Source organism: Struthio camelus, chromosome 2 (genome assembly GCF_040807025.1).
Source record: "Struthio camelus isolate bStrCam1 chromosome 2, bStrCam1.hap1, whole genome shotgun sequence".
Classification (NCBI taxonomy): domain Eukaryota; kingdom Metazoa; phylum Chordata; class Aves; order Struthioniformes; family Struthionidae; genus Struthio; species Struthio camelus.
Window position 1 is genome coordinate 51,032,426 of NC_090943.1, and position 71,651 is coordinate 51,104,076.

The 71,651-nt window shown below is 40.3% G+C and overlaps 3 protein-coding genes across 3 annotated transcripts; 1 reads left to right on the plus strand and 2 right to left on the minus strand.

Moving 5' to 3' along the window:
- Window positions 1–1,993: 1,993 nt before the first annotated feature.
- On the minus strand, window positions 1,994–8,783 carry TMEM42 (transmembrane protein 42). The gene is made up of 3 exons (XM_068935669.1): window positions 8,685–8,783; window positions 4,490–4,633; window positions 1,994–3,583 (listed from the first exon to the last, which is right to left on the minus strand). Exons 1-3 carry the CDS (start codon window positions 8,781–8,783, stop codon window positions 3,440–3,442), a joined length of 387 nt encoding a protein of 128 aa, XP_068791770.1. The 3' UTR covers window positions 1,994–3,439.
- Window positions 8,784–9,881: 1,098 nt separating this feature from the next.
- KIF15 (kinesin family member 15) lies at window positions 9,882–46,915 on the minus strand. Its single transcript, XM_068935670.1, has 35 exons — window positions 46,657–46,915; window positions 45,468–45,510; window positions 43,991–44,174; window positions 42,431–42,507; window positions 41,233–41,270; window positions 40,204–40,301; window positions 39,631–39,810; window positions 38,746–38,955; window positions 38,498–38,623; window positions 36,815–36,937; window positions 35,943–36,066; window positions 34,067–34,158; window positions 33,033–33,242; window positions 32,123–32,300; window positions 31,524–31,665; window positions 29,460–29,601; window positions 28,931–29,128; window positions 27,854–27,961; window positions 26,961–27,066; window positions 26,259–26,424; window positions 24,771–24,921; window positions 23,616–23,701; window positions 23,167–23,242; window positions 22,811–22,897; window positions 21,699–21,803; window positions 20,713–20,835; window positions 19,089–19,235; window positions 17,919–18,023; window positions 17,433–17,597; window positions 16,804–16,913; window positions 14,053–14,119; window positions 13,427–13,464; window positions 11,514–11,679; window positions 10,943–11,074; window positions 9,882–10,639 (listed from the first exon to the last, which is right to left on the minus strand). Exons 1-35 carry the CDS (start codon window positions 46,673–46,675, stop codon window positions 10,553–10,555), a joined length of 4,209 nt encoding a protein of 1,402 aa, XP_068791771.1. The 5' UTR covers window positions 46,676–46,915; the 3' UTR covers window positions 9,882–10,552.
- On the plus strand, window positions 46,864–60,604 carry KIAA1143 (KIAA1143 ortholog). The gene is made up of 3 exons (XM_068935671.1): window positions 46,864–47,169; window positions 49,986–50,145; window positions 58,002–60,604. Exons 1-3 carry the CDS (start codon window positions 47,062–47,064, stop codon window positions 58,211–58,213), a joined length of 480 nt encoding a protein of 159 aa, XP_068791772.1. The 5' UTR covers window positions 46,864–47,061; the 3' UTR covers window positions 58,214–60,604.
- The last annotated feature ends 11,047 nt before the right edge of the window (window positions 60,605–71,651 follow it).

The following is a 71,651-nucleotide window of genomic DNA, read 5'->3' on the forward strand; positions in this document are numbered from 1 at the left end:
CAATGACCATATGGACTACGGTGCAAGGCAGGATACGGTACAAACTCCTCATTTTGCATTTTGCTATATGTGTAGGCTGAGTACATGCTGAGCCAAGAAGGAAGCCACCCAGACACGAGTGGCCACCACTGCCGCCGTGTTGATGCTGTTGCGCAGCAGGTCCTAGAGGCCTGGGGCAAGCTGGGGATCACCGCTCGGCAAAGCCAGAAATCCTGCTAGCCTCAACAGTCGGGCCCTTCTCCAGCCTTTCTCTGCCGCAGCTTATCGCTGACCGAGTCAATAAGGCTTGTAAAGTCCCATCCAAGGGCAAGCAAATCAGGTTTGGGGCCTTCGTTATGTCTCCGCAACGTACAAAGGCTACGGAGACTTTATTGCCTTTGCAATGGAAAAATGTAACTCGGGATTGTCATTTTCTCGGATGTATGAGAGATGCTGCATCTTAATTTCCCAGTTTTCCCAGCTGCTGCCCTCGGTCCTCGCAGGGGGCATTTGCAGCCGCTGGCTGAAGCATCCAGGTGCTGTGGCTCTTCCCGGCTCGCTGGTGCCTCTGCCACTGACTGAAGGACTCACCTCCATCTGCCCTGAGTCACTCTGCGTTAGATGGCCCATGTCAGACCAAGCGTGGCAAATGTTTGTGTTTCTGCTTGTACTTGAATTAAACCAATCCATCATCAGGTATCAGTCAGCTAGTCAAACAAAAAGCACTTCCTTCTCTGTCACTCTGTCAGCACTTCAGGTTTCTACTTTCTAGGCGGCTGAGTGTGCCACGCTCGTTCTATCTCTGCAGGCGCCAGAAGAGTCCTCCTAGCCCCCAAGACCCACGTTTCTAACGAGAAAAAGCACTCGGAGCACTTTGCTCGCTCTGCTGTCATATGTGCCAATTCTTCTTTTTGGAGGGAAAGATTTATGGGCATATATAGAGGGGGAGAAGTAAAGAGCTTGCCTCTCTTGAGACGCGGGCGCCAGATGTGATGAACTGGGGCATCCTCTTCAGGTAGGGACCTAGAGCAAACAGCCTCTTCTGGGGAGCACAGGCTTTACGCTTTTCTGACATAAAGAAGGAAAAGGCACAAACCCAGCTCCAGCGGCATCTCCTTCTGCAAGTCTATTTTTAATCTCCTGTTGGACACCGAGCAGCTCTGCCAGTCACGACAGACCTCACAGGTTCTGGTACTGAGGCTCCCAAATGCGTCCTCAGCTTTTACGCACATGCCACAGTCATGATTCACTTGCTGCCGTTGCAAGAAGACACAGAGCAAGCTCAGGGAGAACCAGTGATATAACGTCAGCGTGATACACACATTTTTAGGCATCATTATGTTTCTCAATCAGGATTGCCATTAAAAACTTTCTAAGTAAAACAAGGATGTGAGGGCTGGGGAAAGAAGCCAATACCTTAGGAATGGTATTTCCTAATGTGTAATGTATAGACATGCATCTCATCCTGACAAGCACTCCTAACCCAAAATTTAGCACGTGTGTGGGTACCAGCGAGCTGGTTAATTACATTGTGCAAACAGAAAACAGCATCATCCACAGATGTGGGGGAAAAAAAAATGTTTCTTGCGAAACTCCAGTTCACCAAAAGTTAAAAGGATTGCCAGCTCAAGCGAGGGGGAGTGATGCTGTTCGGTAAGGAGGCTGAACTTGGCAGCCCAGTGGGGCAAGACTGCCACCCCTCCGTGCCCCCAGGTCCACCCAGGAGCAGGGCTGAGTGTGCATTCCCAGCAGGCACCCACGCCAACGCCTATGTACGTTAAATACAGAGCTGAACACACGCATCAACATGGGCAGACACACACATATGTATATATATACGTGGATCCTCCAGAAGCTGGGCTGAGATCCCCAGCCCACCAGCAACAGGCCCAGGGTCCCCGCTCTTCCCAGTTGCTGGCACCTGGATGTAGGTGCTCCAGTGGCCCCACGCCAGCTGCTGGTGCAGACCCCCTCACGCTCACGCACGCAGAACAGAGAGATCCTCACCCAGGAAAATAGTTAGAAAGGGATTTAATAAGAAGACAGGACAGACTGCTCTGGCCAAGTGCAGCATGTGGCCAGACACGTGCACCTATCAGCCACATTTCCACACGACCAGTCCCCTTTTTGCCCCCTTATCCCCCTAGTTTCTCTTGCTTGTTCCTCCCCAAATCACCTAGACCCTTCCCTTTCTCTGCCTTTGGTTCCTCCCCTAAGCACCCCATAATAAGCCTCATGCAGTCCCCGAATGCTCTTCCCCTGCATCCCACAATGCGTCCTACACTGCAAGGCAGGGACCCCCCCCCCAAGTCCAAACGGTGCTCAGGACAGCTGTCCCTGTTGCCTCATCACGCTGGGTGTCACCACAGGGCTGATGCTCCCCTGGGACAGCTCTGGGGTGCCCGGATGCGGTGTTGCTCCTCCAAACAGGTGATTTGGGTGCCCTGGCTGCTCTTCTCTGCTTGCAGGGTTGAGTGCACTCCTGTGATGGGCCTGGCAGCAGCCAGGCAGGGGATTATTTGGGTTCCCCCACCTGCCACGGTCTTGCTGTGCCCTTTCTGCTTGTGGAGACCTTCTTATCACATAACTCGCACTGAACATGCACGCCCTTAATGAAAACTGCTAACTGTTCACATGTACTCTCTTCTTTTCTCCTCAAAACCACAGTTTGACCTACATGAAACCAGTGATGGTGATCAAAAATCCATCTGGGCTAAGTTTAAGGAAAAAGCCTTAACCTTATTAACCTTACATCAAAATGAGCACTATGTCAGGAATGGCAAAGCGGGAAGTGTAGGCAGCAGATGGAGATGGCAAGTGTATGCGACTGATTGGGGAGGCTGAAGGAATTAAGTGCTCCACAGCTTCCCAAACCATGAAAACTTATGACGAGCACAGGGACATTTCCAGAGGCAGAGAGGGAAACCATAGGTATGTCAGAAGTCTTCAACAGCTATTTCTGTTTGCTTTTCTACTTCAGGCCAGTTCCTCCTATGGAAAAGCCCAGCCACCTTCCATAGCCACCATGTTTACTTTCAATTTTCTACCCCCAAATTGAGAAAGCTCCACAGCAAAAGAGTGTGAAGAGGAGGAGCAGCTGATAAGCCTCTGGTCTCCATTTCCAGGACGTTGACTCAGAAGAGGCCGGAGCAGTCATTAATGACACACCGTAGGAGCTCACCACTACCACGCATCTGGAAACGCTGGTGCTCGCCTACCAGGAAAGATTTAGCGTGTGTGCCTTTGCTAATCAACAGATAAGCACGCAAACAGGGTAATGGGTCTGAATGTGTGCGACTGGCTCTTCCTCTTAACCCAATGCCATCAGCCCAGCGGTGCTAAGCACTCCATGTCCATGCGGGACAGCATCGCCTGTCAGCACCCTCCGGAGACGCGAGGCAGGTCCAGCAGCTAACTTCTCATGAGGGTTGGTGTCGCTCCAGGCACCCTCCTGTCCTCCTCACTTCTCCTTCTTCTCCGGCAGCAGCCACGCTGCCCGGGGTGCAGTGGTGTGCAGCAGCACGAGGCCGCCCAGCGTCACAGCGAGGCCGAGCCACCACAGAAGCGTCCACGTCTCCCCAAAGAGCAGCTTGCCCAGGATGGCCTGAAGGACAAGAAAGGGACACAGCTTTGCTGGGCCAGCCTGCCGCAAAGCCCGCGGCACTGCAAGGCAGTGGGGCAGGCTGGCCGCAGCAAATGGCTCAACTCCTTCTCAGAGATGTCAGGATTTATACTGCTGGGAGAGCCAAGCTAAGAAAAACCTGCATAAGAAAACTCCTGCTAGGACTACCAACAGAAACGCTGCTGCTGCTGCTTCGAAGTGTCGCTGAGCAAGACCTCCTCCAGCATCCAGGCTGGGAAGCGCAGCTGCACTGGGGCCCCAAAACAGGATTTTGGCAGGTGTGCGCTTGTTTCGTTGCCTTCTCAGCAACTCTGGGGAACCGAGACTCTACTCAAGTCAATAAAAAAGAGGTCCCACCGATTTCAAAGTGTTTTGAACAACTCTGCACACTGACTGAGAATTACCAGAGCGGAGAAACAAGAATAACAGTGTGAAAAGGAAGGATAAAAAATGTGCAGGTCCAAAATGCTCTCGCAGTGAATATTCACACCCAGCTAAGGTAGCTTTGGCTTGCCACAAGTGAGGTTTTGCTAAAGTAAAAGCAACACAAGGAAAAGTTTCTAGCTCCAGTTCTCACCGTGCCATTTTATTTCAGGCAATTAGAAAAGCTCAGTAAACACTGCAGCCACCACAAGACTGCTTGGCAGCAATGCTCTTCCTGCATTGCCCTGCAAACCTACAGCCTCTGCCGCAAAGAGGTCAGACCTGGTGATACCTGACACAACTATCTCACGTCTGCCTACGCAGAGGTACTTAAATCTCCCCTTGCAGCCACAGATGTCCCTGCTCTCGCTGGGAGATGAGCTTGGACCAGTCTCGCCCAGCGGGACCGTTCGCATGTCACTGCACTTCTGCAGGCTCCAGCACCTCTGGGACGAATTTACTCACCGAGGAGATGAAATTGGAGGCCGTTGTTGTCACCGAGGCAGCAGCTGAGGAGGAGAGCCGCAGGGCTTTTGCGAAGACCGTCCACATGACCGCATTGCATGCAAACACCAAGCCAAAGCAGCCTCCTCGAAGCAGCACATGCAGCTGTAGAACAAAAGGGAAAAACCCACGTATTTTCACTGGCCGTTCTCTCACCCACACTCTTTCACGGGCACCTGGAGCAAAACCAAACGGCATGGGCTTGAAACTGAAGTACGAATGTTATTAAATGATGATGAATATGAGTTGTGCATATATTATTAAATCACAGAAGGCAACAGAGGCAAGAAAGGACCTCTGGACCTGTGGCTCTGACATGTCCCGCAATGACTCCAGTCTCAGACTACAAGTGGAAAAGCGCCAGGGCAACGTATAGCAGCTGTAATGTCAGAAGCCAAAGTCCAGAAAGCTCTCGGACTCAGGACTTGCTGCAGCTGTCATCCAGTGAAATGAAATTCACTTATTTCTAGGTTTATGAAAAAGCCCTGATGGAGAACGCAGAAGCTGCATGTGCAGGCACTGTATGTGGTCCAGGGTCTGTCCATCACACAGCATGAATTCAGCCCGAAATCGCTGCAGTCCCAAAACGCAGCTTGTCATTGGCCTCCCGTGACCTGGCCTGCCCTACGGCTGCAGCAAAGGCACATCAGGTTCCTCTGGGAAAAAAAAGGAGCTGGAGGGGGGTTGTGAATTGTTGTCCATGGACATTTGACAGCGACAAAGCCACCTCTGAATTCAAGGTCTTCAAAGACAACGATGTTCCCAAGAGAAATCGTCCCCCTTAGATGATATGACACAGCCCTCGCGCTGACAATGAGCTCTGCGTGGAGAGAGCCCTACATCTGCATCCAGCTGCATTTTAGTCTGTAAAAAGGGCACTCTCCCTTAAAAGGTCTTCCCCCCCACCCCAGGTTTAGCTGCTGCAGCCACTGCCCTAGTCCCTGGGCATTGGGTACCTGATGTGAAAACCCCATTTGAGGAGACCACGGACAGACAAACTCTTGCAAATATGCAGTGAGCACGTGAAAGTGAGAAAAAGCAAGGCTGTGCCAAAGCTTGCAATGGTCATGCCTTCTTGGTCTGCCACCTCTCTCCGCCAGCGAAAGCCCATTGGGGATTAGCCTTGGAGCAGATACAAATGTAGGTACGAGCCTGCAAGCAAACACACCTGAGACGTGTCACCTGCCCCGTGGGGACGGCGACACGTGGCCCTCTGCCAGTTCGCCCAACAACCGGGGCCACCACGCTTTTTTTTGTTCTCACTCAGAAGGAGAAATTACTATCTGTAAGCGAGGGGAGCCCACAGGATTTTCCCAAGCAGGTGACGTAGCAAGAACAAAGTTAAAAAGCCCTAGAGCAAAATCCTCCCCGGTGGATTGCGCAAGCTCGCCAGGGCTAATCCCCCCCAGGGAGGGCTCAGGCAGGGGCGCGCAGCCGTGTTTTACCCCGCTCGTGGCAAAGGCCTCCAACTTTACCAGGGCAACTGTAAACCTTCCTCCCAAATTCCCGCTTGTCAAGGGCCCTGGGGTGCGAAGCCTTTCTCAGAGACATGCCGCCTCCCCGGAGGCAGCCTCCTCCTCCTGCGGAGAGCGACAAACGTGCTCTCGTGCTGCCCTTTTTCGGAGGAAGACGTCTGCTGCCACGTTACAGCCCGCTGTGGGACACTTGTAATACGGGAGCAAGCGGCATTTGCCTCCCTGTCTGGCTGCTCCTTATCCCGTGTTTCACCCTCTGTGTTTTAACTACATTCAGTACGTCCTTTCCAGGATCAGAAACAGCCTACCAAGACACACTGTTCAGAAAAAGCGCCTGAACAAAAGAAGACCTCATTACTGACTTCAACTACCCACCAGAGGGTGTAGAGAAGATGGAGCCGGACTCTTCCCAGCGGTGTGCCGGGATACGACAAGGGGCAGCCAGCACAGTTCAGAACAACAGAAATTTGGATGAAATACAAGGAAAAATGAATGTGGTCAAACACTGGAACAGAGCTGGTGAGACCTTCACCCTTGGAGACGTTCAAAGCTTGGCCAGAGATAGCAGTGAGCAACCTGGGGCAGGCAGCCCCATGCTGGGTAAGGGCTGGGCTAGAGACCTCCGGAGGTCCTGTCCGGCCGCGGTTCCTCTGCAGGACGATCTGTGGTGGAACAAAGCCGGTTCCCATCACTGCAGCATCTCCGCTTGCAGTTCGGAGGCCTGTCTCCAGAAGCAACGTCGGACCCGTTGCTAAACGGCTTTCCACAGGGAGCCAAGAAAAGGGCCAGAGCGCAGCGGGGAGGTGGCACATGCCCAGGAGGAAGGCTGCTCCGAGCCAGGATGCACCCCTCGGCACCCTGGCCCGGGGAGCACTCACCCCAATGGCATGCACAGGTGGAGACAGGCACATCTTCCGGCCTTGCACCACCAGGAAGAACAGAGGTGTAATTCCTCCCCTTGGCTGAGCCAGCCTGGTGAGTCAAGGATTACTGTGCTGATTGTTTTCCTAAGAGGAGATTAATTTCAGTGTACGTTTCAGATAACCCAGAATCACTCCTGGAAGGGCAGAAGTAAATTTAAATGGAGTTTGGCAGGCAACAGGAGAAAGAAAAGGAGAAGAAAGCTTTTGTTCAAGTGAAATGACCCCTCATGGTCGGGCTGCTCTCAGGCTGGGCCATCACATCACACCCTCCTGGCTCGGAAACCTATCTTTGTGCGGCCGTGAAGCATCCTGCTGTCCTACGTCACCACCTCTCCGAAGGATTAATACACTTTTAACTTCTGCTGCCGCTTTCCAGCCTGTGCGAGTGACTGCTGGTCCCTTACACTTGTTTTTAGATTCCTGTAGTTCCCTCTCAAACACAGAGCACCTTGAATCTCTGTTTCCTTGCGGCTGCTCTGTAGAAATGCCTTTGCAGCAAGCACGCAGGATTAAAACAGTGAGCCCTCCAAAACCGTTACATGTAAGGTCCTGTAGTGTTTAAGCTACTACAAAGATCGTTGCTGCATTTACTTAAAACTGGTATTTTCAGCACTAAAAAGATTAATTATGTTCATAACTATCACCTGAAATGGATCTGAAAGAAGCAATTGGGGGAACCAACCTGTTTAGAAAAAAGAAACAAAACGTTTTGCTTCAAATAGCTTCAAACAATTGACAAATGGCCAAGAGCTCGGCAAGTTCTGAAGGAGCAACACACTCTGAAAAGATGTTGTCAACATTTTCAGTAATCCCACACTGCATCTTTCTCAGCGCAGAGCAGTCTTTTTTTGAAGGGGTCAGGGAGAACGTCAGGATTTAACACGTTTGTTTCTCCTTCCCATCACCCCTTGGATACAGTGGAAAGCATTAATGGGACTGGTGAGTACTGGGTTTTTGCTCTTTTAACCATTCCTAAAATCACACACATTTTCTTTTTCCCCTTATACAGGGCTGGATATTTTCAGATCCATTTTCTTTTCTGGGCTCTCCTCTGGATTGCAAGCCCAAGTTTACATTTCCCCCCTGCGAACAACCACCCCTGCTCTGCGCCTAAGCAAGTCTCCGCGGGGCGTGTTTGCGATAAGCTGGCTACCTCAGCAGCTCTCTTACACCCCAAATCTCCTGCGTTCCCGCTCCTACGCCCTTGCCATGCCTGCGCTGTAGTTCCCCTCGGTAGGTAAGGACACGGTATCTTCTCGTTGAGGTCAATGGCCACCAACCCGATGTAGCTTCAAAGGCAGCAAGGTTTGAGCAACGCGACCCTGAGAGCCACCAGCAGACGTGGCCTACGAACGCTCAAGAAAAAGGACAACCCAGGAGGGGTACGGTGGAAATCTGCGGCCCCCGCTCATCCGACTGAGCGGGAAATGATGGAGAAGGACTGAGCTAGCAGCAGAAGGGAGAGCGGAGAACAAACGTCCGATATCCACACGTACTAACACGCAGCCCTTGCCGGAGAAATGGCATAAAGAGGCTGCAAAAGGGCTTTCAGGGCCGAGCTTCAGCCGTTGCCCCATAGCACTTTTCTCTTTTTCCTTTACGCATCAGCCGGCTGCTTTTTACTTCGCCCTGCGCTGCGGACTGCCAGCCAGGAAAGGCGCCCGCGCGCATCGTTTCAGCCATTTCGGCCGCGCAGCCAACGCAGCCGCCACCTCCCGGGCTGCAGCCCGGGCCTCAGCGCCCCGCCGCCCTCCTTACCCAGGCGCCGCCGCCCAGCGCCAGCTTCGCCGCCGCCGCCGCCGCCGCCCCCAGCAGCCCCGCCGCCGCCGCCGCCGCCGCCGCGCCGCCCGCCCCCATGGCACCGGCCCCGGTCCGGGCCCCGGCCCCGCGCAGCCGCCGCCGCCGCCGCCTTCCGGGCAGCGCCGCGCAGCGCCGCCCCGCTCCCGCCCCGCGGGGGGACGGGGCTCTCTGGCGGCGGGAGAGCCAAACCAGCCCTGCGTCCGCGCCGTCTTCCTTTGTATACCAAGGCTTTATTTAAAAAAAAAAAAAAAAAAAATATATATATATATATATATATAAATATAAAAACATATGCAGTATGCAAACAGGTAACAGCATAACGCTGGGCAGGGGCGGGTGCACGAGTAAAGCAAGGGCAGGGGCTACCCCGGGGGCAGAGGGCAAAGGCATGGTGCTCCTGGAGGGACATCTTGGGCCTAGCAGGCTTGCAGTCTTGCAGGGGAGGACAGTAAAACATAAATAATAATCATGCACTTTTTTTTTTTTTTGGCTGCAGACTCCCACAGGACGCAACAAGGGGCGCGTGGTCCAAGGCGGCCCCCAGCAGCCTGCTCTCTGCACTAGCCCTCTAACTTCTTCCAACTTCCAACGTTATTGGGCTATAAAGTGAAGTCTTTAATTTAAGCTCCGTTTTTGGACTTCGATCCTTCAGGCGAAAGTTAAAGTAGAAACAAGTCTGCAGCATGAGGTGACTTTAAAAGCCATAGATGACTGTTGAAAGAAGCAAATTTTCCCCCAGTTTAAGTACAGAACAAACTTGGGAGGTATCCTGCCCTTTAACTGCCACAGAGCTTTGCTTCCTTTTGCCCCATCAGTGAGTAAGATTGTCCAAAGGAGACAAAAAAAAAAAAAAAAAAAAAACAACCACACACACACCACACACAACACCTGCGCTGAAATCCAACTGCACGTGTTTGATAGCGATCTATATAATAGTCTGTGTTCTGATAATAAAAGTTTCAGCTACTTGCAATAAACCTCTGTATCTTCAGTGTGACTTAATGAGATTGTACTGCACTGTTAATGTTTTGCATATCTTCAGAACTGTTACAAGATATTTTGTTTGCTAAGAAAACGGTTACAAAATGTTTATAAAGTGATTTCCACAATGCTATTAGAGAAGTCTGCTGTAAATTTACAGCGGGAGGAAAAACGGATTTTGCAAAACATTTTAATTTCAACTAGAGTAAGAGAAAAATACAATGCCACAAGGTATTTATAGTACTATTTACAAATCTATTATTAAAATGACCTTCCTACTTTACTGAACAAACATCAATATGAAAATTACGTTTAAGCAACCCTTGAGTATTAATGAGTTTATAGCTTTGACAAGTTAATTTTTACCCAGTACAAACACTGTAAATTTTGTGGGGGGGGGGGGGGGAGGGAAAATCAAAGAAGCTGAATTTATAAAAGTGCAATTAAAGTGGAGGAAAAAAAGTAGCATTTCAGAACAGACATAAACCTGAACTCAGGTAGGAAAAGAAACAAGAATCCAGAGATGCTCCTGTAAGAAAGCTTTTCCTTGACAAGACAATTTTTGAGGAAGTCTCTTCTAGCACCTATACAAAAATCAGTTTGTGTAAAACTATAGGGCCCCTTCAATAAGAAAGGGGCTAAAATATCAATGAAAGCTGCCCGCTTAGCTGAAGTAGAACTCTTCACTACAAGTTCTTACCAGCAAAACATCTAGGAACTAAAATATTTAATTATTCTGAGTACAGCTGACAACATTCTGGGACTAACAGCAAAAGCCAAGTCTGACAATTGGTTTGTTCTTATTCTGTATACTTTAGAAAGGTGGTTTTGCAATTTTAGTTGTGTCACTGTAGCTGATCATGACTTCTACATACTTCACATTTTTTTGCTTCTTTCAAAAAAGCATTTTCAACACGTAGTTTTTCAGTTTCCTGTAAAACAAAAAAAAAGTATTTAGAAATACATGGGTATTAAGGAAGCTGTACTCATTTCTTTCAAATTTCAAAATAAGCGATATCTACACTTGCTCAAATGTTTGATACGCTATATACTAGAGGAAATGGAGTGGTGTGATTATTGTTTAAATGTCTGTGAGGAGGCAGACCAGCCATGAACCATGCCGTTGCATATAATCAGAGGCATCAATAACTTAGAAGAATAATTCTAGTTTCCATTATCAAAGCTTAGTTTGCTTCTACTGTTATTTAATCTGAATTCTACTCTTTGAAACCTACCTCAGTAAGTTTAGCATAATCTTTCTTCAGTTTCACAAGATACTGAATCTTCTGGTTTACATTTTGATGACCTAACAATTTCCCATTCTCCTCAGCAAGAGATTCCACTTGCTTCCTCAGCAAGTTCATTTCCTGTAATTAATAAATATATTATGAATATCTCGACTTTAACCCTCCCTTCTCCTTCTGGAAGGAAATAGTTTATTCTGAACTGATTAACACTACCATCTAAATTTGTTGTAATATATGACTTAAGAGTTGGTTCATCCAGGCAATATGTATTTGTCACTGGCCTTCTTGGGTACTAAATTAGATCTCTCCAAAGGATAAATGCATTGCTTGATTTTTATTATGAATTGCAGCAGTGATTTCTGTACCCAAAATTCCACTAGTGTTTTACCAGAACACCAGAAAATACCATTGTAAACGTAACTAAACAGTAAGACAAAACATTTTCCAAGTCAGTCTTTGACTGCTAATTATTTCACAATATCAACCAACTAGCAACAGCTCTACCTCCACTGAATATGATTCTACTGTTAACAATTAAAAAAAAATACACATTCATAACCTTTCCAGTTCTGTCTCTCTCTTCATATGTTTCCTCCAGTTTTGATCTAAGTTCTTCTTTTTCATGAAACGCTTTCAGCTCCAAAGCTCTTGTTCGTTCTATCTCCAGAGTCATTTCAAGACAGGTATTCTCTTTGATTTTGAGGGTGTTTTTCATCTCTTCCAACCTGACGATATAAAAGCAGCACAAAATATTCAAAAACATAAAACAAAAGGCATACAACTGAATTATGTCGGCCTTGGACATCGAGGCAGACTCTTAAAAAAAAAAGTCTTTTTGATACAATTTATTTCCCGTAGAATCCAGTGCTAACAGAAGAAAAACTTACATACTGCACTGCTTCCTAGCTCTTACATTTGCTACCTGTAACTAGCCAGCGTTCAGGAGCTGCTCCTCTTCTGGGAAGTATGCCGTTTCCAACCGGGGCCATCCAACTCCCACTCACGAAATGGGAAATAGAGACTTAGCCTAAAGAGATCCTTAGAGTTCTCCGCTGCTTTTACAAAGTCCCCTCCCCCCGACAGTTTTGACTGCTGGTTTATATATGGCTTTTCCCTAATAGCATTTTTGCTGAGAAATGTCTTTGAATAGCTCAGAGAGGGGCCTGAGCTTGTTTGGCCTGAGGACAGGACAAGGACCACCACTTTGAAAAAATGCCACGTCTGCTGAAAATGGTTTAATCCTATCAGGCTCACAGAATATTCAACTGTGTCATCAAATTGAGCAGCATTTCTGCTGGTAGTATGAACTTTAATAAGTTTGTCTATTCTTATGTATGGCATAAATTACAATATTTTCGTCCTCATTTTTATTTCTTTAAAGCCTGCGGTTTAAAACCAATTGTAGGAAATAATGAATATTCATTTGCTACTTATTTAAGATATTTCCTTGTTGACAAAACACACCCTCTCTGCACATTATTTGTTCATGTGAGACATTGTAATATTCCATAAGGAATGTATATTTTTAAACACCAGACATGAACACATGTCAGCATGACCAGATATGAAAATACAATGCATTAATAACAAAGTAAGCCCTAATCAGGATTAGAACTCCTGGCAAGTTTAATATGAAATCCTTTTGAAATGACCACATTTATTTAAAAAATTGTCATCCTTGAAAGGATCCTTCTTCTTTACATAGAAAGCATGCTATTACATGTAAATAGCCCAAATATTAGGGAATTCAGCCATTAGATGAATCTTTGAAGCAATACAGATTAGGGTAAGAACAACAGGAACAACATTTTCAAACTAGTTTTTATGTACTCATTATACTATTTCTTGGCTACTATCCATCCAATGTGCAGAACACTTGAATTTCTAGGACTTTTTGCACAGTAGCCCAAATACTATCTAAGGATACCCTGATACTCTAATAATAAATAATTTTCGTTATTTGAACTGGAATGAAAAAAAAAAAACAAAGAGCAAATAGCATAAAAAGCAAAGAATTAGATTTTAAGTTACTACTGCTAAGAATAATTAAATAATATAATCGTGATTAATAATAATAAAATATTTTACACTTGAAAGAAAGAACAGTATTTCTATTCAATTAGAAAAGGAACATCCTAAATAGTCACTATATATAAAAGAATTCAAAGCCTCATGCTGTAGATCATTCTACACAATCCCAAAGTCCCTTCCAAGCTAAGCTTTTCAATAGTTTCAGCTATTTCAGAGTATTTTCCTCAACCTACTACTCTTGCAGCAAATTTAGTAATAGGCACTACTACCACCTACTGATGAAAAATGGTAAAAACAGGATGTTTCTTTGGAAAGTATAAACATTATTTCCAAACTGTCTCTTATAAATTCAGATATTGAATTCTGATTACTTAAATACATCTTTTTGGTGTTAATGAGTTTAATACAAGTCTCTAATTCAATGAGAAATTTTAAACTTACTCTGCTTTGATTTTCAGCATCTCCTCCATTGCTTTATTCTGTAAAAGGTCAAAATATAAGTTACATTAACATTTAAAATAGATACATAGCCTTAAAATGATTTGTCCCTTACTTCATGCCAAGTATCTTAATTTCAGATATTACCAAAATAACCCTATTACCCAATAGCTCACAAGCCTAACATCCACTGTAAGTTAATCTCCTTGTTACACGCACATATTTCTGTTTCGTGCTGGCACAGATGACCCACATCAATGTCTCTGCCCATAAACAAACAGCCAGCCAGAGGAGCTTTAACCAGGTCGTTCTTCTGTCTGGGAGATCCATGAAACCACAACATTAACCTCCTTTTGGCAGAAGTCTTGATACTAGCAAGTGACAATCTTTGCTTTCCAACCCGTCGGTGACAGATCAGATCTACTGATCTGAATCTCATTTTGCTTATTGTTCGGTAAAGTTGATACTCAGGTCAGCAGAGTTAGACCAAGGCAGAAACCGTAAGAGCTCTGTATCTATTCACTAGAAACCAGTGCTTGTTTCATCGACACAAAACAGACAAAAACATGATGAATAATACTTCCCCCAAAAGGAAACAAAAATTGAGTAGTACGTGAGCAGTGACATACCTTAGCCAGGCGTTCTTCAGCAATCTCCTTCTCTTTGAGGAGTTGAACATCAGGATATTTTTGATCACTAGGAAATGGAAGAACATGAGGAAAGTTTTGCCCATACATAAGAAACTAGTCATAAAAGTGACAGCTTCTCCAGTTTAAACTTGTAATGCATGCAACTGTCTCGATGCATAGTAAGATTCAGAATACTGAACATCATAAAAAATAACTCTGGAAGGGTTTCAATACTCCAGAAGTACCATATTTTCCTTTGATAGAGCATAAGTATAGAGAAATTAATGTTTTAGTGAAAGGATTGATTGAAAAAAAACATGCAGCTATGTCTTAGATAACTTCAGGACTGAGGTAAATGCTTTATTAGTTGACTGTGTTCACTTGCATATAGACTGCAGAAAGCAACTCCCTCCTATGAGATCTTTGCTCAGCGGTCTCATCAAGTTAAGAGGCTAAAAAAAATATTCTTGTATTCAGAAGACTTGGAAATTATTTTGTTAATTTTTAATAAACATCACTGCAGGTAGAAGCAAGCAACAGAGCTGGCCTTCAGGGAAGAGCTACATTGATTTATAATTATTCTAATATGATGCAATTATAAAAGGTTGGTATTTTAGGTATCTTAAAAGTCTCTGTCAACCTACCCAGCTAGGGTGATATTTTCCATACCTAGTATATGCTGCCTCAGGTTGAACGTGTGGGATGGTCTTTTTTCATTTATTTTTAAAATGTTATTTAAATACCAGTTTGAACAGTCTAACCACTTCTCCCGTACGTTTGGGGGACAGATTTGAGAAGTGGTTTTGTACAAAGTCCTGTACATCATCTCACCTCCACAAAATCCACCCAAATTCAGTCAGCTTGTAAATCTTTGGAAAAGAGTACAACAAACCCTGTTTACTTATTCTTAGTAGACAGTTACGTGAACTTTAAAATCCCAAAACATAATATCACTGATTCTGCTTGAACCTTTCAAATTCTAGTACTGGTCAGCCTGTACCAACTTCAGAGGTGAACAGAGCCTGCTCCAGCTTAGCATTACAGAGATGAAGGCTGACCTTTCCTGTATGGCTGTTCTTCCCTGTGCTAAGACTAAAGCCCAAAAGGAGAGCAGGCATTTGGCCTCATCTTGTATTCTCAAGCATCCACCTAAGGCCTCCAAAGCAGCCCAAGATCTTCACATCTTATCACTTTGTCACGTGTGAGACCAATGGTCAAATCATCTTGGTCTCTAACACGGGGCCACACAAAGGATAATCACCCACTACTGCTATCAGTTGTTCCCATAATGTGTGAGGTGTGAATCTGTGTTGTGAATATCCCCACCTGAGAGAGGTGAACCTGATTTTGCAGAGGGCATGTAATATAATGTAGGCTTCAACTATAACTCTTGTCAACTTCAACAGCTGCTGGGAATTTAGAGCTGTGCAAATTATATCCCAGGATCTCAAGTTAGGCATCCAGCAAATAAGGAACATAAAATTAATGCTTTTATGTGAAAAAAATGGGTCTAAGTGACCTATTCTATAAACTATATGAAAAATGAAGCCACAGAAGCCAGTTTTCCAGGGATAAGTAACCACCACTTGTTTTTCTGCAGTTCCCACTCTTAATTCACCATACACTTGAAAATTTCTGCTGCAAACTAAGCAGAAGGCCCTAGAGACCACAGTATCATTCAGTATCCCACTTGATCTGTCCCACCAAACAGGCCTTTTGCACAGACTGTCTTCCACAGACTCAATGAATCACTCAATAACTGAAGATTATTGTATAATTTATACATACATATATACACACACACCTATATATATGCAAGGACAAACTGGCACGGCACAGACGCCTGCAATTACAGCATCTTCTAATTGGAATGGTTAACATTGTAAGTTTAATAATGTTCTACTAACTTTAAATAATTATCCTACAAAAAAAAAGCCAGTTTTAAAACTAACACTGATACTTTACTGAATAGAGATAGTCTAAAAGTTATGAAAAATATTTTTGAGCATTTAATAGGCAAAAAAAAAGATTCACCTCCTACCTAGCAGTAAGGTATCAATTTTGCTGTCCAAGTCCCTGTTTACTAAATTGCCCCTTAAAAAGGGATTTATCTTTAAACATCAACAGAAGTATTTGCTGCCAATCAATCATCTTTTTCTCAAAATATGAAGCAGCAGATTATGCAATTCTTTCGCAAAAATTTGCGATGCTTTACAAAAATAAAAAAAAATTTAAAAAAGCAGGCTGTGAAATTGAATCTTCTCTGTCCAAAACAGAGTCCAGACTACCGTTTAAATCAAAGCTCAGCATATCTCCAATCTGCGGTACACAGCAGCATGCGATCTTGTCAGAAGTTGCTTGTTCCTTCCCCTTAAACACATGAGGTGGTTGCATTCAAGTCTACATTAAAGCTTCTGTTGATTTCATGGTGACATCTCATATCTACTAAATCCATTACTGCACATGTATTGTGAAAATATACGATGCATTATAATGGCTGCACATGTAATTATTTTGCATTCTTTGTCCATTTCTTGCATAACTTTGTGTTTATTAACTTGTAAACTTAGCTTTGTCTGTGAAAATGTTTTACTGACTTGTAAATTGAAGGCAGAGAATCTCATTTAATTATATAAATAAGTTATATGCAATATTGTGTGTCAAACAAAAATTATAAATTTCAGTTTATCTTATGCAATTGCTTAAAGTTAAAACAAGTTTTTCTTGCACTGGGTTTTTTTTTTTTTTTACCTGCTTTTGTTTTGTCTCTGTGCTTCTACAAGCTGGCTCTGTAAATTCCTGTTGTTCTCTGTTAATATCTGCATTTCCAGATGCAAGTTCGCCAATTCATTTAACTGTTCCTAAATGAGTCAGATGGGAAACATTTTATTTGAAGACAGAAACATAATTCGTATTTTCATTTTCAGTGGAATCCATTTTTAAAGCAAAATTGACAAGATAAAATTCTTTGAAAGAAAACAAGCACAGTTCTGTTTTGCAACAACTTGCACAACCCTTCTATTTACGGTTTTATTAAAAATTTGTTTTGAAGAAGCCAAAACAGTAATTTTTCACCAGCAAAAGTAATATTACCATTTATATTCGTGCACAGTAATCAACTCAGCCCTTGGGAAAATGAGATATATGGACACCCCCATGCAAGTTATCACCATCTATGTAAAACTTGCATATCACCAGAGACAAAGTGATAGGAGATACTGTCACTTCCAAAAAGCTGACTAGTTACCGTACTAGGTAAGACCACCAAGAACTGCCTTCCTGCATTACTTCAGACCGCTAAGGAGAGCTCGTTAAGACAAAATACAGAATGCACATTTATTTAACTTAACAAATTGCCTATAGAGTTTAACTTACAGTACCTTAAGTCTTAGAATTTCATCATTTTTAGCTCTTCGTTCTTCATTCAGTTCACGTACAAGATGCTCTAGAGTAATTGCAGAAGCCCTCCGATCAGCTATTTCTTGCTCATGAGTTTCCAATATTTTTGCCAGATTCACATCAAAATTAGGGGGAGTTTTTGGACACTAGCAAGTTAAAAAAAAAAAAAAAAAATCAAAAACCAACAACAAAATAAAACTATTAGGAAAGAATTATTTCCCCTATTTATTAGTTACATAGTGACATGTTTTAAGAGTTAATTGGACATGTGTTAATAAATTCCTAGTAGACAAATCACCAACAACACGTTTAACTTACAAACAAGGTGAATGGGATTTCAAAGTTCTCAACATGTTCTTAGTTCTGCTTTCATTCTGAAGCCATAGTGTTAAGTTTCTGTTAAACTTTTCCAATGAGCTAAGCTCTAATACTCTTTAAGAGAAATGTTTTCATAGTAAATACCATACCTGAGGAAATGTTACTGAAGATGAGTCCACAAAGCAATCTATTTGCTTCATTTTTAGTTCATATTCATTCTTCCTTTTCTCCAGTTCTTCTGTCTTTTTCTCCAACTATTAGAAATTCCAATTAGATTAGCTCATAATACTAAAAAAAATGTTAAAAGAGTAGCCCGATCTCTATTTTGAGCATACTATCCAAATACACCCCATAGATTATTTAAAAATATTTTAGACTTCACTTTCATGGTTGTTTCCTATATTTACCCAATAAAATTGTTAATCACTCAGCAGTTGCATTTAAAAGCATATATACACTATATGTTTAAACACACACACACACCTCTATCTATCTATCCCAATATCAATACTGGTATCAACATTGATATCTCATACCAGTAGCTAATTGAATTTTTTTCTTGCTGGCATTCTATTTTTTTTTTCGCCTTGGGAATGCTTACTGTACAGTTCAAAGGGGCTGCTAACAGAGATGAAATAATAAGACCTTTGATGGCAAACCTTTCTGGTCAAAACATGATTTTGATACCCCTCCCTCCCCCCCCCCCCCAAAAAAAAAAGATTTTACTGATATAGGTTTAATTTCCTGAAAGAAGACATGCTAGCATGATCTAATGAACCCTTCTTTCCAAAATAACTCATCCTTATTAGAGTTTTTGTCAATACAGATAAGATATATTAGTTAGCACTATGACAGTTAGGACTATTAAAGTTCAGAAAAAGCTTAACATAGCTCTTTGGTCTCCAAAAGCTCCAAATCACACCCAGATGGCATCCTCTACAGGGCTCAGTAATTATCTCCATTACATAACGATACTGTTTCTTGACAAGTGTAAGGAGAGGAAAAAGTAACCCCTTCATTTACACTGCTTACACTGCAGGTTATTCTGTCATTCTGGGTACTGAAAATTCTGCTCTGCTTTCAGAGTTAACATTTTTGCCAGCTCTAGACACCTTTTTCAAAGTATTTAAAGGTCATCTAGCCTTTGTTCAAAATCCTTTGAACTACTGCTGTGCTTTTACACCAAGAAGCACTGTTCACCAAGAATACTGCATATAAGATGCTCTAAAATTACAAGTAATCCCCTACCATTTCCACAAGCTATTAATAGCCACAACTGCTCCCAAAGAGCTAATTATCAGAAGAATTTCTCGTTCTACCTGTTCCCTCAGTTCCTGGATTAGAGCTTCTTTCTTTGTTATGTCTTCCTGTGCACATTGAAGCAATGCAATATGTTTCTTGGAGGCCTCCGTCAGCCTCATCAGCTGCTCAGTGGTATGATGCAAATCTTCACACAGGAGGTCTCTCTGTTTTAAGTCGATAGATGAGTAAGGAAAGAAACATTAAACTAAGAGTTATAACTATAAAGCAGTTGTTTTAAGATGTTGTTGTCATTGCTGCTAGAGACTGCTAACTACAAGCATCTCCCTTTTCCCTTCACTTTTTCTTCCTGAAATGTGGCAAGAATTCCTCTATAAACTTATCTTGGCAAATCTTCCCAAATACATTGTCTTGGCTGCAGAATAAAAATGAGAACTTTCTTACAATATAATTACAGTTACATACTTGTGAGATATGCTTAGAATCAACCACTGTTTTCAAGTATAGCGTATACTAAAAAAAGCAATACAATTTTAAAAATAAAAAGCTAGAAAGGAAGGTCTAGATTTTAATCTACATTGAATTAGTGATTTCTACAACTTTTTTAATGCACTGCTAGATACATCTGGATTTATTCTAGCATCTAGACTCCAATCCCCGATCTGACACGGCATCATAACTCCATGAGGTATGTTAACCTAGTACTTGGCGTCGTAAATACCACCTTGGATTAGTTCCAAAAGGATCTTCTCATCCAGTCAAAAAGGTATGAAGGAAATTAGTAACTGACGAACAAACTCAAAAGAAGGGGAGACCCTATAATTTCATCAGAAGCCAGATGTACCCAAGGATAACACCACAGTAAGAGGTCACTTACTTCTGCTAAAAACCCCAAAACAAGAAAACAATTCATTCCACAGGAAATTCAGCCTTGGATTCCATAATGTCAAATTTAGGTATGGTTATAAGTGAAGTCAGTCTGTTCTTTAAGCAAAATGGAAATGTATTTAAAGGTGGTGTTTGAGAAGCACACACTCCTCTGGAGGACATCATAATTGCTATCCGATTGGACTAAGCACATGTAACACGACTGATTACCTTGTAGAACCTGAAATTAGTCATAAGGACAGGGCAGTCGTTTTGACTAAAGGACATATTTTCGAAAATAATGGGAAGGGCAATAAGAGGAAAGACCAAAATAAAAATGACAACTATAAAAGCAAAATTGTAGTTGAGTCAGCTGTGCTCCCTAAAACTGTTTCCAGCAGGTGGAGCTTTTGGTTAAAATTATGGGTAAAGAAAACACACTATCAAATACAGTAGCAGTGAGGGAAGAGATAACGTTAAACATAATATATTCTTCTACCTATTTTAGTTTCTCAGCTGTATCATCTAATGCTGCTGTTAAATTCAGCTGATGTCTCCTCAGTTACCTTAACAAGAATTAAAACAGGCTTTTAGCATAGGTTTTTATAAAGTAGTTTATATAATATTTATATCGAATAACGTGATAATTTAACAGAATTTGTCAGGTAGTTCATTAAAAATTCCTTTCAGAGCATCCTAACCAGTTATAGTTTGAACCAAAATGAGGCTAAGTTTTATACTAGCATTTTAAGAAAAAACACATCTAATTCCTCTGTTAAACAGATGATCACAATACACTGACATCAATCGTTTTACCTCTATGTTATCTGCTATTTGTTTTCTCTCCAAAGCTTCCATCAGTTCTTCAATCTTCTTTTCCTGATCCTCTATGATTCCTTTGCTTTCTTCTTTCGCAGCCAAAACAGAATTATACTTACACTAAGAAAAAGATTAAATTAAATCTTAGAATAGGAATGAAAACATGTTATCAAAAGAAAGTTGCCAAATGCAATATAAATGTGTATCAAGTCTTATGACAACTATAAACCTCACGTTTAAAAACTCATCTGCATCAGTGACACTAAAATTAGAGTGAAATGTCATACTTGCTCAATTCTACAAACTGTGGGCCATTACAAATTTGTCAGAACTAAAGAAAAACAATAATTTAATACACATTAACCACTACAATAATTCATTATCAATAAAAGAGCTATGTAGAAATTAGCCTCAGAAACACCTTGTCCTTAGGATCTTTTGGATTCATAGTTCACACATATATAGCATCTAAAACATTCCATTGGTTGCTCTATCAGCTTGCAAATAAGATCTATTTTAAGAAAATGCATCCTACTTATACATAGGTTATTCACATCTGCAGTTCTAATTCTTTATGCTTATGTTTACAGATATAAAACCTAACAGTTATTTCTCAGTTACAGTTCACATAAAGTGATTCTGAACTGATTCAAAAGTGAATTTACTGAGTTCAGCTTCAATTGCCAATGTCTTAAATCACCAATTTCCCAGAAAATCTAAACGTGACTGTCAGCCAAGTGTAGCTTACAGGATGTGAATAGGTCCCTTCAGAGACACTGCTCTTTACCCACCACGTGGAAAGAGTTCGGTTTTCAAGACAGCCTTAGGCGTAAAATGTTCAGAAGATTTCAACATGTCAAAACAAAGAAGTTTCCTTCCATAACACTACAGCAAGTTATGCTGTTTGAGACCCATGATAAGACATGTCATTGCCTTCCATTTTTGAAAAACTACACCATGTCCTTCAAAATGACAGAACATACATTTATGTCCTCCAGCTCTCTTGTCAGCCCATCTATGGACTCAGTTTTATGATTAATTGAAGACCTCAGCTCCTGGATCTGTCTCATCAAGTCAGTTACAACTTCCTGCAACATAAGAAAAGAAGTTAGTCCTGATTTTTTAAAATTTATTTATTAATAGACTTGGTTTGGTGTATAATTTGTCAATTCCAAATTTCAAACAGATATTTGAAAATGAGGCCTCAATATGCACATGTAAAGGAGTAACAGGAAACATGTAAAGGAGTAACAGGCCATTATATCAGGAGTTTTTGTCCTAAGCACTTATTTAAAGAATTAAATAAGATGCTGTGCTATTTGTAAGAGAAGACTAACCCCCCGTACAAAAGCTTTAGACTTGGGCTGTGATGCGTTTCTAATAGGAGATTAGAATTGCTATAGGTTAAGCTCAGATTTGTAAGGGAAAAAGGTACATTCAGAAACACCACTGCGCTGACAGTACCAGATTCTTCTGACTCTGCGTGTCAGATTTGTTTTTAGTGCAGAAAAAGCAACATTTGTAACAATGCATCACGTTGATCAATGAACACACTATGTGATTTCTTACACCTATTTTACATATAGCATAAATGGTTGTGCTATGGAAACTTTTGTTATTTAAGCTTTCAAAAACCTGGAGCAATCTTTGCATGTAAAACGTTTTGATTTTATTGATAAGTTACCCATAATCAAGTCAAGTTCTCACCATGCCTTATCTTTTCTATTAGCCTATTATAACGCTGACAGGAAGGTCGTGTTAATCAGCAGGGGAATTACGCATCAATTCTCTGCTGGATGTTTTGACCAACAGACAACTTAACCCTGTGCTGTCCTTTCCCCCCCGACCCCCTTCCTCTTCTCTTCTTTCTCCAGTTATCTTCTTGTGCTTTCTCTAAATGTATATCAGGTTTCTCCCATCCTGCAAACTCCATGCCAGTAAAAGGTAGAATTTATTTTACCTAGATACACAGCCAGACTTGCCTAGAATCACAGAATTACCAAGCGTCACAGAAAGGCTCTGGGCTTTCAACTGCGCTTCAGAGCATGCGGTTACCTGCAAAACCTGGATATCGGTAACAGAAATACACCCAAACCTTATCTGCATCATTTGTCTTCTTCAAAGAAGCAATAATCTCTTCAGCAGCAGCCAGCTTCTGTTCCAATTTCTGCAGCTTTGCTTCCTGCAGAAGCAAAGAAGTATTAGTTGTGAAAGACAACCTTAATTATGAAATATGTTCTATATAAGCACAAAGCTATGAAATAAATGGAAGAAACTAAGTTGCTTCCCTAACCAGAAAAAAAAGTAGTAAAAAGTAATCTGAAACTCACGAATTCTACATTTATTTTACTGCTAATCTACAGAACCGTCAGTTCACCAATAAGAATGCTATTAATGCACACAGAAATGCATAATCATATGATTTAGAGTCATTCAACTCAGCTGTTGTACCTGCTGCTCACACCGTGTCATCATTTCAGAGGATGGTTTCTCCACCTGTGCTTTTTCAAGTACTTTCAAGAGCTCTCTGGAAAAGATAATGTTTATTGTGAGAAATGTAATCAGAATGTAAGAGAGCTTTAACAAGGGTCAAGCCATATTAGTTTATTCTTAGTTACTTTTAATTTTGAAGAGTTCTTTAGCTACCAGCTTCTTAGTACCATATAAAAGACTAATAGTTCAATTACAAGTGATACCCTGCTATCAGTGTTGGAAATTTACCTTTGACATGAAGTACTACATTTGTAATGTTAATTGAATACATAAAAACGTGGCATTGTTTCTCCAGAACTGGGGAAAAACACATCTACCAGAAGGGGCCCTTGCTATATAAAAGTCTAGCATAGAACAAAACCATAGAAGCCGGGTGGAAATAAACCCCACGCATAATCAAAACTCACTTTGAATTGTTTTCTTTGTCTTCTTGTAGTTGTAATGTTAGTTTTTGATTATGTTCTTTTTCTGTTTCCAAGAGTTTCAAGAGGTTCTAGAATATGAAAACATGTGTTGCTATAACAATTCTAGGTGAAGATTACTGAGAGAACTTGAATAGGAAAGTTACAATATAAGGCTTTTAGAATAATTTAAACCAAAATAAAAATTAAAACTCCTCCTAACATGACTGAAACAGGAAAAAAAAACTTAAATGAAAACAAAGATCTTTAATTTTGTCATGGATAAGTTCAAAAATATACTGCAAACTCTTGTTTATATTAAGAAAACAGCCCGTTCAGCTACCGTTGATAACAGCGCCCTACGGCTAAATTGTGCCTCAATTACGAGGGCTTTTCAGGGAGCAATCTGAATTTTCAAAACAACTATATTAATTGGGGGGGGGGGGAAGATTTTTCAAATTTTAACAAGCAATTTAAAGTGTTAGACTATGAGGACTCTAAAAACATTATTTTCAATCTGTCAGTGTTCCTTTAAACACTAAAAGAGCAGCAAACTCGCTGAGCAGGCAAACAGTGAACACTGCAGAAAAGCAGGCAAAATCATTTGCAAAAGCCCTTGAGCAACCTTATTGCTGTTTTGCAGTCACTGCAGTCTGACAGGTTTTCAAGGACAGCATCAACTAAATTGCAGGACAGTGATCCAATACCAAAAGGCACAGATCATTTTAATAAGATTACTACCACTATACAAAGTGGTTCCTTACAGATTTTTCAGAGATAGTATAAATATGCTAGTCTTAGCTAGCACCGAGATCAAAGATAGCCAGCAATGGGATGTCAGGGTTCTTTTCCAAAGTAGTTTCTTATTCCTTTACTAATTAATCCATCTCCCTCAAAATTCCCAGAGCAATTTCTTCAGCTAAAGAAATTACTACTTCATCATGCCATTGGATATTTCTTCTAGTCTGTGGTTGCAAAAAATCTTGCACTAAATTGGAGAGGAGGGAAAAAAAAAATCTGGATGCATCTTCCAGATGAGACCATTAGGAAAACTATTATTCCTGTGGAACCTTTTATGAGTGATTTAATAACAGGAATTAAATAATCTGGCTTCATGAGAAAATACAAAATAAAGTCTTTTAGAAGCCTTAATTGTCTTACACAAAGCTCAGTTTTCATTGCTTCAGCTTCTTGCTTTCTATCCTTGAGCTGTTGCTTCAGTTGATCCATTTCAAACTTCGTTACTTCCTGCAAATTGTCATAGTCATCCTGCAGGTTTGCTTTTTCTTCAAGAATCTGTTCATGTTCTAGCCTTTATTAAAAAAGAAAAAAACACAACATTAAGAGATAAGAGTTTGTTCCATTATAAAAATGCCCTAACCAATTACATTTTACAAGCTTGAGATAATCTACAGAGTATAGTCTTATTTTAGAAAAAAGTTACTGTGACACAAGGGATAACATTTTTAATCAGAACCCTCAAATTTTTGAAGCGGACAAGAATTTTAAAAGGCACTGGCAGAGAAGACAGAGAACTCTTTTTGGCACTTAGAAATAATATACTTCTTGCCAAATTCTATACATGTAGAAATTTTAGTCACTGTCTTGATCACGGTGCACTGCCTTCTGTTATTTATTATTAAAACAAAAAACAGTCGCTCTACAAAAAACCCACCATAACTATCAGAATGATCCTTGGTACCTAGACTATCTGTTTAATTGATATTTGGGTTATCTGCCTCATATAAAAATCTTTCCACATTCTGGGCAAGTATGGGGTATCCCTCTTTAAACTGTTGCCCTGAAAACTTATTTTATTTGATCTTTCACAAAAGGGGAAAGCTAAGAGGGATAAAAGAGCTGCTAGACAAGTGTTATGAATCATGTTATTAATAGAAAGCCCACAGTAAGAATATTTACCACATAGCCTCCAAAAAATCAGTACTTTGGCTAATACATAAGACGTTGGAGACATCACAACACTGAGTTTCTATTCCAGGTTCCCAGTCTTACAACGCATCATTCAAAAGACTACTTCAGCTAAAACACGACTACAGTGCAATAACAGAGTTAGGCTTTCCAGACAAAAATCACTGTTAACTTAGGTGCACTAATGATTAAAAACATCACTGATCTCCGATTCCTAATAATATTTGTCAATTATCATACACAATGCAGTGACCTTTTCAGGCTTCAATTGCCAAGTTTCAGGTTTATTTTTGTGATTTCTTTCTACTTGTATTTTCAGATCAGCAACATTATGTCACCTGTTTCTTGTGAACAGCCTGAACAGTAGTAGCTGTTTTTAGGATGAAATTGGAAAAAAAAATTCATGCCTCTTTAGCCACTTTATTTGGCTTATAAAGATCAAAAAGCTTATAGGTATATCCTTTTTAATGGAAAAGTGATATAGCAAACCAATATTGAAATTAAGCAAGCCTTATTTTAGTATTTTTCTGCTAATTTCACCATGTTTCACTAAGGATCGGAACGAAGCAGAAAAGGACTTGAGCAAGAAATAAGGACATAAGCATAAAATAATAACTTAAAAAAAAAGATGGTAAAGTGCAAAGTCGCATACAGAAAAGAACTAAACCACTGGATGCATTCAGAAGGAGATTACGATATTTCACCCGGCTGCCAACATACCTAACGCTATCCAGCTGGAACTGTACATCCATATGTCTACCAGAAAGCTGACTCATTTCCTTCTCTTGCTTTTCCCTAAAAGTGCCATACTCCAGTTTTACAGCAGACAGCTCCTTATCTGCAGACTGCAGGACAATGCGCAAGTCATGGACTTCGCTTGTTAATACTGTTGAAAGAAATCAAACAAATATTTTACATTTTATTTGGAAAGCTACGCTAGATACAAGAAAAGGAAATCTCACGTGAAAGTCTCACAAAACTTTACGCATTTTCAGCGGACTTAACCTTGGAAATCAAACAAAAGGGATTTATAAAAGGAAGAGGTCAATGAAATGTAGACTTTGAAATAAAGAGTTTAGACAGAATCAAAAAGATTCTAGAGGATATTGGAAATTTTTGCATTTCCATAGACTGATAATGGATCTTCCCTTTATTTTAATTAATGTTTTCTCTTTAAATACATATTCTCTACTCCTTCACATTCACAGTCAAAGAAAAGTTATCAGTATTTTATACTGTGCAAGAGCAGGCAGAGAAAAGGCTGTTCTAACAGTATTACACATTTCTATTTTTCTTTAAATGAAACCTCTAAGACATTTATCATCTTAAACCAAGACAGCTACTCAACATGTACCATTTTTAATGCAAAACATTAAGTTTCCTCAAAACTTCACACAGAATTTCTGTGTTACATTGACTTACTATCAGTCTTGCTTTGAGCGTCTTGAAATTGCTTTTCAAGCAACTTTATCTGTTCAAGGAGCTCCTGGCGCTCTTTACTCCAGTCATTTCTTTCTGATGAAAAAAGCTTAAGAGAAGAGAAGTAAAATTTTTGAATGGAAGTCAACATAGGAATGGCTAAGTCAGACCTGTAACAATAATAATGTGTTAAAGTATTTCTTTAGCTGATTATATATAGAAGATGCATTTTCCTGTAAACTTGAGGTAGTTTCATGAATCTGAAATCCATACAAGTCCAAGAAAGATTATTTCAATATAACTGAAGAAGTGTAGTTATCTAAGCAGAAAAAGCGCTCATTTAAAAGCGATCCACAGCTTGGGAGTTGAGTGCTGCTCCAGAACTGAAATATCTGAAACAGAGCTGCTACAAGAAGAGTTCAAGCCTTATTCTTCTTTTTCTACGTTAAAATCAAAACAACTAATTAAGAAAGACTTGTAAGTATTTTATATAGTAATGACACTTGAGTTACAACTAAGACAAGCAGCATGTTTAGCTTTCCAAAGTTTTCACAATTTTTGGTAACTACTGATGTTTTTTGAGAAATCGTGAAATTGGCCAAAAATAAGCACAGATATCTTGAGTGTCTATTTGCTTATGTTCCGATTTAAAAGCAAGCTCAAAATTGCACCCTATATTTTAAACTTTATCCCTGTCTTTCTGCACAGCCCATGGTCTGTGATTCTAGAAAATTTTCCAAAATAAAATGCAAGTAACACTTCAAGACCTCACTAAAAGACACAGTAGTTCAAGTGTGATAGATATCAGCCTGTCATATATATGGATGTTACACACACATGTACATACACACGTGCACATACACTCGCATAACCCCCGCGTTATACTATTCTCTTACCTCCTGTATTTGTGCAGAATGATGCTCTAGCTTATTAATATGCTGCTGAAGTTTTATATTCTTGCTTTCCTCTTCATCCAGCTTTGTCTGCACTGCGCTCAGTTGTTCCTGTGACACAACAGACATTCAAAATTAGAACACCTGTCTTCGAGTTATTCTCACATGCCATATGGCAGTCTGTGCATACTAAATATAACAATGTCAGCTACTTTAATTTTTTATTACCTGAACCAACAGAAAACAGAACATTCAGAAATAAACTGGCATCCTACGTAGCTGATCTCTATCCTATTGCTGACTAAATCACCAGAACACAAGGACATCCAACAGACCATGTAAGGACTGAACCCACAAACACTTATGTGTGCTTAGTTTTCAGACATGTGCTTATCTTAGATTTTAAACAGAAGTTATTCAAAATATACACGAGCTAATTTTTTTAATAGATCTCTGCACTATTGTAAACAGGGATTTTGGCTGTTCTGCAAGGTTTTACACGCATTGAAGTTATTTCCATATTCTTAGCAGGAGTTCTGATAAATTTGTAGCACTCTTCTATTCAGGAAAGGTACAGACAATTAAGGTATAATGGTGGGCAAGCAATATTTGGCAGGTTTCTTCAAATAATGTAGTCATATGTTAAGCTTGGGTGTTTTTCCAAATGCATTTGTCACCATGGACTTACCTAGAAGTTTCCTCAAAAACAAGCTATCCGGCCAGAATAATAGGGTTTAAACGCCTCTGAATATCTATGCAACTACAGTTTGTTAAGAAACGTAAACAGACATTATCCAGACAGAATGCATAGCAAGTTTCAGCTCCATACATCATTAAGATATCCAGCTCCCAGTCACTATCAGTATTTCCACTGTAAATCCTCTTAAGTACAATGTATAATTAGAGAATTGTTTAGTGAAACATTAAGTGTTTGTCAAGTGCTTCAGTTCGCCAATTAAAACACATTCTTGGGGTGGGGGTAGGGGAGGGGAACGGGATGGGAAAGGACAACAAAAGATATTTCATGACAAAATCTGCTTTGAAAAAACCACATACTTCAGTTTTATTCAAAACATTCACCTGGGCCACTTTGAGTTCCTCAGCAATGGCCTCATATGCTTGTTCATTCATCTCTGGGGGAACTGGCTCTTTAAAGATGTCATCCATCATCTCTCCAGAGCACTGAAAATCTTCAGAACGATAATCTAAGATTTCTGGGCTTATTCGAGGCACTAGGCGAGACCTTAGCTGGTAGGCTTTTGTTGGAGTGGTTATGTTCTGTTACAGAAATTACAAAGCAGTCTTTATTTTAACTGTAAAACAGCATTAGACTTTGTCTAGTAACATATTTCACAGACAACACGCAGAATAATGACATAAAACACTCAGAGCTAGTCACAGGTCTATACCACTACAGTTTTTCAGATTTGTCAAACGATTACAAGTAGCAGTGATTCAGAAAATATTTCAGAAAAAAACCCCAGCATTCTTGGCTTTTCACAGAGATTACATTCCAGAAAACTAGTTAGTAAAAGATCATACTATTAAAATCTATGCTCTCACATGACACATCTGTAATTATGCATGGTTTTAAATACACTTTGTGTACCTTAAGAGTTTCTCTATGTAACTTATGCAATTGAGACACTTCTCGGCGCTTGTGCGCTTTAGTTGCCTCCAGAATGTTTTCAAGATGTTGGTTTGCTTTCCGAAGGGACTGAAGCTCTGATTCCAGTTCCATATGCTTTTTCCTGTTCAGAAAATGTTACTACTGTCAAAGAGCTAGTTTGCTCACCATCATCAATAATAAATAAGGTGCTATACTGGCAACGAGAACCATACTGAAGCTGAGCTCTTGCCCCCCCTTCCCCCTCTTCACCAAATTAAAAGGCTAGGAAACTTATTTCTGGTTGCATAATGAAGAAAATGATTGGAAAACTAAATGTTTCAGAAAAAATTCATTACACAGAAATAAGCCGAGAGCCCTGCAATTCATTTTAAAGGAAAGTAATATTACCCATACCAATTAGGCTTTAAAAGTGTTATCCAGCTATAATAGCAGAAGTCTGAACTGGTGGTAGCCAGAATTAAATAAAATCCTTTAAAGATTTTATTTTATTTTTTGAAATGCTGCTCTGTTAAAATTATTTTGCCTTGTAAGGGTTCTTAACGAAAATTCATCTATTGAACAGAAATTTGGGAATACTTTTCATAAGGTATTTTGCAGAGCTACGTGTTATTACTGTGACAGCTGGCCTTACTGATGTAATTGCAGGGTCAAAGCCTACAAACAAATTTCATCTTTTGGCAGTTTAATGCTATCGCTTTCCCTCACAATTTTAGAATCTGCAACAAAATATCATACGAAGTCTTAGTTCCTACTGCCAAGACACAGCAGAAAAACTAGCATACATTGATTTTGCAAAGTTAAATTTTACAGTATTTATTCTTCTATAGGAGCATGTGACTACTACTTGCACATAAAATTAAACGCCAAGTTGCTCTAAATACAAAACTTGTTTCCAGTTTCAGATATTCATAATGAATCCAGAGGATCAAAAGCACTTTTCTGTTTGATTACGCTCCACTAAGAAAATGCCAGTAATCGATTTCAGTGTGTCTAGAGTGTATTTCTAGGGGTACCAGGCAGAAAATACGCTTCTAATTCTGTCTCCCCACTTTTTTAGGCAAAGTAGCTTTGTAATGTGCTGCCTTTTTTTTTTTTTTTTTTTTTTTTTTTTAAAACATTGATTTGTACAACTGCATGAATAACAACTGACAGTATAGGTGCAGGCTAAAACAAACAAAAAACAGGCTCCTCTTGCCTTCCAGGTATATACTGTGTTTGCTTGAAATGCAATTATTTTTCCTCGTATCTGCAGGCACAGGACCTGAATTTTTCAAAAATGGAGCTGAATCAAATTAAGCCACATGTTTGCATGTGAATATGCATGTAAGTGAAGATATTACCCAGGCCTTTCACACTGTCTTGTGCTGGCCTCAGGGAGAACAGTGACAGCAGAGTCTCTACTACATTAGTAAGGACAAAGTTGACCCTCGCATTCAGATGGCAAAGCAAACGGACATTAATGAACTACTGACGTTGCGTCTTTGCTCTAATTTGAATTAAATATCTGTATTAATAACAAGGCTCAGAATGGGACTGTGTAGAGACTCCAACTTACAGCCTTAAAAAGATCATATTAAAAAGTATTGCACTAACAAAAACGCATGGAGATGCGTCAATTATTATTATCCAGCACTTCAATCTGTAATAGGTCAGTTACTAAAAATACTTCCAAAACATGCACAGCAAGCTAAACGCTCCCTGTTCTGTTCAGTGGGTGCCTATCAGAATTTCAGAGGATGTGTATCGCTTGCATACTGTGAAGCATTGTTTTCCATCTTAGCATAAACAGAAGCTTGTGGAAAGAAAGAAATTTGCCACAGTGCAGACATGCCTTCAGGTGGCTTCACTGTTTCCTAGCCCCTAACTGGGATGAACTGGAAACAATGTTGTGTCTACCTGCTGTTTTTCTTAACTCTCAACTGCAAAGAACATATTTAGGCCCTCTATCCAGGATCTGAGTCTAATTTTTTTTTTAGATCAATATAAGTAGTAATATAAAGACATTTAAAATATTAGAGACATTTCTATACTGCTTTGTCTCACTTGGTTAGCTCTTTAAATTCTTCATATTCTTGTTTTGAACTTGCCAGTTCACTTTGAGTATGCAGCAGGCGTGCTTTCAGCCTTTCAACAGATGCCACAGAGTTGCCTTCTACTGATATGGTGGTGGAATATAAGTGATGACCTAAAGAGCAAATACATACCCTTTTAAAACAAAGTAGCTTTAAAAAAAAAAAAAAAAAAAAAAAAAAGAGCTTCACCAAAATAAAAGCACTTGCAGGCTTTTGAACAGCACAGCAACTGAGGCTGAACAAAATGAGGATTAGCAACAGTCCACATGTTAAAAAAAAAAAAAAAAGAGTGGAATAATTAGTATTACTACAGGCTTCATGACAACTAAGGATAGCAAAATGAGATTAAGGATACTGTTCACATGACGCACTGGAATATAAGTCCCCTATAGCTGTACTTGTATGAAGGCCAACATGAATAAAATGAAGCAAATATGTTTCATCAAAGTCTTCAGATATCACTTTGAAGAAAGGAAAAGTATGTTAAGACAGACATAATCAATGCTACTTTCCACACAATAGAAGTAGATTAAGCTTATTTAGCTCATGAAAGCATTACTATGTTTTTACCTCCAGTATTTTTCTCTGTGGCTGAAGCTTCCAAAAAAGCTTTTTCTAGTTCTGCCATGGTCTGAGCATCAATTTCTTGGGCCCTTTTCACCGATTGTAAAGAACGAAGTCTTTTATTCTCCTCTCTAAGGTTATGGTTCTCCATGGCATACTTCGCAATTCGTGGGTGTTGTTCCATCTACGACGAGCAATATCTTTTTCAATAGTTTTTATTTTCCAGACAATGCTATACATTTAGCTGTTGTGCCACTACCTTTAATAAGCATTAAATTGTAATGGAAGAGGGACAAAAAGGCATTCCTTAGAGGCAGGCTCTCCTGAAGCTCCGAGTCTGTACTTGGCTACTTGCTTTCCTCCCTCACAATCTGGAGCTCCACTATTTCACAGTCACTTACCAAGGCTGTACCATTGATTACGCATCTGTGACACTTCCTCCTTGTTTATGAGTAATAAATCTAGGACAGCATCATCCCTGCTTGGCCCATCTAGCATCTGTGTTAATATCCTTCTGAAACCTGCTGTTTTATTTACATCCCACTGAACTGCCCTTTCAGCAGATGTCAGGAAGGTTAAAGCCTCCCACAAGAATGAGAATTTATGATTTGGAGACTTAAGTTGCTTAAAGGAGACTTTGTCCATGACCTCCCCAATCAGGCAGCCTGTATCAATGCACATCACCACCTCTAGAGGCCTCTCCTCTGATGCAAAATGACAGGCTCCCTGCCAGCCCATTGAACCTTTCTATAGATCCCCCCCATGCATTTGAGGTGCTCCTTTGGTTGTGTAATGGGAAACCTCCATCACCCTCTTCCTTCCCCCCACCTGCCTTTCCTAAAAAGGCTTATATCCATCCATCATAAGCTATTCTCACAAAACAAAATCATTTCGGAAAGGAGAAACAAACAAGTACCTGTTCTCTGAGCGTCTGCAATTCCTCCCTCAATTCGTTGACAAAGTCATCTTGCTCTTTTGGCAATAAGCTTCCACCAGCTTCTTTATGTAATCTCTCCAAGCGAATAATATGGTCTTCCCGGAATTTAACTATCATTTTATTGGACTGAATAAATTTCTCCTTTTTGGCACAAAGATCTTCTAGTTGAGCGACTTTTTCTAATAAAGTCTTAAAAAGCACATATATAGATTAATGGAAAAAATGATAGCGACACTATATGAATTTCTAAGGTACACATATTGCACATATATAAGCAAATCATATAGAGCTTGCAATTAACAGTAATTTACATAAATAAACAAAGACTATGTTTGCCTAGTCTGTGGTTCATTTGGTAAAGATCTATAGAGGGCAACAGCTTTTATCAAGAACTCAACTTCCACTGCAATCAACTCTATTTATTGCAGAAACTTTACTCTGAAGCAGCTCTAGCACAATCCTGGGGATCAAATATCCATGAATGGTGAAGCACATTAGAGGTACCCCTGAAGTGCATCTTTCAAATCAATTTCTTCCAAAAGAAATCCGGTTTGCATGATCCAGCACTGCTCCATGACATGAACCAAAGCACAATAAATAGGGACGACTGGGAGATTTGCTTCAAACAAAAAAAAAAAACCAAAACAAAAACAAACACAAACACATACACCCCACCCTGCTGATCCAAACACACACTTACGGACTCAAAACTAAGTAAAACAAAATCTGTTGTTCTGTTCAAATTCCTGTTAAAGAACCCCAAATCAAGCAACTAAGAAATCTCTAAAACTAAGCCTGCTAGCAAAGCTACATTATGATTTGTCTGAATTTGAGATGAAAGATTTTATCTTAAGTTTGTCATTTGACTAGTTCCTCTGTTACCAAACCTTGCTGTCTTTGGACAGAGTATTTTTATTCAAGAATGAAGAAGAAAAGTCACAAAGACAGTGGGTTTCAGGGAGTCTCTCAGGGAGTACACAGAATGCACTGCAGGAATAGTAATGCTTTCTTACCTTCTTTTCACCTTCAGATTTCTCCCAGAACAACATTGCCTCAAGGAAGTTGTTCATATAATTTACGTTTTTCTTCCCTTTTTCAACAGCACCTGAAGGGAAAGTTGAAGAACCAAATGTCATATTTATTAAGATACCAGTTAAAAACAGGTTTGTCTGCATACATAACACGACAGTTAGATATATAAAAAAATTCAATATATTCCCAGAAAAAAGTAATTCTTCTGCAAAAATCATTTGCTATATCCAGAGCAAAGAAATATTTAGACAGTAATTCTTAGCCACCTGCTAATGCCGGTAAAGAAGAGACAGACAATATAACTGTAACTGTGTAATTAAAAAAAAATTTCAAACATTAAACAGCTTTAAGACTAACTTTATTAAAATAAAACAATCAGCTTGTTCAGCTGATGATATTTATAAAATGCAAAACCCCTTCTGAAATTAATTTGATAACACTACGACAGTATTGGCATTATTATTGTATTTTGTACACATTATTAGCTGACTAACTGGTTTATAGAAAGGAAATTCAGGAAAGTAAGTGAATAAAGTGGACAATTAATGATTTATTCTAGATGAAAACGTCCACACAAAGGATTAAAACGGTTTAACTAATCCACTTTAAAAATTAATTCAAAATAATTTTTCTGAATATCCTCCTGCAGGTAAGACCATGCTAATTTATAGAATACTAATTGTCATAGTATCTAAGGGCATAACTACCCTACTGTAATTTAATATATTAAAAACACTATCATATTTTTAAAGTAGCTAGTAAGTAGATTTCACACTTTCATAACTGTGATCCAGTGTTACATACATCATGATTTAATTGCATACACTAAATAGCTCTAATGTATTAGGTATTGCATAAAATCTCTCTTCAGCATTTAAGTGTTATTGCTTGCTTTTCCTCAGAACTCTTATCCATCACAGAGTAACATAACAGTTTTGAGCCCTCTGTCAATATTCAGGGACAGTGACATAGACTCAGGGTCTCACATAATGACTTTATTTTATTTTATTTTTTAAATACACTGTTTAAATTTGTATGATCACCGAGCAGCAGACAATTTTTTCTTGGGAAAACTGACCTACAAATGCTTTACCATCAGTCAAATCTTTCCAACTTCTAGAGTTAACACTATCAAAGTCCTCTACTTCTTGGTAATGTCAGGGAAGCGCTGACTCAGGAACAAACTAAGTTACAAGACGAAGTTTACTACCTTGCAATAAAACATCAGAGCATAGCGTATTTGAGTAAGAAGTATACATAGTAGGAAACTATCCTAGGATCTGTATTGCAAATGCAGTAGTTTAGCAAAAAGCTACTGGAAGAAAAGTTTACATATTGTTAAAAAAATTACCATTTTACATTTAAATCGGTTTTTTATTTGCAGGTAAATATCCTTCCAACAATCTCACTGAAAGGGTAAAAGGGGAAGATGGGGAAAAAACCCAAAACTCAGTTCTGAGATTAAAAAGGATGTAGATTCAATAGGTGTTACCAACAACTTGGTGCTCTCACTCTTAAACCTAAATGCACAGGCAATCACATGCAAACTTTTGCTCATCAAAAGGACTGAATAGCTTAAGTCTTACAAACTGGTAGAATATTCTAAATATAATAGAAACAATAGAAGGCCAATACACAAACTTGTAAAAGGGAGAAAGAGTAAAACATCACCAGGTTAACAATTTCTACAAAAATGCTATATACAAATATAGGCAAGGCACTCTGCAAGACAAACGTGACCTCTGTAGGCCAATCTCTACAAACAGAAATATTAATTGTTCAGAAACGTAATGATTTACATAAAGCTCCAACACTCTAGGCTGCAAAAGCAGCAATTTCTCTCTCTCCGCCCCTTACCTTGTGATACAGAAGTATCATGCATAGATGGCATTGAAGTAAGTTGAGCAAGCTGCTCTTTCAACTTCTTGACCTCAGCTTGCAGCTGGCTCACATTTCCTTGTGTGTCTTCATTTACTATAGCCTTTCATATTTTAAGAGAAAATTAGGAAGAGTTACAAATAAAAATTTCACAATTTATAGGCTAATAGAAAACTCAAATACTGCAAAGCGACATGTAACTATCTACAAGTCTTTCCATCTTAGTAAAAAATAATTCATAGGAAAAACAACCTTCAGTTTTCTAAGAAGCGAGTGAATTACATGTTAGCTAAAAATCAAATTCATTTAAAAATTTAGTGCTCGTTAAAGAATTTACCCCGGAATTTTTTTTTAACAAAGGCAAGCAGCATACAGCAAAGACAGATGCCAAAAGCACTCTCAAGAACTACTTGAAAGAGAAATGATTTTCTTGCATGCTGGCATATATAAAAACTAGATGCACTGAAATACTATCAAAACTAAATTTTTTCATGACAATTCCAAATTTTAATACAGACATACTTACATTTTATACATTTTAATGGAGTGCTCAAAGAATAAGCAATGGGTTAAAAAACGCCATGTGATAACATTTTATTATCAGTCATTGTTTACTCACCAGCTGTTGTACTCTATTCATAATGAAAAGCGAACAAATCCTTTTTAAAAAAAACTACGTCATAAAAATATTTAGGAAAGAACATTTAGCATTTTAAAATAAGTTATGTTTATTTGATTTACGATAGCACAAGAGTATTTCATGGAAGCTATCTTGTTTGAAGATAAATATGTAAGTTATATGACAAAAAGAAGTTTGTTGCCACAATAAAAACATTGAGTAACTTTCTTACCTTGTTTTTAATCAACTTTGCTCGCTGAGCGAAATTAAGAGTGGACAGTGTTTCACCAAAACACCTGGATCCAGGATGAATATTTGCAATGATACAGGTTTTTGCATTACCACCAAGGGAATCCTGTTTGAAAACAAGGAATTTCACTTTTTTTGTGATTTTTCATTACAGCAGGAAGCCATCACCTCCCTCCTAACAGCTAGGTATCATTTTGAACAAACTGCAGAACAGATTTTGTATTTAGCAAATCTCTATGCTGCTTAAGTATCTGAAATTTCATTTCTAACCTGGATATAAAGAAAGAGACTAAGGAAATACTTCATTTGGGTTTTTAAAACCCCAATCTTACATTACTAATCAATAATATGAGGAATTTGTTACACCTAGCAACAAGGAGAAAAAAAGTCAGGTAATATAGTAGATATCTCACTTAGTCATTTGCAGCTTGCTATTTGTACTGTGTTGAAGGTCATCTAGCCTGCTCATTGTTCTTACCAATCTTCCAACAGTAGTTTAAACAAACAAACAAAACACCCACCCATACAAAACCACAGATGATCCATGGACAAAATAAATAAATAAATAAATATATATATAAAATGGAGAGGCTCCTTTATGTGTTTTCAAGTATCTCGGTGCAGTTTGTCAAGGAGGTCTCAAATCTGTTGAGAAGGCAGAGGTTAAATAAAAGCAATGCTTGAGACTGAGCCTAGTATTACAGTTCAGCCCACAGGCTTCCACAGCATTCTCTCCCTAGGTGAGAAGGTCCTGTGTTTGTGGACTTCTTTGCAGAACAACCACCTAAAAAAATAACCCTTTAAGAAAACAGCAGCTTATACAGTTGCAATTCTCTACCAGTTTCTATGTGTTTTGGGTTGCGCTGGAAGAAAATAATACTTTCGAGATTTGTGCTTCTAAGGTATACATAACACAGGGAAGGAACGTTCAGGAAATTCTGCCGTTATCACAATGTGTTATAAGTAACGCAATTACTATATTACCGTATTATAATACAAAGTTACGGTTATTATTCACAACTGGTCACAGAATTTTTGTTAGTGCTAGCATTCAGCATAAAAATCTTTGACGACTTCCAACTGTGTTTACTTTGTTACTCATCTCAAAAAGAGCCCATGAGCTCTCATATAGGTATCTGTAAGTTTATCTAATTATTAACATCATACCAAACCTTAGCACACATAGAATAATTCTGGAAACTTTTAAACATTTCAATACATCTCTAAATGTTACATTGTGATATACAATGCTTCCCAAACTGTAGGGGAAAAAAAGAAGCACATTTTTTCATTAACACATGCTTTTACTTAGCTTTTACATATCTGCAAAAATAAATTTCACGTCCTCAGTAAACTGCTACCAGCCTGTTCAGGTAGAAAGATATTTTTAAAGCTTTCTTTCACCCACCCTCCTACTTCAGATCTTCTTTTTAAATGGAGAGAAAAGAAATTGGAAACTGATTTGCAGAACCTCCAAAACCATCCAAGAATCCAGCTATATGCCAGAAGATTTTGAAATGTCACTGCACAGAGAAATTAATTTTGCAAGAACTATTAACACATTTTTATGGACCTGTGTTCAGCTTTTTACAGTAATCCTCCCCCCCGCCCCCAAAATATTGTTTCTGCTTCAACCTGCCTATAACATTCAGATGATATATATTACCCGTAGCAGAAAAGTAAGCTTGGAATCCCGGTAACAAATGTGTCTCTGTTTTCCATTACCCACATCAACAAGTGCTGTGATTACTTGGCCCAGGCAACTCAGTGATCGATTTATGTTACCTGCTTCCTAAAAAGAGAAAACAACAAGTGAGCAGATTCTCTTTTGGGGATGAGATAGGACAACACATCTGAAACGGGGGGAAAAAAAAGCAAACAAAAAAAACCCACGATAGATGGTACAGAGCTAACCTTCAATCTCAGTCCTTCTGCATGGGTGTCCTTTTGTCTCTCAGACCCTGCCAAGTCCACCAGGTTCAGCAGGGAAGATCGAATGTTAACAATCTCATTGTTTTTCTCCATTGATTCCACTGTGATAGTGAAAACTGCATGTGATCTTGAGGATTCTCTGTTCATTGAGGTAGATGCTACACGACGATTTCTCCAGCCCATAGTTAATACCTAAGCATGAAAAAATAAACAGTATCAAGTATCTCAGACTGTACCCAGTAGTTACATAAAAGTGAGATAAAAAAGCAAGCATATTTCAGTGCAATGGCTGTCAAGAACTCTGACAAAGACTTTTCTCCAGTAAGAAAGTATTTTAAAAGTAAAAAATATAGCAGCAAACTCTATTATAAAGACATTAATTATAACACTTGCTTCTTTCCTCTGATAGTGCAACTATGGTTTGAGTGTATGACATAGCCAACACTGGTGTATATTAACCGTACACAAGGAAAAAAGTACTTAAAATTGCAAAAGTCCTGTGTCCTCATAGTCTTGGAGGAATAAACCTGATAATTTCTGGAACTCATACACTGCCCAGCTAGCCCCAGATGCTGTTTTCTGTTGCTATTCCAGAGAAATACAGTACAAACATTAGGAAAAGACTACTGTTATTGCAATTCACATAGTCCAAACTGCAGAACTATATGATTTCTTACATCTGTGGGACAGTCAGGACACAGCTCCTAGAAACAATGGATTTTTCCCACTGTTTTTTGGAGGATAGAGGTAGTGGAAGAGGGTGTTACACAGACTATGCAAAAATATTTACTTTAATTAAATGGAAATATTAACCAAATGAGCAATGAGATACATAGCCCAAACATTAAGAAGTGACAAAAGGACTACCTGGTATGCTTCAGCAGCCGATGACAACACCTGTTCGACAGCACCATCAACAAAGACTCCCTTCTTGATGTGTTCTCTGAGAAAGAGTCCAGCCGAAGCAGAATCTAGCAAGTCAAATATCTGCTCATTGTAGATTTCAATAAATGAGCATTTGCAGAGAAAATTTTTTCCACTGCCAGCCTGAAAAAATATGGTAATTTGCACTATAAACATTTTTTTAATTAAGTGTAGCATTGTATGGCAGCGAGTTTCCTTTTATACACATAAAGTATTAGTTTGTATATATATTTTGTACATTAGATTCCTCTGATGCCCAGATGATAACCGTCATCCAGAAAGCTAGGGGCGTTTACAGACTCACAACATAAGCATACCTGTGTCCAAAGAAAGAACATCATCTTTCAGTAGAGTACTAGGAGCAAGCATTGCTCATAAATAAAATTGATGCAACACAGTCATAATTCAATAGATCTAACTGGCACATACCAGCCTTACCAAACAAATACTGACCACACTAACCCTGAATTTGAGACATTACTTTCACTGCAATGATGAATATAAAATTAAACGTACCTTTTCTTTTTCACGTTCAATTAGAAAAAATAAGTATTCAAAGCTCCGTGGAATTACACCTCTCAAACTGTGAGTGAAATTGTCAGAATCAGATGGTCCTAAAGAGATTTTTAATTAAAAAGTTTCAATTAGTTAGTACTGTTTAATAGTAATGATTGGTCTTTTCAATATACTGTTATAGAAGCCTTCAGCAACCAGATTTTATTCTATTTATAGCCAAAGCACTGAATAAACACAACAAAATCAGTTTTCAAAATCTACGATGATATTCCACAGTCAGACTTAAACGTAGTCTAAGGGATGCCTGTGAAAGGTAACGCGGACAGAGAAGATAAGTCAAGTCTAGAACAGCATAAACTACAGGGACTTCCTTAGAAAACATACACAAAAGCGCTAACACAGGTACCTCAACCTTGATCTAAACAACCAGAGAAAAGTCCTCGCACTCACTTAATTTCTGTGCGGTCCTCTAAAACATGTAGAACATACTCTTTTTGGTTATTGCAGTAACTTTCAAAAGACAATTACAATATAAAGGCATTTAAAATTAACACTATATGAACAGCAAGAATATCAGAGGCTCCCTTCATATACAGAGGGGACCTTAAATTCCTAGTTGGCTAGGGGACAGTTATATCTCACTAGGTTTCCATTCGGAAGAGGGTTACCTACTAAAATTTGTTTCTACCCACGCAAGAGATATTGGCTAAACAGGGAAGCCAGAAGAATTACTCATTTTTTGAGCCATTTTAGTGGAAGTGTTTGATTTCATTGAAAATCTTTCTGCTGCTGAAAAGCATTAAAAAAAAAAAAAAAAGAGATACATTTTCAAGAAGAGCACCTATTCTTCACTCTTCTGGTACAAGGTACGAACAATTGCATTTAGCGCTACACCATTTTTTAAATCATACATGTTATCTGCAGAAAGAAAAATACCTAAATCACCTCTTGTGTTCAAGCAAGACGACATTTCAACTCAAGACAAAACCATTAAGAAATCACTGAAAGATTAAGCTCTCATGCACTTACCCATCATAGTAAAAGTTTTTCCTGACCCTGTCTGGCCACTTAGGGGAAAAGAAAACAAGAAAAAGAAAGGTAGGTTAAAAAAGCTTCATTCTCGTTGTGAATTTTTCATTTATTTGCATATCTTGTGGTAACTGGCAGTTTAATACGAAAATATATTTTCCCCTAGACTGAAGATAGGAAAAAAAGAAAAAGACACTGCCAAGTTGAAAACTGGTTAGCTAAAAAACCCTACGAAAATATAACAGAATTCAGTGGTCAGATTTACTGTTATATAAGTCACATTGCCTCCTCCACCAACCGTTTTCTTCTCCATTTCTGCTGGAAAGGGAAATACTGAACTCAGCATTGAAATAAGACCTTTCAAATTCATACATTAGAGCTAATTTTTTGTCTCAGTACTTTGGGTTTTATGCAAGTCAGTAGAACAAACCAAAAAACAGAAAAAAATACTTCCTTCTAAGTACACTATATCCTCTTTATAAGCATAGTGATTAATCACGCTAGAGAAATTTCAGGGCAAATTCATTTAATTTTTCTGTGCTTATATATTGTAACAAAGTAGATTTCACTTTGCAGTTCTGCAAATGCTGTGCTAGGCCAAAAACCCAGGAAGGTTTTGATTATATCAGTCCTTTAAGTTAGCATTTTTGACCAAAGTGCTTACTTGGTTTTCAAAAAGAAAAAACATTGTGAAAGCTAACATAACGATATTCATGCTACTAGTCATGTATATACTCCCATCTTGAAAACATTTTGAAAGTTAAAGTTATCATTCATGCGTTCTCCCACAGGCAGCTTGGGTTAACTAAAGAACTGAGCTGGCCAAATATCAAGTCAAAACAGTTTTCATTCCATTTCATCATGGATATAATGAAAACAGCTCTCTCTAACATTACAGTAAAACTTATCTTTTTAAACAACTATAATAGTACAAATGAAATTAGTTTACAATCCACATAATTGGCTTTACGTATTAGACCAATAGATGTATTTACGCATTGGCTATAAAGAGATGCCTCAGGAAAAGGAATAAGGAGTACTCTTCAATATTGCAAAAACATTCCCTACGTCATGCTGCACTGAGTAAAGAAGCACTTTAAAGGCTTACTGCAACATTAAGCAAGGCTCTGAGACTTCAAGCCACTAGTACTTATTTACACAAACTTCTCAAATATTGTAATTGATATGAAACACTTACTACGCAAAGATGGTTCCATTATAGCCATTCATACATGACTCAACAATGCTTTTGGCCACACTTGAAAACACTGACTCCTGGAGACAAGGGGGAAAAAAAAGGTAGTTGGCACCATTGGTTCAAATCTCTCTTCTATAAAGTTATTGGATAAAGAATACTAATAATATATAAAATATGTTGCATTCTTTAAAGTCAGAAATGTATCATGGCCTGTAAGAGTTCTCTTGCAACAAAGCATCATAAGTCTTTGTGACACAAATCACACCCTCTGAAAAAACTGTATTCCTTGTTTCTATCTGAAAGAATAGTGAACCTCAGCATCATAATGAAGACTTTCAAATATATATTATACTAATTTTTGTCCAGTGTTTTGGATTGTAATTAGGCTATGTTGTTTGTACTGTCAGTAGGTGAAAATTGAGCCTATCACATTCATCAAAATTTTCTATGTTTGCCATGAATTGGCTGCACTGCGGTGCATTCCGTAATCTGCAGAACTGCTATCCTCATCTATTTTCATGTATTTCTTAAGCCTGCTATGATAGCCTAGCTCCAAATCACAGCCTAACTGGCTCAGAGTGGTTTTTTCCCCCCTTTGTTTTGTGTTAAAGGGGCACAGTATACATTACAGGTTCTTACTAAAACTTCCCAACATTTTCTGTGCCGAGTTCTCCATGAAGGTGGGTGACATGATGCAGTCCAGAGCAAACAGCTTACTTCCTCATGTAAGAGACTTACCTGAAAGATGACATTGCCCTTTTATCAGAATAAGTTTAAAATACGTATTATGAAAAAAGAACTATTCTTACTCCCTACACATGACCAAAGTTTTATGATAGAACGGAACCCATCACAGAAACAACTCAGTGTTCAAACTGTTTTTAAAACGCTTGTTACATAGATTTCTTATAATTTTCCGCAGTAAGATAACATAGCAGGAAGGAAAGGCTTCCTGAAGAGAGTGGAAATGGAAATAAGGGGCTTCGGATATTAAATGGGATTGAAGTCCGGGATGAATCAATATTATGTTCAGAATTACAAACATAATCTTACAAAAATTAAACTGTAGGATCTTCCTTCCAGAATGACCTTTTCCTAGTAAAAGCAGTATTAGTACTATGCAGTAAAATCTCAGAACAATACATCTGTTTCAAGGCAAGTGCATAACAAGCAAATATAACTAAAGAAAAATATAACTAAAGAAAAATAATATTATAAGTTCCTAATGTACAAATCACCTCTTCAACATCAGCTACTGACTGCCAGCTGTTTTTATGTGCTTATCTCAACAGCAAGGTTTATTTTTGGTCTGTGTATTACTATAAAATTGAAAATTCTGTTTGTAGATGTTAATGTAAACCTTGATAAAAGAAATTATTAAAACTCTTAAAAAATATATTAAAACTATTAGAATTTAGTGTAATGTGTGTACTATATCTAAACATCCAACCAATCTCATCACAGCAAAAAAATAAGACCCAAGAAATCACATATGAAGAAAGGTCTAATGTAGCAGTTGCCATAATTTGAGGAAAAAGTGCAACATTTATCAGTTTTTACCTGTGTTGTTTCCATATTTGCAACATAATCAAAAGTGAAGATCTTTGGCTCAGGCTTCGAATGCAGACGAATGGTGTTCGATGACAGAACAGATAGACACAAGCCTTGATCTCCATCAGCTAACGCAGTTCCCTCTGAAGGGGGACGTATCCTCACGTAAACTTTGATAGCATCACCTTCAACACTAAATGAATATTTATGCATTAGATTATTTGGAAATAGATTTACCACCTATTTGATAAAATGAAATCACAAAAATCAGAGTAAGCATGCGGAGTCATACAAAGGTCTCTCCTGAAATTATACTACTTCTAGCTATAGACATGAATTCATTACAAGTTGTAGATACATTGAAGCTAAAGATGTGGCAGATTTAAAAATGAAGAATGAGAAGTTAACGGTGGGATTTATTGCTGTTGCACATAACTCTAGTTCTAAAAGAGCACATATCAGAGTGAACTTGATGTATACATGGATGATAAACAACAAAGCTGTTATAATATTAAAGGCTTTGGAAGTTTCTAAGATTTCAACCTCCTTCTTACTACTGGAGGTTAGAAAAGACTTTACACATGGAGTAGATGATGATATATTCCAGCAAGAAAGTTACTAACATTTTTCGTGGCTGCTCACAGGGAGGGAAAGAATAATCAACTAAATGATCCATGAGTCTGATAAAGTATAGCAACCCCTAAATTTAAAAGCTCCCGGCCTATTTCATCACATTTCTCAGTAGATGCACCAGGAAATTTAGCTTGAATAAGCAACTGCACATGACTATTATATTAAAGCTTTGAGGAATTCTGGCATAAATAGCACTATAATGCGTAAAGCAGTACATTCTTACTTGAATTGACAGCAAGCTTGGATTTACTTAACTGCTTCATTTTTTCCCAAAAGTCCATTATAGCATGAGGATATTATAACTAGCATTTATTTTTACTTTTGATAAACCAGAGAAAGAAATAGAATAAATTTAAAAGTAGAAAATGACTTCATGACTGAAACGTGGGGTGGGGGAATGACAGAGGAAAGGGCTAAAAAAGAACAGGAAGATGGATACAATATTGGATTTGAGACAGACGACAATACCTTGCCAAATTTTTTTTCAGTACATAACATTATTTTGGGCTGGGGCAGAAACTATTTGTGTTTATTTGGAGGAGGTTTTTTTGGTTTTTCTTTTAGCTTAGGACTTCCTCATGGAATTTAAGTTTACTGTCCCTTCAGAGATATTCCAAAGTCAGCTGCAGAGTTAATAGACAAATGAGAATTTACTGCATAGCAGCATTCCAAGAGGAATCTGATGCCTCAGAACAATAGTTTTATTAAGAGCAATTTTTAAATCCCTAGAAGGAAGTTTAAAGAGAAAGGCAATAACCTTGTGCAGGAAAACATTGAACGAAAAACAGACGTTTGTATGTTTTCTGCAATGCGATTATTCATAAACAGGAACTGGCAAATACTACCTACTTACCTAGGTGAGTTCAACAAAGGTAACGTAGGGTCACGCAAATCTCCTATAAAACAGGAGTGAAAAATACACATTAAAAAAAAAAAATCAAACAACATATAGTTATCTTAAGAAAAAAGAAAAAAACATAAGTAATACTGTGGGAAATAAATGGAGAGCCTAATAAATGTTTGTTCCATACACGTAGCAGCAGAACGGCACAAAAACAGTTAGCAAGTATCTTTCTTTGACACAATGTTTCTTGCAATGGTACAGAAATCTCTATTCCTGCAATAGGAGCAAATACAAGCTTTTAACTTCGTGTGCACAAGTAGCCTGCTGAAATGAATATGTTCATTGAATATAAATATTATGTGAATACACATAAAGTTTTGCAAGTGTTTTTGACAATTAGAAACATAAACGTTAATGGCATTATACATTCCTATTACATTTAAAAATTGCTAACTCATTGCAGGTAAAATAACAACACAGTATGAAATAGCTTCACTCATGTGATTGAGAAACTTGGCATCATAGCACCTGCGCAAATCCAAGCAGTTATATTGCTTTCACTTTTATGAAGTAACGCTGGGCATCACTCTGTAACACATACAGCTTTCCTGCACATACAAGCATCGTTTTACACAGCTTAACGTTTCAGTCTGAGGGCACATGTAACTCCATAGATATGCAGGATGACTTCGTTTTTACCTAAAGATGAATCTAAGAGGAAATTATTTCACAGAGGTCAAGTAAACAAAATTATTAACATGATAAAGTACTCAAATTTAAAAACACAAATAAAACGACAACGATGATTTACCAGAATATTCCAGTAAAGACCTTGTAAGGCCTCTAAACTTGCACAGGCTTTATTACAGGAGGATTTAAACCTGCGCTTTAAGAGCAAGATTAACAATAAAGGGCCAAGCCACCGGTCTTGATTAACATTCACGCTACACGAGCATCCTTCCGGCGCTACGTGAAAAACAGTCGCAAACGCACGGTGGGGCTGGAGCCTGTTTGCTTCGACCCACACCAAAACCTTTGGGCAGCGCGCTAACTTCCCCTTCGGACGTTTATTCCCGGGACGTTTGAAGCGCACGGCCGCCCCCTCCCCCCCAAGCCCGCCTCCCCGGCGCGAAGCCCCACGGCGGCAGCCCAACCCGGCCCGGGGCGCCGCCGCGGCCCCTTCGCGGCAGCCCCTCACCTTTCGTGCCGGGAGCCATGGTCCGCGCCTCACCAGCCGGCCGGCTACCCGCCCGTCCCCCCTCGGCCGCCTGCCCCAAAATGGCGGCACGTTTGAATTTGGCGCTAAGAGCCCCGGGCGGCGCGGCCCCGCCTCCCCGCTGAAGCCGCGACGGGCGCGGCCATTCCGTGTCAAGCCCTCCTTCCCCGCGCCGGCTTCTTTCCTGCCATTGGCGAGAGGCGCCGTTTCCCACTCGCCCCTCGCCGGTCACGTGACGGCGGAAGTCGCGCAGGGGGAGGAAACGCGTTGGCTGTGTCCCGCTAGGGCCGCCGTCCCCTCGCGCCTCCTCGGAGCCGGAAGTGCGTGGCCGGGGCTGGCCGTTGGCGGCCGAAGCCGGGCAGGGGGGTGGCGGTGGTGGCCGCCGCCATGAGCAAAAAGAACCAGGTCTCCTACGTGCGGCCGGCCGAGCCCGCCTTTCTCAGCCGCTTCAAGCGGCAGGTCGGGTATCGGGAGGGGCCCACGGTGGAAACCAAGGTAACGGCCTGGCCCTGCGCCCACCCGGGGGACTCCCCCCCCCCCCGTCCTCGCTTCCCCCCCGCGCTCGGGCACCGCTGCCGCCCGCCAGCCCCAAGTAGGCCCCTGGGTGCCACCGGCCCCGTTTCCGTGTGCGCCTGTCACGGCCTTGCTTCCCCCCCCCCCCCCAGCACCGCAGTGACCTCCGCGGCGGTGGGGTGGGACGGGGCTGCTGCCCGCCCCTGGCGGCAGTGCCCCCTCGCCCCCCCTCGGGCCTCAGACCCAAAGGGAAAAGCCCTGCGGCAGGGGTAGGGAGGTAGCACTGCCAGGCTTTTGCCCCCATAGGGAAGGGGGAAACGTAGTTATCGCCTTGAAAAATAGCAGAGACTGTCTTTGTAACTTGTTTTTTGTTTCTGTGTCGGAGTTTTTTTTATTAATTTTAAAAAAAGCAGTATCCCACCCCATTTCTGTTTTTAATAATTGCAGCCGTGGTGCCTTTCATGGGAGTAGCTGGCCCAGTGGCAGCAGTGACCAGCTGGTACCATGGCCCTGTCAGTACCGGGGCTCTGCCAGTGCATTCAGCGGTCTGTGGGGGCCGTGGGAGAAAACAGTCGTGATGCCCCAAATTTAATTTGCCTAATAACACTGAAAAGGAAAAAAAATATGTTTTAATTCTTAAAAAGTGTAGTAAAAAATATCAGAAAAAGGGTAATGTATATTGAGGTCAGGTCAGCTGACACAAACATTGCTGTGATGGTGAGGTGGGCAGGGCTGAGGCAGTAGGGCTCCGAGTCAGCTGTTTAAAAGGCAGGCTTTCTTGATGGCTCTGGGGTGTGTGTGTTTCCAAACTGCAGAGTTTCTGCTAACTCTAGGGTTTTACAGGATACCTTAAGAAAAATAGTCCCATCGTTACACTAATACATTAGAGAGAAATGTATTGTTCCCTGTAGGAGACTAAGGAAATTTAATTGTGGTGCAGTTTTGGTGGTAGTCCTGTTTGTGCAGTTATGTTATCGCCTAGTTGTACTGACAGAAACGTTTGGGGGACCCTGCAAGTGTCCTATATGCAGCAACCTAGGCGGGAAAAAAAAACCAGAATGCAATAACCTACCAACAAGTGGCTGATTGTCAGTGCCTTTATTTGAACCATGCTAGTCCCACTGTGAAACAAAGCTGGTTTAGCTACTGCTAAAACCAGCTTTGCCACCCGAAAGCTGTTTGTGAAACAGCGTCATCCTTTTTGAAGTAGCTTTGAATGACACTGTCCTTAAATGGAAGTTAGCTATGGTAGTTTGTTACTTAAAAGCACAAAATATCTTATGACCGTTGTTCAAATAGTATTGTGTCATCTAGTTAGGATATGTAAGTTATTTGTGAAAATATCTTCTGTTACGAACAGTCGAAGTATTGACTTTAACTTTGTGTCTCGTTTGCCTTTACTGCCTTTTAAGTTTCAATCCTAGTATGCAGTAAGACCTTAAGCTTTATCTATATGCTCTCTCTCTTTATATATGTATATATGTGTGTGTGCTGTATATACACACCCATAAGGTATATGGCTTAAGCCAATATCATCCGCTCTCTCCAGAGTGGTCGATGAAATACTAACAGCAATGACTTGTTAGAAAATAAATGTGTAAATTAATTTGAATTTGAGATAAAGTATGCCCTTAGCATGAGCTATTTCATTTCCTGTGAAAAACTGGAACTTGCCTATTTCTGTGGTAACTTCAATAGAGTAGGGTAATGCTATCTATACTTTTTCAGTTCCTATGATCTTGCCAAACTATGTTGTTGGACTGAGATTTCCATACCAACTCTCTGCCTTAGGCCACGTTTGTTTATATAAAATTTTCATCCTAGATTATTCTTCTTTCTCGGAGCATGAGTTTGGGAGAGTGGGAATGGAAATTGTCTTCCTTATGTTAATAAGGTTTATGATTTAATTGGGTAGCTTTAATAATAAAGCCACCATGGACACCTTTTCCCTTCTCAGTGTTTTGACTACAGCACAGAGGATTCAAATTTGGTCCCAGGCATTTAAGACTATCTTAGTGTGACATGACAGACATTATTTGTATGAACAAAGGCAATGAATTTCTTACCTTCCAAGTTCATGCTGCTTTGGTCTTTGAAAGCAAACATACTGTTTTTTTCCACAGGAACCTGTGTCTCAATGATGGAATTGGACTGTTAACCTTGTGCCCAGCTGCAGCGGCTCCCCAAGAGCCTGTTTAGTTGCCAAGTACCAGCAAATCATAAAAGAATTTGGCTCTGTCTGCTGTACTGGGATGAGGGCATAAGGGAGTGTGTCTGGTGGGTCAGAGTAACATACGCTCTTTTACCGAAGGGTATGACAGTAACTGTGTTATTTGGACAATGTGTGTTGGGAGAGCCTAGCAGGTCTCCTTACCAGCTTTACAGCAGAAGGGAAACCAGAAATTGACCACAGGATCACAGAATGGTTGAAGTTGGAAGGCACCTCTCAAGATCATCTAGTTCGAACCCCCTGCTCAAGGAGGATGACCTTGAGCAGGTTGCACAGGAATGTGTCCAGACGGCTTTTGAATATCTCCCAGAATGGAGACTGCATGACCTCTGTGGGCAGCCTGTTCCAGTGCTCAGTCACCTTCACAGTAAAAGAGTTTTTCCTTAGATTCAGACAGAACTTCCTGTGTTTCAGTGTGTGCCCCTTGCATCTTGTCCTGTCACTGGGCGCTACTGAGAAGAGTCTGGCTTCATCCTCTTTACACCCTAGATTACTAGCCCACTGTTGGCCGTTAGGAGTTGTGATTTAGACTGGTGGTAAAAATTGCTTTTATTTCTCTCCTGTCTAGAGAGAACAGCTTCCACTTCCCGATGATGATAGTGAGAATGGCAGTGACAAAGAGGATGAGCAGCCTCAAGTGGTGACACTGAAAAAGGGGGACTTGACTGCAGAAGAAGCAATGAAAATTAAACAGCAAATCAAAGAGGCCCTAAAATCAAGCGAATCAGGTGAATTTCAGACTACTACTTCCTGCTTTGTATAGCCAAGGAGAGAGAAATAACTATAAAAGGAAGCTTGATGATATTAGCTCCATTTTCTACTTGTTTAATATTACCTCTGATTAATAGCTTTTAATTTCTTAGCTAAAATAATTTGCACTTGTGATTGCTAGTCTGAAGTCTTTGACTGCATGCTCGAGATCTCTGGCTTTTTATAATGTTGCAGTTACATGCTTCCTGATTGTGTATCCTACCTCCAAGTAGCAGTAATCTATTTGTTTGGTGTGGGGTTTCATTATCAGCTTGATAAACAGTCTTTTTGTCATCACCTGTGATAACTTTTGAACTCGTTAATCAGTTCGGCAAAGTTTGGTAGAGAGACAGGGAGCCTTAATCATATGAGCTGGTAAAAAAAGAGTGCCTGGGGTAGAAGGAGTAAACTCAGATTAGTGCTTCTAAGGAGAGAATGGCTGGTGTGCAAGGTCACTAGCATGTTCAGGTAATTGAATGATCCACGTATTACTTGCTCAGAATCAGCCCCAGTATGTGCTGTGACTTCCACAGCTAGTGGTTCTGGGGACTTGGGAAAGACCTAGGAGTACTGTGGGGTGATTTGAGATGTGAAAGGAAGGAGATGAGCTGAAGGTTTTCAAGAGTGCAGGGAGCGAGGTTGCAGGATGAAAAGAGAGGGAGCTGGGATTTTCAAGGCAGGTATTTTGGAACATAGACTGTAGTAAACAAGCTGTAATAAACCAGGCTTTGTTGTTTCTGCTGCTCATGAGGCAATGGTTCATCTTCTGTGCCGTTTTGTATTTATGCAAATACAGAACAAAGTTTCAAATACCTACTTCTCGGGTCATTATGCTCTAAAAATGTAAACTTTTACACTGAAAAAACGCAACATCCCTTTTACCCTGCTTAAAACAAAATGATAAAAATTATATCTTATTCTCATTGCCTAGGCCTTATGGAAATAATGAAGTCTTTAGAGCCCTGGAGGAGAGGGATACAATATGTTAAATTATTGATGCAAGAAGATGGTGCAGCTAGTGTGGCAAAACGATTGTCCTTGTGGATTGATGACAGAGGAGTGAAATATGCCATTTCAACTAATACCTAGTGCCTTGGCTCTTAATGGGAAAGGGATAATTTCATTGCATTGTTACATCCTTTTTAACAATCCGATTATAGCTTTACATTCTTAATAAAATAAATCAAAACAACTCTTGATAATTCTGGAAAGAGGTGATCTAGCTATTCTCAAAGATCTTAATGAGTTTACTTATTTTAGCTTTCTAAAAGTTAGATAAGCAGCTAAATGAACTGGAGTAATGCAAATAAGACTTCTGCGGCAAAGCGTAAGCCTTGGTCAGAGTTAGATGAAAAGCTAGGAAAGATGCAGAAGATCTCTTTTCTTCCACGCGTGGCTGAAAATCAATCTTCCATACAACTTGAGAGCCTTCTAATATTTTTTTAATGAAAATGCAGTCTCCACTGACGTCAATTTCAGCGTGACACAACATGAGCAACTTAAAGTTCTGTAAATTGTTCTGAGTGGACTTTGACAACAGCTTCAGGTGTAAACTCATGCCAGAGATATATTATGTAAAACTAAATAAATTAGTTGAATGTAACACATGATACAATAGTGGCAACAAACATATCTACAGGAAAAAAACCATTTCTTTGTAACATTGTTCTTGATTCAGAGTATACAAGGTTTGGAAGGGTTTTATCTAAGTTACTGAACAGGCTTTTCAAGAATGGAAAGATGAAGTGGTGTGGAAGAGGTTGTTGCAGTTAGGTAGTGAAGGCATGACATCTGTGAGTGTTCATCATTCAGCTATTGTTGATACAAGTGCGTTGAGCATCCAAAAACGCTTCCAACATAACACAGGATATGAAGAAGTGTACCTTTACTTTTGTGTGTGTGTGTGTATGTCAGAAGACTTGACAGGTTATAAGTCGATATTACTGTCTTTAGTGAAAATGTATTGAACCAATTAACCATTTAGATCTAGAACCTTACAAGTGTAAAATAAAAAGATAATTCGTAGAAGTTGTGGAATTTTTCCTTGGTTAGCCATTGTGGCTATTTCCAAAGGCTATAAACTGAGTTTAGAGCCGAATGGGAGGCTAGCATAGAGCTATTAGTATGACATCCATAGCTTCTTCTGTCTTTTTCTACCATTTGGATTAGAAAATTCAGATCTGTGCCACAGATCTGTCCTTGAGTAGGAGTATGGATAAAAATTGAAATGATAGACGATGGAGAAGTCAAATAACAGTAGAAGGAACAAATACACTGAGAATTTTATGTTTTTGAAAAGCACATTGATGAAAAATTCTTAGAATTTTATAACGTAGGTTAGCTTCAAACTGAATAAAACTATCTGATTTGTTTCTGCAGGTAGCTATGTAAAAGTGGTAGGCCTAAGCAATGAGGGGACCAAGGGCTGTATTTATGCAGTTCAAACTCCTCTGAGAAAACACGCTCAGCTTTCTGATTGCTCTGTGATTTCTGCTACTGAAGTGTAATGCATGTGCCTGGTGATGTTGTTTGTAAAGCTGTCACGTGTTTTCTTTTTAAAAGGGGAGTCACCTTCTAGGTGTTGGGGGAAATAGCCTACTGGAAGAAAATGGCATGATTCTTTCCGAGCAATTTCTTTTTCATGTGAGCAACTGTTATAGCAGCCACTGGAATCTTGAGTGATAACAGTAGGAGGAGAGATGATTGTATAAGGCTGCGCAGAAAGAAGCAGTTGTCCATGAGAGTCTACTGAGATGGAGCCCATGCTGTGAAAAAAGTCCAAAAGCAGCTGATCCACTAACTTGAACACACAGTGTGAAATGGAAGTGTATTTGAACAGAGTAACCGAACCTCTTCTCTGATGGAAAAATGACGTTCCTAGGACATAAATGTATGTAGTGAGCTTAGTAGTACTGAGTCCCTGTAGGGCTTTGGCACTTCTGCTTGTCACCCCTTCATCCCTTGAGTAACAGCTTGCAGGTGGAGAAAAAAATACACAGTAGGGAGTAGCAGGATTGTTGAATCACTGTACTCTGGGGACTGCTGCCCTCTGTTCTACGTTATTGTATTACTATTTGCTCGTCTGCTTTTGCTATCAATATGAGGCCTTGGCCTGCTTTCCCTTTTTTTGCTTATGGAAGTGAACAGGGTATGTGGTAGCATGCTCCTCTCCTGTGGAGAGGACCAGGTGTGAGATTTTCAATGGAAGTATAGGTGACAGTGCTCAGTTTGCTGAAGGCTTCTTTGAGACTTTGTTTATCTTTGCCGTACCAGTCTTATTTCTAGATTTAAATTCTGATTTCTTGTCAGAGGCAGATATTTAGGCAGCTGATTACTTCTAGTTTAATAGAGTTTTGAGTAACATCTTTCTTTACTCTCTTTTTTCGGATAGTTATCACATGTAAAATGGCAAGTATAATGAAGGTTTGATGTTGTATAATTTGATTACGTTTCTTGTTGCTTTGACTATTTCCCAGAGCTGACAGTGAAATGAATTCAACAGATACTAGGCCATAATATATGTCACTGAATCAGAACATCAGTGAAATTATGTGAAGATGGAAAGAGTAACAGGGAAACCAATTTCAGAACTGCTAACCTTCCTTTCCACCATGTTGAGATTAAGGCCAATGCACTTTGATAGATCATAAGTAATGTGTTTCTAACTATCTATTGTGAATAGAAACTTTCTGTTAGTTTTCCAAAACACCAGAAATAACCAGTTTTGAGGTTCTGCTCTCCCTTATCTGTGTATCTGTAGTGATTGTCTTTATCTGAAGGTCCTTGTCCTCAGGCTTTGGCTTGGGGGGATATTATTCTAGGATTTTACAAATGTCATTTACTTTCTTCTCCTTCATTTTGTTCCACAACCCATTTGACATGACTGCGCTTTTTTTATTTCAAGCACCAGCAGTTCCTGTAACTTGCTTTTTCTTTAAAAGATGAGCTTCAATCTTGCATTAATTTGGCAAAAATAGCTGATTAATGTTCTAGCCTTGCTTAGCTGTCTCCTGAGGCAGAGCAAAATTTAGTAATGCTCTTACATTGGCCTTGCAAGTATAGTAGTGGAGAACTTCTTTAGCTGGCATAACCTTTCCTATATTAAAAAACCTCCTCCTTTGCTGAAATCTTTTTATCCATGGAAGACTGACTTACAGGCTTTTTAAAAAAGAAGTTGTTTGTTTACCAACAGTCATTTTGCTTAAGATTTTTATGTAGCATTTTATAAATAGTTTCTGTCAGTTCAGAGATAAATAAAAATGGTCTTATGAGAAATTAAATTTGCACAAAAGAAAAGATGGTGATTGCTGCAAGATACTTTCCCCTAGCATTCATTATAGTCTCTGGAATTGATTTTTCTGCTGCTTTTCTAGTTCATCTGGCCTCTGGGACGTTCTGATACCTCCTGACAAATTTGGTCATCTGCATGTGTCCTTACTCATTCAAAGTCTCTTTAATATTATTCTTGTGTCATTCTATATGCTGGGGGATGGATGAGAAAAAGAGAGGAGAGCCAAGGAGAATCCACTCTGTTCTGCTTGTCCTGAGTATCAGAGTTCTTTCCTTAGCTTAAGCACTGTTTTATCATGTGAACAGTAGGAATCTAAATCAAGCCTGTTTTTATAGTATTTAAAGCCCCCCCCCCCAAAAAAAAAAAAAATCCCAAAGATCGTTTTAATTCAGAATGTCCTCAATAGTGAGTGAGGCTAATTATCTGAGGAAGATTAATGTTTTTATCTACGTGGCACCAATGTGTGGAATTCATGTAGTGAATGCTTCTGAAGACATATATAGAGAAAGGGTGGTGAGGAAGCACTACAAAAAGGAAGTATCTTCAACTGATAACCCAAACTTCTACCCATAGCAACCAGTAAGAAATTTTCCAAGTTACCATAATTTTTTTTCCCAACCTTTGCCATTAAATAGGTATGTTTTGAAATGTTTTGTGTGCTCCTCCTTCCTGACATTCCTGCCAGTTTGGTGCGTTGTGCGTTTCCTGCTGCAGCCTAATACACCCATGTGGACAGAAATCCGCCCTACTGAAAGATGGTGCTACAGACTACACAAATGAATACCACCCCCCCCAAAAAAAAAAAAAAAAGTGAAGAGCAGTATTTCTTTTTCAGTCCCTCAGTTCTACTCTTGTAAGATACAACTTGTAATTAACGGAAGAAAAAACCCCTTTCTGAATTTGTGGCTTCTTGAATTTATGTCACTCGTGAAGTGGATTTTCAACTCAACATCTGATTATATCTCTCTTAGTCTAGCAGTGTAAAAGTTTGTGATCCAGGCATAAACAGTTATGACTAAGATCATTCACAATTTGAACTGTGTAGTTTTGTCTCTCATCTTATCACTGGTGCTTTTTATTATTTCTCCTGTGATACTGGTTGGTTGGTATCTTGGTTGTCTTTTAACTGATGTGTTCTAATGCATTTATCAGGAATCCTTTGCCTGATTTGTAGTACTGATACAGTCTTTTATAAAGGCTCTGTTTTAAAAACTACCAACACTGAGATTGCTTCTTCAGTCTCTTCTTTGTCCTGCTTAATAATGATTAAAAGATCAATTTCTGGAGGTCATCAATACAGACAGTAGCTGGCACGTATCAGTCTGGTAAAATTAGAAAGGATGAGGTGAAGTTTTTTAGCAGCTTAAAAATGTCATCCTAACAAATCAACATTAAATTCTTGCATTGCTAAGTCAAATTCTTTTGAAATGCATAATCTTTCTGTTCTCCCTCTTTCCACAAGTTGCTTAGGTAAGGCCAGACCTGTGGTGTTTCCTTATCTGATTCATTCTTTGTCAAGCACTGATGACGCATCTTAGCTCTCTGAAGTTGGCCTGAGATTCCTACTGAAATTAATTTCCTTGAGCATATATATAATAAAATTCTGACAGTGTTCTACGCGTCCAAGAACTAAAATCTTTTCCTTTGTTGCAGAATGATACACAAATAATACTGAGGCCCTGGAGTTCAGAACTAAGCCAGTTGCCATTTTAGTGGTGTTTCTGAGATTTGTTCTGTTTATGCACTTTGCTTATAAAGATTTTAAATTCACGTTGCAAAGATATCGATCAGTTTCTCCATCTGGTAGACAAGGTGAAAAAGTTAATGCAGTTCACAACATGTGCAGCAGAAGAGCTGGGAGTAAAATTTGAAACTTCTGATTTCCATTTTTCCATGGAATATGAGTACGTAATTGTTTAGCTGATCTATTTTGCAGGTATGCTTTTGTTAGTTTTTTAAAGTTTTATTTTTTTAATTTACCATTCTAAGAAAGTGTAGTAACCACTCTTAAAAGAGACTCTAAAGAGACTTTTTGATACTTCTCATGCTTCTGCAACAGCTAATTGCTTTGAAGTGCTGTTTCCACAGCTGCGACTGGTACTGTATGCAGTCGGTGTGCTGACTGACAGAAGTACATAGACAGCTGGGTCTGGTCATAAGTGAAATTTCTCTTATAGATGCATCTTTGCAGGACTCAGCTTATATCATTTGCCTCAGATCTTGTTAAATTAGAAAAACTGACTCTCTGTATAAACACGAACTCCATTATTCTCTTGTAGCTGACCAACAGTCAATAGGGGAATTTTTTTACATTAAGCTTCTGAGCTGCAAAATTGAGTTTGTGATGGGAAAAATTTATTTAAATTTTTTAAGGTTAGCGCAGCTTCTGAGGAATGATATGTAGTATATCTTGATTGGCTAGATGTGGTATATTTTCAGAAATAGTTATTTTTCTCTCTCAGAATTTACTGTGGGCACTTCTTAAAACTTGTGCATGTGTAAGTTTAAACTTACATGTACAACATTTAAACACCTGTGTTTTCACATAAAATTCACAATGGAGCCATTGATAAACATGCTTATAATAACTACTATTGCTGGTTATTTCTTGTAGCTATAATGCTTTACCAATGCACAAATACTGAATTATATTCCAAAAATCTGGTTAGTTATTTTCTGCATAGTATTAGTCCCTTGTATGCTACTGCAGAAGTCTGCACTCTGCAGAAGTCATTGACAGGAACTGGTGCTTGTTAAGCTAGTGCTTTAAGCTAGGTTTCTTCCTAAGAAATCTGTGAAAATTGAGGAATTCTAGGTGAAGTTCCCTAAGCAAGGTGATGTCTTCAAAGCATTTAATACATCAGATGTAATAGTTGTATTGTGTTTTTGAAATGTTATTTGCTCTAGTACGTATGGACGACCAGAGTTAGTCAGTCTTAATGTGTTTTCAGGGCATAGTTTGGTAGCTTTGCAGATATGAAGAAACTCTGAAACATTCATCCCATATAATAATAAAAGGCAGGTTTATGGCCATGTGATCTTTTTAATTGTCTCTATAGGACAGTAAATGAAAAGCTTTGTCTTGTATATGTGACATTTAGTCATTTAAAGAGGTACCATAGTTCTGAAATAAGTGCATTTGTTATTGTGGATTTAAAAAATAGTGAAGTGGATTTAGAGGATCATATAAAGTGTATCATACAGCATAGAGGATAATATAACATTTGACAAGTGGTTGAAGCTGGATCATGTGGGAGGAGCTCTGCTACTTACAGTACCTCCTAACTTAAAGCTCTGGTTAGTGAGAACCAATTTCTATTAGTAACTGTGGCAGAAGGGCTTGCCATGAAGCAGATATGCGTGCAGGAAGGACATTAGTACAGTGGAGACTGTATGACCAAAAAATGTATTTTCACTATTGCTTTATTATTTCAGATGTCTTGCTGATCTTGGCTATGGGGAAACAGACAAGATAATAGTGAAGTTCTCTATATGTGTGTGATCTTGTGAAGATGAGTTCTGATTTTATTTGCGTTGTTATAGATGGCGAACCAGAACCTGCTGATGGAAAAATTATGTTCAGGAAGCCCACCAAACGTTCCTCAGAGAAGTTTTCGGGCCTCAATGTAAGTTCAAGTAAGAAGATGAAAGAGGCGAAGAAAGCTAAAAGAGAAGCAACTACACCTCAGAGTGCAGCTAAGCAAATAAAAAATAGCAGTCTTCTCTCATTCGATGATGAAGAAAATGATGATTAGGAGTTGTATGTATTTATATTTTATATACCATTTCAGGGATCAGAGTAATATTGACCATTTTCTTAGAAACTGAGGCTTGTTGTCCGAGTCTTCTCTTACTCTGTTATAATCCAACTAGAGCAACAGTATAAAATTAGCGATAGCAAAATCGAGCTCATTTTTTTCATTTCAGATGGAACTGTATAAGCAGTATCTATGTCTTTGTTTTTAAAAGAGAATTTAAACATGTATGTCAAAGTTATTTGAGATCACAGATGAGTAGCAAAATACACCTGTACATATCCAGCTTAAATACATTTTCAATCAGTGCATTTTAAAATGTCCTCCTTTACCAAAATAGCATTTCTTCTCTATTTAGTGGCCCTATTTGATAGTTGTGTGGTTTTACCTTGTTCATATTGACTTAACATTCAAAAGAAATGGACTGCATTCCTGTGGAGTGCGGACTGAAGTCTTTTGCCTCATATCTTAACAAAACTTTGCACTGAATTTTGCGCGTATGGTTTGGCAGATTAGCTCTTCTAAGAGCCTTTCCAGTAAAGTGAGCCTTCAGTTGCTAAAATCAGGTAGCGTTAATGCTATCTTCAGTGAATGCAGTCCAAGAAGCACCAAATTTGTTTGTGCTAGTAAGAGGTAAGGAATTTGATTCTAGTTGATTGTATCAGCTTCTGCAAAAGAAAGATGTGTAAACTTTTGGAGATTGTGCGCTTTGGTTATCACACTGATAATCAAGACGCGCATATATACATTCATATTTGAGATCTCAAACAGTTTAAAAACATGTATTTTATCATGAAGCTGTGGAAAACTGCTTTGGTTTTTGTTACAGTATGAAATTCTAAGCAGGAAATCTAAGTCGAGAAATGTTATAGCTGTGATACAAAGCTTTAAAATTCTTCACTTGACCATGTAAAGTGCATTGAAATAGACCATTTCTGCATAATTTATGTAACAGCATCTACTGAAGTTCACAATAACATTGAGAACTGATGGGACTGGGGAGAACAAGGGGTGGAAATAGGACTAGTGACTTTGACGTGATTTGAAAGTGTTATGTGTTCTGCCATCATATGTAAGCAAGACCTGAGCCTGCTGCAGAATATGAGGCAATGGAATCGATTCTTCTGCTGTGTGACAGGATATTCAAAATTATTCAGCCGTAAAGCTTCATTGCGGAGCAAATCTGAAGTTGCTGTATGAAACAGCTGTTTTTAATTTGTTAACTTGGTATTAAACAATAAATTGTTTTCTGTATGTGGTCCAAATATATTTAAATTCAGATTTCAGGGCATAAAATGGGATTTTTGGAGTAACCTGCTTTCATATGACTCCAAAGCCTCATAAGCCTCTTACGATTGCTGCCTCTCTACATAGTAACTTCCTGCAGCATAAGATCAGATGTAAATTTATGTGCTATTTCACACTAATTTCATCAGTGCATGTTACCCTAATTTTGAAAATAAATAGATACATTGTGGTTTCAGAAAATTAAAAGCAGACCTGTAAATGGATATTAAAGTTTTGAGGGAGCACTGGTCTGGTGCTAGAATTGCCAGAGGGGCAGTATGGTAACTAGACCCTCCCCATGAGGGCATTTTACATTTGTACATACATCATTTTTCTGTATTCTGCATATATAAGAAAGCAAGTCATATATAGGAAAAAGAAACATTGAGTCAAAGGTTTCCCAGGGATTAATCTTTCTGTTTATTTTCAATGGTAAAAACTTGTTTGAATACATTTTCTAAAAATGAAATATGCCCATGGGATATCCTATAGAGTTGCAGTATGCTGAAGGAATATTTTGTGGTATATCTGGGATGGAGTAAATATTCTGACTTGCTGTGGCCCATTTGAAGGAGTGAGTTAACGTATGAATGCTTACCTAAACTTTTCTGACTCTGTTTGTCAGCACAAAAATACACTTGCGCACATTTTTTCTCGCACCGCCTGAAAGCTCTTCACTTTAGCTGCAAGGCGGTTCCAGAGACGTGGTTATCAAGAGGTAAATGCTTGCCAAGGATCAGAGGGAATTTAGATTTACCTTACAATTTGCGAGGGCCCTTCAAATACACAGCTTATTTGGCACATTCAAAACGAGATTGATGTCTTGTTTGAGCTCAGTCAGAAATTGCATTTAAACAAAATTTACTCTTTTTAGTGAAAGACTTGTGAGATTGAAGGCCAGTAAAAAGGGAGTTATCTGAAAATATCGGGTAGAGTACTTTTGCTTAATCATACTTCCTGCCCTGCGACTTCATGGCAGACGTCTGGAATGCAAATAAATTAATTGGGTTTGCTTGGAAATAATATAATGGAAGGCATGTTGTTCTTCAGGCAACACAGCAGGGAAAAGAAAGGCAGATACGGAAACCCAGTTTCTTTCCTTTATTCTGTCTGTGATTTGTAGTGCTCTGACCAGGAGACCTTTGTATTCATTGTATTTCATTCTCGGTTCGCTTAACAATAACTAATTGGATATGTTTTATTAAGAGGTGTGAGTGATGCACAAACGCATTTTAGTCAGGTGGTCATGTGAAAATTCACTGTTCTTAATGTGACACACCAGGAAAATTATACACGCCATCAACTCCCCGTGAAACCTGTGACTAAAGAGAACAATTACTTGTTCATTTAGGAAAGACATGTGAAACTGTCTTAAGCAATCACCTGTCTTAAGCAATGGGCCTTGGAAAAAATAATAATCACAAGAATTTTCTGATAAAAGGGAAGCCAAAGTAGAGTGCATGGATGTGGGGCTGGGACTGGAATGGACAAATTTCTCTGCTTTTTCTCTCTTTTATTCCTTTTCCCCTTCCCTTTCCTTAGTGGGAAATACTTTGTTGTTGTTTGTTTGTTTGTTTGTTTGTTTTTTCCCTTCTGGAGCTTGCTTGGCTAAGTGTGAGAGAAGTGCTGTGGAGGAGCAAGGTGGAAATACATTAATCAGATTAGTAAGCTTAGTTGGCATAGTTAGTTTAGTCAGATGTGGCCTGTTACCTAATATGGGAATCTTGTACAGTTTTATTAATAAAAGCTTTGATAGTTCCTCGTTCATTAGGTCTCCAAAACATTTATTGATGGCAGTACTACTTCTCACTATGTGTAGCTTAGTAGTAAGCTGGAACAAACCTGGTGAACTGTTGTAGCATGGTAACCATGGATGCTTATAGTGGAGGCTGTGCTATGTTACAAAGATCACAGAGCAACTCGCCTTTCTGGGTGATACCCAAGCCACTTATTTCAGGGCAAGGCTGGTGCCTGCCATAAAAGAGTTAGATCAGTCTGTTTTTAGAAGAAATAGCATCTTTTTCTAAATGATAGGAATCAAAAATTGAGATAGAAATTGCAAAGACATGGGACAGAGTGAGCAAGAAAATGTAAGTGGAGAGAGGTGGCCCAAGAGTTCCTCCTTCCCTTGGTTATATCTTTAGCCTGTCTCATAAGGTTATTTTTCTCCTCAAATGAAAATAAATTCATGGGGATTGCAAACGTTCATTTCATTGGCCTAAACAGGAACGGATGAGTGAGAATGCTATTCTGAGAGGTTTTTTGTCCGGCACTTCTCCAAGAAACATCATTTGGAGGATCAAAGGCTGTGTTTTGCAGACACTCTGAGCACAAGAAGTCTGTATTTAGCTGTTTTAATTATACATTACACGTTTTTAAAATTTAATTTAATGTATTTTTTTTACGGTGCTTCACTATATAATCCTGTTAGGAAACTGCAGGTTTATAATGAAGCAGGAAGTAGCAATGTCATCGCTTTGGCTGATTGTTTCCCTTGTGCTGTAGTGTATTAACTAAGTAATGCTTCACTTGGCTGTGTAGAGCCCATTGCATTCTCAAGGACATCAGGCATGCCTGAAGATGAGTCATTACCTTTGGTAAACCATAAGAGGTGTGATATGCAGTCTCAGCAAGTGTTTGTCCATTGAAGTCAGTTAATATCCTATAGCCCTTTCCCCTGGCAAGATGCCATAAATCAATCCTTTATGCATTCATCAGATGGAAAGGCTGGTATATCAGCTGCCTCTCCAGTATTGTCCTGTTATTCCCATTCCTATGGGGAGGTGTTAATCTGCAAAAAGATTTTTTGTGTTGTAGAAATCCCCTTCCACCCCACTTCCTTGAGAGCTTTCCAGATGCAGCAGTGACAACGGTAGGAGAGAAACACCACAAGGTGTTGTGCAAAGGGCAGTAACCTCCTGTAGACCTCCTCAAGACTGTGAGAAGCAATAAAATCTCAGAGCCAACCCCTGGAAAGTAACTTCTTCCGGAGGAAAGTGGATGGGACCAGTATGGAAAATTACCCTAGACTGAATTTTATGGCGCTTTTCCCATCACGAGCTAAAGCAACAGCTGGCAAAGGCAGTTTTCCTCGGTAGGGAGTTGTACAAGAAAGTGGCTTTGGTGCCAATCCAGTACATACGGCAAAGGATTCCTTTCCCTTGACTCCCATGGCGTTCCTCAGTACAATGCCTGCTAATAGGTAAGGCCATGGGTAAGAGGGAGCTACCTTGTAATAGGCAGAAGTTATTAGAGGAAGTTGTTGTCAAGCCTCCATGGGGTAACCGTGATCACTGCGCACTTTTAGTTCTGATATCATAAAAGAGTTTTTCCCTTAGGGACAACATAGTAACAGCGAACTTTAAAAGGGCAGATTATAAAACTATAAGGAAAATGGTTAACAGCAGGCTGAAGGGCAAAGAGAAATACTTAAAAACCATAGAGATCTGCCTGGAGGCTATTTAAGAACATTGTATTAGAGGCACAGATGGTTTATATACCTCAGAGCAAAAACATAGCGTATGAAGAAGAATGAAACTCACAGGGTTACGTGGGAGAAAAGTGAGTATAGTAAGGCTGAAAATGCATCCCTTAAAAATGACAACTGTCTGAATGACAGACTAGGAATCGTTGTCAGGAGAGTGGAAAGAGCTAGAAAGTGACAGTACTAAGAAAAAGGCTATAGCAGCTGCTGCCTTTGGATCCCCAAGATAAAACACTGAAAACAGTGATTCTAATAAAGTGCTGAGCACTTGCCTTTGAAAACTGGGCTACTCCAGATGAGATTTCAGTAGAAAAACAGGAGAATGAAGAGAAAAGCTCTTCATCTGCCTTAGCTAGCACAAGACAAAATCTTGATAAAGACAAAGCAGTCCACAGTATTAATATGTGAGTTGGCTAAATTTAAGGGTAAGGGGGATGTAGCTGATTCAAACATAGTTTCTCTACACTAGGACTTTAATTTCGCCTTATCTTAGATTCAGTGCCAAAAATACTGTTTTTAATCTGTGCCAAAGAATCTAGAGAGAAAAAGAAATCAAATACTCTAAAAAGTCTAAGTTTAGTAGAAGAAAAAAGTCTACGTTGGTCCACTACAGCTTTGGTCTGAGAGGGATACTACCTGATCAGGATGTAATGAAGTTTGCAAAGCTTTTTTACACCAATGTGCAATGAGACAATTTAAGCATTTTGTTGTCACGTATAGGAGAACAGGGACACGCTAATTATACACTGAAGGGGGAATGAACATCTCGAGTATCTCATAGATGTCCTTGAAATCTAATGATATGTGCAAGGAAGTATCCTAGTGAAATCAGGAAAAGTTATTTTCTGGCTTATGTATAAGGAAAGGCAGGGGAAAGCTAGAACAACTGTTTTGGCAATATGAACTTGATCCACACAGTCCCAGTGGGACTAGAGTCCTGGCATGGAGGCTGTTTTATTCTGCCCTGTTAAATTGAAACAAACAATTGAGCTGCTTCAGTCCCTCCTTTTTTCTCCTCTGACATGCCAACTATCTCTAGAGAAGAGATTAAGCGTCGTTCAGATCAGCACTGCGGCGGCAGCAGCAGCAGCAGTTTTGTAATTTAAGGACTGCATAAAATTTATGGAGCACTGAACAGAGCTTAAATCAATTTTATGATTTTCATAAATTATTGCAAGCAGACCGTGTTTGTGAAAGCCAGTGATGTTTAAGCTATCTGTCCAGTGGACAACAACATTCAAAACAGGGATTTTCAGAAGCACCTATGGGAATTACGCTTTCAAGTTTGATGGGAGTTAGAATATTTGTTCCTTTGAGCTACTTAATATTCTATTGTTAATGTTTAATCATGCCAAATTTCTTTAAATATTTGGTAAAAATCAAAATCAGAGGAAGGTCAAATTCACAGCAATGTTTTAATTTCATTGCTATTCTGCTTAATGTGCTTATAAACAGGGAGTGAGTTACTTGTAATTCTAGTTCCGGTGAAATACCACTTTGGGACTTGAAGAATTAACCTTTTTCTTACCGTAGCGTCTTTTGGGGTTGTTGTTGGGGCCCTATTACTGGGATGAGCCTTGATCTCTCTGTCTGCTTGAGGCTGTACATGCAAATTACTCTAGCTGCTACAGAGAAGGATCTGGCAATAGATCACGAAGAGGATGAACAGCTGGTTCCTTGTGGCATGTTTCAAGACTAAGATAAATATTATTCTATATATTATAGGTAGGACTAGAGGTTGAACTTTACTCCTCAACTGGCAACCAAGGTGGAGCTGATAAAATACAGTTCCCATTTCATCCTATTTTGTATATAATTTGTGCTTGAAAGAGCCCTCTGCTCGCTGGGCGTTATACCCATCAGGATACGGATAGGTTGGAGACTTTCCATCATATTGGGATATTTCTGTATGTTTAATATGCCACATTTAAACTTCTCCAACTCCTCTAAAAGAAATCACTGTGTTTCAGATTATTGCAGACTGAATATGCTAAACATGGGATTAATGAGAAGAACTATTATTCAAATCCTCCATTCTGTATGGGCAGCCTGGGCTAAGTTCCTTTCTGATGTTACTTCATTGCTTTCAATGAAATGACGCCGATAGATACATTAGCTGCTTATTAGTCTTGATAAAGTTAGTCTGAGATGAATATGCTGGAGTTCAAGGAAGTTGTATTGAACTCTCCAGGACCTTGCCATTGAATTCCTGCAGTCATCAATTTATTATAAATGATGAGAGTGACTGACTCAGCAGTCATTCTTCTGCAGAAATGGATCTGTGACTACCATGACTTAAAAACTGAGCACAGGCCACTATGTGAGGAAAGCTAATGTAATTTTGGGCTCTATGAATAGATGCGTCATGGTGAAGAAATGTGTAGTAATCCTACCCTAATTGTTCTCTGCTCCAGACCTTAGCTGGAGTAATGTGTCTACCTCTGTGCACTATACTTCAAAAAAGAAAGATGTAGGCCAAATGGACAGTTCAGCGGAAAGTAGTGGTATTGATCAGAAGTCTAGAAAACATGACCTTTCAGGATAGGCTGGATGAAGTGGGACTATACATCCAGGCAAAGGAGATGCAGAGGAGGGAAGATTAATGTGATAACACTCTTCAAATATGTAAAGCTTGCTGCAAAGAGGAAAGTAATAAATTGTTCTCTGTGTCCACTGGGAATAGAAAAAGAACTAATGGATTTGAATTGCAGCAAAAGAGATTTAAGGAAGACATTAGGACAGGCTTTCTAGCTGTAACGCTGGTGAAGCACTGAAACAGATTGCCTGGGGAGGTTGTGGGATCTTCATTGCTAGAGGTTTTTAAGAACAGGTTAGACAAACACCTGTCAGGAATGATTTGGGTATAATTGATCCTGCCTGAGGGCAGAGGGCTGGACTAGATGACCTCGCAAGGTCCCTTCCAGCCCTATTTTCTGTGGTTCTCTGATTAGTAAGGCTGATGTGATATTCCTAGGACCTTACCGTTCCTTTACAAGGAAAAATGTGCGATAGTAATACCAAGAGGCAGATATAAGCTGACAATATCTGGAAAAAATCAAAGCTTAAGGTTAATATCCTACACTTAATTAACACTTGTATGCATATAATAAAAATTGCAGTTGTTCAAAGGCTGAATACTCAGAGGTTATACAACTAAGTCCTTTGTGACCAGACCCTGATCTTTTTAATAGCAGGAGAATCTGTTTCTTCTAAGACCTATTAGCTTTACATATTGCAACTTTCATTTTTTCACTTCAAAAAGTAGCGCGCATTGTTTGTTAGCATCTAACATACTCCAGGTGGGGTCACTCTCATTTTCCATGTCATCACACATTTGGCCACATGCTACGCTTTTACTCGCGTACTCCCACTCCAATTTATCATGATGCTAGTGCTCAGTTTCACAATGTGGCTGTGTTTAACTCACTGATATCCCTGTTAATGCATGCGGTACATTTCTCTCCGTTCTCAGACACTGTATATTCCTCCTGCTGCTTTCTGCTCACATGTTCTTTTATTCCTATTGATAACTTCCATTTTCATCTGTCTTTTGCTGCTTTCCCTTCAAGCTGTGCTTGCGTTACAAACCGCGGTTCAGCAGTTTAGCGGTTGGATTCCATCCAAATATTACCAAATGCCACGTCTTTTAATATCAGGCAGAGCAGCTTGAATTTTCTTCATCAGAGTATTGTAAAAGACACACTGGCATGTTTTCTGTGCAAATGCCAAAAAAAAAAAAAAGTTTAACAAAAGAAGGGGGGTGTGAAGCAAGCTGAAATGTCTGCATTCCCAGAATTTAATAATTTCCCCAGTTTCAGGTTTTAGTTCATGACCCAGCTGCTGGTTTATGTAACTCAGTGGAACTATGCCAGTTTAGAAAAGTCAAGAATTTGGCACTGTCACATTTGTGACTGGTGGTACCTTACTGTTCAGAGACTTGCACCTCACATGTTTTGGAGATAAATGAAGGACAAGCTACGCAGATATCGTGGTCTGTCCGGATAGCAGCTACCTTCCTTGTCTTTGTTGTGCATTCTTTGTGCACATTCCCCAGCTTCTGCTGTGTCTCTGTGCCGGGGGGATAAAGTACATCTCTCTTAGGAGCTTGCACTGAACCCATGTATCACTTAAGCTTCAGCTTAAGATGCATTGGCTTAGCACAGGCCTCTGCTCGAGGACAAATTTCCCTGACAATACTTGTTTCTACTTTGTACTTTGCATTGCTCAAAACATTCATTTTCTCTCCCCTGTGGGTACAGTACGTGGGAAGGGATCACTTGACCTTGAAATGTATTTTCATTTATTTTGCCTGTTGGTTAATGCTGAGATTAAGAGGAATGTAAGCCTTGTTATTCAGATACCGCAGTGGGGATCCTTTCCTGCTTCTGTCACAGATTTCCTGTGTAATACTGTTTCTTAAAGTCTTGGTTTCCCATATTGGCAGTTCACCATGTGCCATAACGTGAGGAGAATAATACTTTTTTCCTATCACTTTTGAGTCTAATTTACCTGTCTACAGTACGGTGGCAAACTTTTGGGGATTTGGAGTGCCTCTGTGCTTTTTTTGTGCTTTTTGGGCTGTTTGGTCACTAGTTCTCCCTCCCGCCTACAGCCCCAGCAGGGAGGCCAATTTTTTCCCAAGAAACCCCCCGGGGTGGGGGGGGGGGGGAAGGAAGGAGCCTGTTCCTTGCACCTCCAGTCACCACATGAGGGAAACAGAAAGACAGTGAGCCTTTGCCATGCCAACCTGTTCTCCAGCTCAGAGCGGTAACGTGTTTGCATGCTATCCCACCTCTGCAAACCTTCTGTGTTTCCCTCTTTGGCCTCCCAGCTTAGGGCTAGCACAGAGAGAGACTGGAAGCGGTTGTGAATGGCACTCACCATTCTCCCAGCTCCTTTGCACCCAGACCTTTTCCTCACAAGGAGTTTGAAGAGTTCACTTTGGCTGCATCACCAGATGCTCAAGGCTGGATTTGGGCTTTAAGTGAGTTAGGGACTTTTATGTCAGGATGCTAGCCTTTTTAAGGCAGCTTTTGGTGTTTGAGAGCGTGTGTAGACTCTAAAATGTTAGACGTTGCAAAACTTAGGCTTTTATCTCAGGTTTGGACTTCAGAGCAATCTTTCAATAACACGTACAAACACATACCGTGAATCTCTTTTAGCTATGTGGTTTAAAGACCTGTGCTGAGCAATGGTTCAGCGGGACAAGTCCTTTATTACGAGTTTACTCGGCACCAACTACAGAGAAATCCAAATGTGTGCTACAGACTCTGGGGTACTACTGTAGTACAAAAAAAAAAAATTGTTAACGAATAAGAGATCATATTTTTAAATCAGTTTTGTTCACCAAGCAGCAATTATTGAAATGGTTGCAGTTCATCACTGAGGACTAAGCATATAAAATGCTTCAAGATACAGAATTGGATTCTATAAATATATAATTCTTTTATCAATAATTCTTATAAGCAGGCTTCTTTCTACACTCTCCCTTTTGCCAAAACTCTCCTCTCTATTATATCCTGAGCTTATTTCCCTTCCGGATAGTTGTAGATTTGTTGGTATACAAATTAATTTTGTTATTGACTAGAATGAACATTTGGAGGGTAAGAATGGCATTGCTATTCATACCTAAAGCTAATCAATATAGCTACAGAGGAATAAATATTTTCTAACAGAGTATGAATCCTATCTAGCCTTAATTCATTTTTCTAAAACCCACAGGACTGTACCCCTAGCTGCTATACACATGAATAAAGCAGTGATAGGCATTTGAATCTTTCCTCCTATTGTTACCAAAGAAGGTTCATGAGAAACTTCAGTCCTAGTCTTACTTCTTGCCATGCTCCAGCTCAGAAGTCACTGAATCATAACAACCTGTGCCTACTGTTTGATCGCAGCGACAACAATCATTTGTCCATCATCCCCTTATAACACCAAACACGCTGGTGGAGAAATAAATCCCTACTTGGAAGTGGCCTGACATCTGCTTGGAAATTCCAGACTGGTTTGTGGCTATGCAGTTCAAGAGAAAGGACGTGAAGAGGTATATGGGGATGTAGGGTGATTTACAGCAGTCTGGGATTCATCTGCAAAGTGAATGTTATTAACGCACCAAAAGCACAGGAAAGGAGAGAGAGTAGCAAGAAAGGTAAGAGTAGGATGGGAGCTGAAGTGGTGGGGTTTACCTTGTTCCTAGCATATTCCACCAATGAGCTCCAGTTATTCCTGACAAACTCTTAGCATTATTCCTATCACTTCTGCCTTTCCTTGCTCAAAGGCACGCAAGAGATTTGCACTCACTTTGTAACCAGACTCTGCCTTAATTTACACTTGAAATCAGCCGGGAGCCGACAAAATGTCAGAGCAAAATTTTGCTTTGCTTCAATTGGCTGATTCTTTGACAGGGTTTGCTAAGAAAATGTTAGACTGACAGGGAGAAGACCGTCAGGGGCCCGGCCAGCGCCAACGCGCTCCCGAGATCTGAGCCGACACCTCTGCACAGCATGGAGGCGATTTGGGGACCGGGCTCCCTGGTGCCAGGCAGACGCTGCACCCTCTGCTCTTTTCGGAAAAGCAGGTGGAGCGTGGCGTGCGAGAGGCGGCGTGACGGGACACTAGGGTGCCGGTCCCTAGCAGAAGAAAACGGTGACCCTGGCGCTCCAGCGTGCTGGAGAAACGGAGCACGCACAATAAGTCCATCTCTCAACTCTTTGGGGAGAAACCCTTCACATGAAACCGAGAGCGCCGTGTCCCTGCTCGGCCGCCGGCGCCTTTGCTTTGGCCGGTTGGAAGCGTCAGTAGCGCAGCTCCGCGACGCCCGGAGGTCGCGGTCCAGGCCACGGACGGACAGACGGAGTGTGCCTTGGCGGCGCAGAGATGCACATAACAGGGCGCTGTGCCGGAGGGGGTTGGGGGGGCGTTGGGGGCCAAAACCGGGCAGGTTTTGGGAGAGGTCCGGCCTGCAGAGCGGCGTGGCGTGGCAGGCCTCGGCGGGCGGGCGGGCGGGTGGGGGGACGCGGCGCAGGTGCCCCCTCCCTCCGTGCCCGCCGGCCCCCCAACGCCAAGGGCAGGATTTGCCTTGCGGTAAAGCGCTGAGCGTGGGCCCTCTCTCAAAGCGAAACGCCCCACGGCCGGGCGGGGAGGGCAGCGCAAATAAATAACCTCGCAGGCCGTCCGCTGGCTTTTCTAGCAGAGAAAGGGCAGAAACGCCGCCGTGAACCTCTACGCAAAAACCCGCCGCGACTTTTAGGGCTTCGCTAAAGCGAGGATAAGGGCGCCGGGGGGCCGGGAGATGGCGGCGGCCAGGCGGGGGCCGCCAGGGGGCGGCAGCGCCGCGGGCAGCGCCGCCATCTCCCGGCTGCCGGCCGGGCCGGGCCGCGCCGAGCCGAGCTCGCCTCAGCGGGGCGGGGAGGGGGCTGGCGGGGCCGTGTTTGTTTTTCAAGGGATTATATATCTGTCTCTCCCTTTTCTGAAAGGCTTCTCACATCTGGCATTCAAAGAGTATCGTCGCCCCGAACGGCCCGCGCCGCTGCTGGCTCGCATTAAAGGCGGCGCTGCCGCCCCCCCCCGCCCCGCCCCGGCCCGGCCTTTCATCGCGGCGGGGGGCGGCGGCGGGGGGGGGGGGCACGGCCCGGCGCTGGGGGCTCCCCCTTCCCTTCCTGCCTTTTTTCTGTCTCTCTCTCTCTTTCCCGCTTCCCTCCCGACATATCTGCGGTCACACCTGCTGCTCGGGTTTTATTTAATTCGAGACGAGCGAGGAACGAAGTGCGGCGAGGGGCGACACGAAGTGCTGCCCGTCCGCCGCCGGGGAACGTGCCCCTGCCGCCGCCTGGGGGGGCTCGGCGGATCGGGACCCCCGGCAGCAGCCCGGCACCTGCCGCGCGCCCCGCGCCCCCCGGCGGGGGAGGAGGGCGGCGGGGGGGGGGACGAGGGCATCTGGGGGGACCAGGGCATCTGGGGGGACCAGGGCGGTGGGGGACAAGGGCATCTGGGGGGGGACGAGGGCGGTAGGGGGACAAGGGTGGTGGGAGACAAGGGTGGTGGGAGACAAGGGCATCTGGGGGGACATCTGGGGGGACGAGGATGGTGGGGGGACAAGGGCAGTGGGAGACAAGGGCGGTAGGGTGGATGAGGACGGTGGGGGGGACGAGGTCATCTGGGGGGACAAGGGCATCTGGGGGGACGATGGTAGGGGGGACGAGGGGCGGCAGGGGGACGAGGGCATTTAGCGGAATGAGGCCGGCAGGGGACAAGGGTGGCAGGGACAAGGGCGGCGGGGGGACGAAGCTGGTGGGGGACAAGCTGGGCAGGGGCATGAGGCCAGCAGGGGGATGAGGGTGGTGGGGGACGAGGCTGACAGGGGGACGAACTGGGCAGGGGGATGAGGCCAGCGGGGGGATGAGGCCGCTGGGAGATGAGGCTGGCCAGCTTTGCACCCTGCGGCCGGCCTCTCACACACATGTGAATCGAGGGAGCCTTAAAATGCAGTGACGAAAACACCTAATGGAAAAGATTCCTTCTTCCAGCATCAGCTGCCGGTTATGGGCCGTATCTTGCGATCATTATACGCGGTACTGGAAGCTTATTCATGTGAAAAGTCTCCGCTGACTTCAGTGACAACCTCCGTAACCAGGCCCCAGTGTAAAAAGGCGTAATCCAATTCTGTTT

Bases quoted from the DNA above. Each gene is read 5' to 3' on its own strand.
- TMEM42 (XM_068935669.1), bottom strand. From the start codon at position 8,783: ATGGGGGCGGGCGGCGCGGCGGCGGCGGCGGCGGCGGCGGGGCTGCTG. The intron at 4,634-8,684 runs GTAAGGAGGGCG...TTTGTTCTACAG, and splicing joins CGCTGGGCGGCGGCGCCTGG to CTGCATGTGCTGCTTCGAGG. The intron at 3,584-4,489 runs GTGAGTAAATTC...CTTGTCCTTCAG, and splicing joins CCTCCAATTTCATCTCCTCG to GCCATCCTGGGCAAGCTGCT.
- KIF15 (XM_068935670.1), bottom strand. The intron at 33,243-34,066 runs GTAAGAAAGCAT...GTGCTTTTTAAG, and splicing joins AATCTGAAGGTGAAAAGAAG to ACTTTATTAGAAAAAGTCGC. The intron at 27,962-28,930 runs GTGAATGTTTTG...GTTGTGTCACAG, and splicing joins AGGAACTCAAAGTGGCCCAG to GAACAACTGAGCGCAGTGCA.
- KIAA1143 (XM_068935671.1), top strand. From the start codon at position 47,062: ATGAGCAAAAAGAACCAGGTCTCCTACGTGCGGCCGGCCGAGCCCGCC. The intron at 47,170-49,985 runs GTAACGGCCTGG...TCTCCTGTCTAG, and splicing joins GGCCCACGGTGGAAACCAAG to AGAGAACAGCTTCCACTTCC. The intron at 50,146-58,001 runs GTGAATTTCAGA...GCGTTGTTATAG, and splicing joins CCTAAAATCAAGCGAATCAG to ATGGCGAACCAGAACCTGCT.